Here is a 72089-nt window from a genome sequence, read left to right as displayed (position 1 = left end):
TTACATATGACTTGAGTCCAGTGCTTGAAATATCTCACAAGTAAACTATGATCATTGATGATAACCTCATATGTAATTGAAAACATGCCAGTAGCAGTAGCACATTTTTCCAACTCAAAAACTGCGCTAAAAGACACCTCCACAGCCTTATTTGGCATAGGATTCCACGTCTGGACTGTTAAATAGTTCAATAATAAAATAAATTTTTTTTAAAATTTTTTAATATTTACTAAATAGTTTTTATTTAATTTCTATTACAATTTAATTTTATATATTATTTAATTATTAAATTTATTTTTTATTTTATAAATTATTATTTTATTATTCATCTATCATATTTATTAACAATTAGAAATAAAAATAACAACGAAATATATCTTCCATTAATCATGACCTTCGTAAATGTTTTGATATTGTGAATCAACTAGTTTTTTTTGTCCTTGATTCGTTACATCTATAAATAGGATAATCGTGTTTTTTGGTAATTCAATCGACGTATGGATTGGAACTGTTACGCAATCGATTGAATTGCGCTATAGAATATAAGTTTTTTCTTATTTAGTCGATTGAAATTTGTACATGATTAAAGTTTATATATATATTAGTTTAAAAAACTCATATTTTTATGATGAAATAATGTTATTTTTATTTATTTATTTAACAACCATGTCATACAAATATTATGTCTTATTAATTATATTTTATTTTATATAATTAATTTGTTTATAGAAAATATTTTTTTTTGTATTTGTTTGCATTTAGTTTATATGTTTGCATATATTAATGTTATTTCCATTCTTTAGAAGTTTGTGACATAAATTGATATTTTTTAATCCTTACGTAAAAGTTTTTTTAATTTTCTAGAATTCTCTAGAGAATTAAAATTTTATTTCATGTTTTGATATAAAGAAAAAATAGCACTCATTTCAATTCTAATGAGATTTTAATTCACATGTTAAGAACTATGTACAAATCATACTAAAATAGGTCTAATTTTTAATTCCATTTAATTTGTTCTTCTTCGTATCCCATTTGTGTAACTGCTCAAGCATCCACACTTTATCAAAGTAGAAAAAAAAAAGAAATTCCTTAAAAAAATTTAGAAAAAAAAACTGGAACAGATAACAAAAATGGCGAAATACGAAGTGTGAAGGCAAATAATTAGAGAAGAAACAGCAACGACAAGGAGAATTCATGGCGAACAATGAGCCAACAAGGAAGAAGAGCAAACAAGTGCTGTTTGAATGTCTTTTTACTGTGACTAACATGAAATTTTTTTATTTTTGTTTAAAAAATTAGTAACTTTTACTGTTATTTAATCGTAGCTAATTGAACAATTTTAATATATTAAAAATTATACTTCAGATAATATCTATATACTTTTAATACATGACGAAGATTGTCATAACAAATAAAACAAAATTTTATATATACAAATTCAATATGTTGTTGCATGATTATAACATACTAATCGATGTATTATCATACCAATCAATTGAATACGAAAATATCCTTAATCACGTACAAAATTCAATCGATTATGTTACAAAATCAATCAATTAAATTTTAAAAAAACTCATCCTATAGTACAATTTAATTGTATTGTATTACTATGCCAATCGATTTAATCAGAAAATATCATTGTTGCTTTAAGAAATTCAATCGGTTGGGTAATACTAATCGATTGAATAAGAAAACTTATATTCTATAGCACAATTCAATTGATTGTGTAATAATTCAAATCGATTGTGTTGTACTTCCAATAGATTGAATTATCAAGAAACACGATTTCCCTACCGTTTACAGATGTAACGAATCAAGGACAAAAAAATTTCATTGATTCCCATTTATTTCGTTGTTATTTTTGTCTCTAATTATTAATAAATATGATAGATGAATAATAAAATAATAATTTATAAAATAAAGAGTAGATTTAATAATTAAATAATATATAAAGGATTAAGTTCTAATTAAAATTAAATAAGAACTATTTAGTAATTATAAAAAATTTAAAAAAATATATTTTGTTATTGGACTATTTAACGGTCTAAACATTCTAAGACAGTTGAATTTTATGCCAAAAAACGTTTACTTAAATATTCAATTGCATTTGTTTTTTGGTTGATTATTTATAAGATGTTTATTTTTGAGTAATTACCTAAATTAATTTTTAAAATTTTTAAAATAGTATACTTTATTCTTTCAAATTTTAAAATACACAAAATAAATTTTAACGTTTATTTTTGTTAGATAATACGCCATCTTCTGATAATTCATACACATGGCCATTAAATATCTGTATGTACAATCTAGACAAATTTTAAAAAATCTCAAAACAAACTCTAAAAAATTTTAAAAATTCTAAAACAATCTCTTCGAATATTTTTTAGCTTTTTTCAATAACAACAACCTCTTATAATATTTTTATTAATTAGAATAATAAAATATTATTAAAAAATATCATAAATAAAGAATGCAAAAGATAAAAAATATATATACAAAAAAAATAATAATTTTATTAATTAACGCAAAAATACCATCAGAAATAACATTATTTAATTATTAACCTATAATATCTATATCAAAGTATGGTAGAAATCATAATAATAACTAAATCTATGAGACCATTATATTATTAAGATTATTATTTATATATCTAAATTTGTAAGATATTGACACCAAATAAAGTTAAAAAAATATTTTTAAATACAAAAATTTAATTTTTTTAACATAATTATTAATTATAGTAGTACAAACAACTTTAACTGTAAGCCTATTTTGTACAACATTATAACTAATGAATTTCAAAATTTTTTAAGAAACATGACTAGAACACCTGAATTTGTCATGCCATTTCTTTTTCAAGTGTTATAAAGTGTTAGGAGCTTTACATTTGAATTTTGTAAAGGTGATTGCTATGATGCTTAAAAATATTTTCCTAATTTACTAAAAAAGGTTAAAAATTAATATTTACTTTTAAAAATATAAAAGTAAATAATTATTAAATATTCAAAATTTACCATAAAAAATAAATTAGGCAAAAATTAAGTACTAAGTTAGCACCATAGAATTCACCTTTTTGTAAATCATCCACATTGACTTTATGGTTGATCAAAATTTACAAATTTGACTTCATAAATGACTTGGCTTCCATTGTATGCAAGTTCTAAAGTATTACCTTCATAAATATTTTCACAAATATTTTTAATTCCTTATGTATAAAATTTTATGTTAAATGAGAGTTCTTCTATATTTTCAAACAATGCTATTTTATTTTTTTTATTATTAAAAAATATCATAGAATATGATGTTTATAAATTAAATTAATATATTGTATAAAAAAAATAAATATGAATTTATTTATTCTATCTTTTTTTTAAATAATGTCTTTTCAAAATTAATATATAATTTATCTTAAAAATATATAAAAAATTTGTGTATATAAATAATTAAATTTGAGATAAGTAGATCGAAAAGTTTATAAATAATCCTACCTTATGCATGCTGCAACCTAGTAGCGAAACCGCAAATTTTAAATAAAATTTCGATTTGCGAGGAATTATTTCTTAGACTACTAAATTGAGAGATATAATGAGAAACAAAAAAATTTCTTTCCTAATCTTTGTGCACACTTAATGTAATTATATTTCGATAAAAAAATATGATATATACATAAAAAATTCAGTTATTAAATCGATTATTTTGTATTTATATATAAATATATATTATTTTATATATTTTTAATAATTTTATAATTTAATATATATTTTATATAAATAATTAATTTGATAAGGTTTCAAGAGTGAATTATTTTAATTTTTTTTTGGTAAAATATGATATCTTATCATTTAATTTTTTTTTGTCCCACTTAAAGAGTGTAAGGTGAAAGATCACACTTTACTAAACAATTGAAGAAAAAAATTGAGAAAATATATTTTTGATTTTTAGTGTATATCTATGAAAAATGAACACTTAGCTGAGTTGTCGAGTTTGTGTGTCAGACACATTTTAGATACGACACTCGTCCGGCATGTATTTTTCATGTTCTAAAATTTTCGTACACACTTAAACACGCTTATATACTATTATATATTAGCGTGTCTAATTTTATTCTTAATATATATTATTAAAAAAAATTTAAAAATAATATATATTATTATTATTTGTGAAAATAAAAAATTAGTTTAAAAATTTATATAATTAAAAAAAATATATATATATATTCTCGTATTTTATAAAATTTTGAAATTTGTGTATTTGTCGATATCGGTGGATCATAGGTGTATATACTATATACATATCCTAATTCCTACCGTTATGAAGAATGGTATGTGAAGTGGTTATGGAGTTTGAATTTAGATACTCTAAATTTTGAATTTTCACTTAAGAGAATAAAGTGTGATTTTTTTATTTTTAAATGATTTTTTTATATATTTTTTTATTCTCACTTATGAAATAAATAGTGAGAGATCACATTTTATTCTTTAAAATAAAATTTAAAATTAAAAGAATCCAAATCCATCAAGTTTTTATAGTCATGTAGATGTAGAAATACTTTGTTTTGATATTTAAGTGGGTGTAAATATTATTATCGAAATCGGAGATCCTCAGCTTTTGGGAATTTTTATAAATAAATAATTTAATTATTTTATTTATCTAAATATGTAATTTATAGTGTATTTTACTAATTTACATTACATTGATTTATTTTGTTTAGTGTAAACAAAATAATTATAAGTATATCTTGTCTATACTATAAACAAGATCGGGCCTGCTACACATACAAGAAAAAAGGCCCTACAAGTCATACAAGCTCCTAGCCCACACTTCATTCACACGCGCACTGAATTACTTTGAATGGAGCGTAACATTCACGCGCTCCACTCAACAGTCGCGTTTCGCGAAAATCGCTCCTTAATGGCGCACTCTTCCACTTCTCCAAGCCATTCGAAGAAAACACAACCGTTCCATTTTCGAGCAACATTGCAAACGGCAAAGATAGCAATCGTCGCGAAGATTTGAACTCTCCATCAACACAACATAGAACTCTCCATCAAGAATCTCGAGAAAAAAACGAAGTTATAATACTCAAGATACGTTACGTTACTATTTTACTCATCCTGTATATTTTCCACATTTCGAAATCGAAGAACTAAGTTTTACTGTTCTTTTACGTTCTTCTAAGTTTTACTGTTCTTCTTGCTCTACGTCTCATTTTACAGTTTATAATGTTCTACTTGTTCTAGGTTTTACTGTTATTCTTGGTTTTAGTTTATACTGTTCTTCTTAGTTCTTCTAGGTGTTACTGTTCTTGTTGTTCTAGTTCTTCTGGTAACTAATTTTTGGGGGTATATTTCATAGTTTGGTGGGTGTATATGGAGTAATTTGTTGGGTGTATATGGCATAATTTGTTGGGTGTATATTTCTGAACTGATATACTGTAATATAGTCAGCAGTTGCAACTGTTCTTATATTTGCTTGTCCATGTGTGTATATTGCTTGACCTTGTAATGTTGCTTGACCTTGTATATTAATGCATGTTTGAGTAATATCTAACTGATATATATGGGTGTATCTGACTCATATATATGGGTGTATCTTACTGATATCTATGGGTGTATCTGACTCATATCTATGGGTGTATCTTACTGATATCTGTGGGTGTATTTTTCATTTCAGAAAAAATGGCAGTGAGAAACCAAGCTGGAAAAAATGTAAGAACAAATATATGTCTTAGATGAAATCAGTTTTATATAATAGAAATATATCTGACTATAATTTTGCTTTGTTTATAGCAAACCAAAGACCTTAAGTGTGTAACACATTTGTTAAGTGAGAAATTCAAAAACATGAGTAAGGAGAAGAAAATGATTGTTAGGAATTTGGGATTCGGTGGCCTGATGCACATCCCACCACTAAGGGTGCATCACCAAATATTAAGGGAGTTGGCTAACTCCTTTAAATTAGGGGAAAACAGGCTGGAAACCGGCTACGATTCTTTTAAAATAAGACAAAAAACAATAGGTTCTGCGCTTGTCATCAACGCATCAGGTAACTCGCTAAAAATTATAGGTGTATATGAGTCATATTCAGCTGTATTTCAATTGATGCTTGGGTGTATTTGAACTGATTTTCATACTATGTTGTTTTCCTTTTTGTAGGAGATCTATTTCCTCAGAAAGTCAATTATAAGGATCTTTCTGAAGATGACAAACAAATTTTTAGAAGATTCCAGGGTAAGACCTTCAAAAATCTTACAGATGAGATGATGGATATTGGCATTGGTAATGAACAGGATCGCCTCATGTTCAAGAGGATTTTCATCCTCTATATACAGATGGCGTTCCTGTTACCAACGACAATAAACAAAATCTCACATGTGCACCTGGCCCCAATTTTTGAGATGGACTCAATAACAGAACGGAATTGGGGAGGACATATTTTGAGTTTTATCATCAAGGGCATAACCGATTACAAGCTGAAAAAAAAAAGGCAATTGACGGCTGCCTATTTGCCCTGATGATAATTTACTTTCATCTTTCAAAAAATAAAGACAAGAAGAGGGCAGAAAGACCTCTAGAACCTTGGATTGCCAACTGGAGTAAGGAGCAGTTGGTCGAAAGAATGAGGGCGGAAATAGAGAAAAATATGGTAAGTGAACATAATATGTTGGGTGTATTTTATTTACCTGAATGCTGCTAACTAAAATTTCTAATGTTTCAAGGGATTGTAAAGATGGCGGAAACAAGAGAAAAAATGAAAAAAATAGAGAAATAAGAAAAAAAACAAGAAATAAAAAAACAAAAAAAGGAAGGCAAGTTCAACATCATCATCGGAGACAGAAACAACTGACAGTGACAATTCTACCTTTGAGTCTGAGACTCAAGAAGACTCAGAGGATTCACTAAGAAAACAACCCAGCAAAAAAGCCAAAAAAGTAGGTAACATACTTGGGTGTATTTTCTTTATCAAGTTGGGTGTATTTTCTTTATCAAGTTGGGTGTATTTTGTTTATTAAGTTGGGTATATTTTATGCATTCATTTGGGTGTATTTTATCCCTTTTAGTATGTTTTTAAATAATGATTGTTTGCCTTCCATAATGGAGTCCAAAAAAAGAAAGAATAATCAGGAGGATTCTGATTCAGAATCTGAATCAACTGATGAGTAAAGTTCTGAAATTATTACTCCTTTCCTTTGGGTTTATTATCAAGATTTCATGTATTAACAGAGTGTCTCTTATTAACTTATAGAAGCGAAGAATCATCACCAGTGAAGAAGCAAAAAACAAAGAAAAAGAAAAAGGTCATTGTTGAGGATTCATCTCCTGAGCAAGCTCAATCCTATCATGGGTACAGTACTTTGTAAGCTATATTACCGTCTATCATCAAGATTATATTTGTTAACATGTTCTTTTATGAATGTACTGTCAGATCTGAAATAGGAAGTGAAGATCTAGATGAATTGTTAAGGGAAAACAATGAAAATTCTGCTGCACAGGGGTATGTCTTGTTGGGGTGTATATTTCAGATTTTAGGGTGTTTTCTTTGCTAATAATTGTTTCTTGTTTCGCAGGGAGAAGGAAGCTGACATGCGATCGACGGAAGGTCACTATGTCTCATCTGAAATGTAAGAAGCTTTATTTGATAAAATCTTGTTATCATGATTTAAAAGTATGGTATTTTGTGTGAATAACATGAACTCTATTATGTTTAGAATACCGGATGTAAACTTGGGAAGTGATGATCCTTCCTCTCAAGGACACACAGAACAAAGTAGCGTAAACAAACCGGCGGAGAGCATGTAATTTCTCTTTCAAATAACTGTTACTTTTGTCCTTTTATTACCTTCTACTTCTAATTCTGTATATATTTTTTAGAAAAAAAACCCTTTATTGTTTTATTCGAGAAAAAGAGGGCAGGAAAAAAAAGCAAAAACTGCAAGTATGTAAGTTCTCAAAAAACAAAGCCTGTCTTTCTTTTGAATTGTTCGGGTGTATTTTTGACTTTCTTAGGGTGTATTTTAGGTTGAGTCTGGTTGAAGAGTCAGCCAGTGAGCCGGTTGATTCGAATATGATGGTTGTGAGGGAAGAGACTCCGTCCGAAGGGCTTGCAATGTGAGTTTTTCAAAAATATTTCAACCTTATAACCTTTTTATTTTCAAAGGCATTGTTAACCTTTTATTTTTCTTCTTGTTTAGAGTTTCGATTCAAGTTTGTCTACCACTGTTCCAAACAACCACTATGCCGAAAATTGAAGAAACACCTGAGACAGAAAATGAACCAACCCCTCTGCTACAAATTGAAGGAACTACAAAAACGTAAGAAATAGTCTTGGGTGTATGTTTGGTTACAGTTTGGGTGTATATTTAGTTACAGTTTGGGTGTATATTTTCCCTGACTAGTTTTTTACATCATGATTAATTTTATGTGCCATGCAGCACTCCTGAACCCCCAACAACTTGAAGAAAGCACACCCACGCTTCCCCCAGCTCCATCTAAAATGTAAGTTCATCAGAGTAAAATCAATGTTTTGGTTATCATCTGTATATTCTTATTCTTATAATATGTTATACATGATCACGCAGTAATCCAGCCCCAGAAGACGTTGCTGCGCTGATGATGATGGCACGGACAGCATCGTATGTTCCTAAAACAGATCTGATGCCATCATTCAGCCTTGGCTTCACTGATTCAAGCCAAGAAGAAACAACAACGCAAGAGGGAGCGTCAACGCAAGATGAACACAGGGTAAAAACTCCAGAAACCCCAAAACTGCTAGAACAATTAGAGAATCTGGTACATAAAATTGCAATTGGTGAGGTGACAAAAAAAGAAAAAAGTTCGCAGATTCCAAAGGAGAGTGGGGCAGAGAGTTTCGAGAAGTTTGAAACTCCTGTCAGGACAAATGAAAATAGTTCTGACATGAAAGAGAAATGCTACCTCTGGGCTATACGAGTGATTACCTACGCAGATGGGCTAACTGATGAGTTTGACAACGTTTGCAGACTCCAAGCCCAAGATATATACACTCTGTCAAAACTCCACCTTGCATCACTCGCGCCTAAAACGCATATAGAAGCTGAGGTAATATTACAACAACATTAATGTTTTTATCACCAAAATTAACTACAATCCTGATTGATGTAAAATTGATTTCGGCATCTTTTTCTAGATTGTCTCTGCCATGTGCTTCATCCTAAACCAACAAAATATTCAAAGGTTTTAAGAAGAAGTATACTATCTCCCCCCTAATATTGTGGTAAGGGTTGCTTCAACGAATTTTAGGTGTATTTTCTGCATTTCTTAGGGTGTATTTTTTGTCTTATATTGGGTGTATTCTGTTTATTCATTTGGGTGTATTTTCTGTGTTCAATTGGGTGTTAGTTGTTTATGCATTTGGGTATATTTTCTGGATTCATTTGGGTGTATTTTCTGTATTCATTTGGTTGTTCACAATTTTTGCAGAACATGCCCCTTGCAAATCATCCACAGGGAGTATTCTTACAGCCTAAAAACAATAAGCCTTTCAGGATGGAAGACTACCCAATGTTTATACCCTTCTTGGACCTTCAAAAATTAAAATCACATCGTTATGTAAGTTTTCATTTCTAAAACTACTTATTACCATTTTTTACTTATGTGCCAAATAAACTAAAACAGTGTTCAATATGAACATATTTCAGATATTTGCACCTGTTTGCCATTCACAACATTGGTGGTTATGGTTCGCTGATACAAGAAAGAGGAAATTTTATATAGTCGACCCATATCACACAAAATCTCCTTCCGATGAGAGAACTGCGCTGAATACATTTGTTGTAAGTTGGTTCTGTGTTCTGTATATATATATATATATATATATATATATATATATATAGTTGGGTGTATTTCTGTTCAATATAAGGTGTAACTATGTACTCCTTTGGGTGTATCCCTTTATTGAAATTATTCATGTATTACTGATTTGTTTTGTGTTTTAAGGGATACGTAATTTCACGAATTAAAGTATATGCTGGGGGGCACCTCTGAAATCAAGGGACAAGGACAGGGAAATTGTAGCACCATACCTTCACATCTTGGGCCAAAAGGCAAGGTATAAATCTTTCACTCTGAAAATTAAACTTTCCTATATGTAATTTGTAATTTATTTTTCTGTTTTCAGCTATGACTGTGCTATCTACGTAATGAAGTGGCTTGAGATATTTGAGCCCACAAACATTAAAAGGTGGAAGTATGAGTGGGACAATTGGACCCAGGTAAATATGTTTAAAACTAAATAACTCTGTATTACATTACTCAATTAACATGGTTGATTAAACAGAATATTCTTTTTTACTGTAGGACGAGGTGGACCACTTTAGAGTAGAATATGCTTCCCGGATTCTATTCTATGACATGAATCTAGACAAAGCTGAAGCCATTAGGGGAAGTAATGCAATAAGACTGTCCAAGCCATCCTCGTTGTTATCGAGTCCATATTGTCAGATAGATTCTGAGGATGTTGACACTGCTTAATGTAATTGTTATATAGTTCTGTAACAAATTGAACACATGCTGTAAAAATTTTCTAATTATAATCCAGTTTATGGTGAAATTTCTTTCAATAATTAAACTCTGTCTGCTGTATTCAAAATGTATGAATTACAGGTACTATAATATGAAGGAAAACATCAAACCAAATATACACCCATAACCTGCCATTTTTTACACCCAAAGAAAGTTGAATATACACCAAAAAATCTATCCCCCCTGATGCTTTATCCCTAAAACCCTGAACCCTAAACACTTAAAACCATCTATATGCAAACTGTATTTTATAACATAAAACCCTTAAAACATTGTAAAAAAAAAACAAACAGTATTTTATAACATAAAAATAAGGTTCTGAAGTATATATATGTATATATATGTAAAATGTGAAATATAAGAAAATTCAGAAATACACCCAAACGAACAATGCTTTTACACCCATATTCTGTAACTATACACCCAAAGAGTTATCCGCTGCTGCTGGTACCCTGAACTGATAATTCATAACACGTGCTTGATATTGGCTAGAATTTGAATGCACCACTGATGCAGCATCAAAGAGGTTTAACTGAATATAACAAACTCACATATTAGCTAAACTATTAACGAGAAAATTAAACTCAATCACCACGTATTTAAAGAACATCACTTTTACCTCGTTTAAAGCTTTCATTTTCTTCTTCTTTGTGGTATTTGCAATCTGTTTGTCCAACTTTGAACCTAGCCTATTTTTTGGACGTCCTCTTGTTCGAATCCTTGGGAGGCTTTGAAGCTCGTTAACGGATTCCAAGTTGGCGTCTTCGTGAGATAAAGATGTGTCCTTCCTTTTGGCTTTCAATGATTCCATCTCAGCCATGATGTTATCGTACGCACGGTGCAGAATTGCAGTCAGCTCCTCCGATTCGGATGCAAATTTGCAAATATTTTGCGAACGAAAAACCAATTGGTCAAACCTCTTGCTTCTTGGCTCCAACAGTGGCTGCTCTTGATGTGTGTGTGTCGCCTCTTTACCTTCTTGCTCCATCGTTCCAGTATATATCTAGGTGACACTTGGCTTACTCGTTCAAAGCTTAACACGCTTAGTGTGTGACGGCACAATATCCCTCTCGACTCGAATAATAAGCATTGGCATTTTACCTCGGCTGCTACTGAGTCGTAAGTAACCACAAACTTGTTGAATATTGAGCTGAAAACTTGTTCTCCGACTTCGTATACTGAATAGCCTAGAGCGGAATTCTTTAATCTAGTAATGCAATTCGCCTTTCCTCTAAATTGTGCTTGGACTTCCCTAAACTTTTGATGAGTGTACACATCTTGAAACTGAGCTTCAATGGAGGATTTAGTTGCACACGGTATGACCGTATAAAAATCTGTAGCATCTGATTCTCTCTCTGCTTGCTCCCTGCTTCCGAGGCAATTATCGTATTGTTTGACGAATTGAATAAGCGAGCTGTTCTGGGTAATAAACTTGTTAAAAAATGAATGCATGCTCTCGCTCCTTTGTGTGCTTCTCATCCCTGCCCAGAAGTGGTGATCCAGATAGATTGGAACCCATATATGACGGTCTTCATAGAGATCTGCAGAATACACCCAAACACAGACTATAAATGCACCCAAAAAAAATTCAATTTACACCTCTGCTGCAGATTTTAAACAAACATTACCTGAAAGCCACTTGTTGTCCACAAGACCAAAATTCAACAGAAAATCATTCCAATTACTATCAAATGAGTCTTTACTATGAGAGTCCCAAACAACTTGGCTCATTTCTTGTTCAATTTCTGCATGTCCCTTGTACCCGTTTAATTTGCTTGGAATCTTCTTCATGATGTGCCAAATACGCCAACGGTGAATTGTTGTTGGCATACAAGCCTCTAAAGCCCTTTTCATTGATGCGCATTGATCGGTGAGAAACCCTTTCGGAGCATTTCCTCCCATGCAACGAAGCCAACATTGAAATAACCATTTGAATGATTCAATTTCTTCGTTTTTCATCAAAGAGCATTCGAGAAGTGTTGACTGACCGTGGTGATTCACCCCGACAAAAGAACCACAAACCAAATTATACCTGAAACAAATTACCATAGTGCAGAATGGAAAATCATTAGGTACACCCAACAAATGCTTTGTATACACCCAAAAACACCCAATATACACCTCTGCCGCGGATTCATAAAAATACATTAATTCAGCATCATAAACAGGGACAGTTTGTTACTTGTTTGTATTGTAGGTAGTGTCAAATGAAATAACATCTCCGAAATACTCAAAGGCAGCTCTGCTTCTTGCATCGGCCCAAAAACTCAGCTTAATTGATTGATCCTCCTCGAGTTCAAGCTCAAAAAAGAAATTCTGATTCTTCTCTTTCATTCTTAACAAATATTTCCCGAATTCCTTTGTATCTTCTTGTTCAGAAACATTCTGCACTTCTCTCGTAATGTAATTCCTCACATCCTTTTCAATAAAATTTAACTCGCGGTGACCCCCGGCAGCCGCAACAAATGATTGGTAAGTTTTGCTTGGTCTGATACCAGCCTCCTTGTTATTCTCTATTGTACAACGAATGGACATGCTTAGTTCCCTATGCTGTTTGAGCATCTCTGCTTTACTTGGACAGCAAGGGTGTGAATGATCCAGCACAACTTTTGAAATGATCCAAGCACCAACATCATTTAATGTGTGTATATAAATTCTTGTAAGACAGTTTAAACCGGCTGTCGGATTCGTCTTCTCAGTCGGAGATATTTTAGATTTCCATTTTTCCTCTCTGCTACATGTAATCAATTGATTCTTAATCTCGTTTCCCTTCCGATTTGTGCTCCGAACTCTTGTAGAAAAACCTGCAGCCTTGGCGTAGTTCCTGTAAAAATTTCCAGCATCTTCAAGGGTGGTAAAGGTCATTCCAACCTTCGGAACAAACTGGTCATCAACAACAGAGATAGGATGCAGAATACACCATGTCAAAAACTAAAAATACACCCAATAATTACTGATATAATACACCCGAAAGGCAACAACTCAACTAAAATGATAATAAAAGCCATAAACTGTAAATACACAGGCTGCAGAATACACCATGTCAAAAAATAAAAATACACCCAATCATGTCTGATATAATACACCCAAATGACACAACTCAGCTAAAATAACAAAAAAAAAAAACCATAAACTGTAAATACACAGGCTGCAGAATACACCATGTCAAAAACTAAAAACACACCTAATCATGTCTGATATAATACACCCGAACGACAACAACTCAGCTAAAATAACAGAAAAAGCCATAAATTGTAAATACACCCACACTTCCCGCAAAAATTCACCCAAAAAGTTCTGATCTACACCCGAGCGTCTGCTATAAATTCCAGATAATTAATCAAAACTAATACATTAGATTCAATCCACAGATTTATGTTCACGCGTTAGTTTCACAGTCAATGTTCACGAATTATTCAGCTACACAATGCTATACAAATTACTGCAACAAAATTCAGAGTAATCGTATGTAAATCAAACCTCAGGAAGTTCGTTAGATTCAAATTCATAATCCACTTCGCCCTGATTCAGCTGACAATCTGAGGTTGAATCATCCATTATCTTCAAAACGAGTTCAAACTTTGATTTCAGAAAACAAAAAATCGAATAGAAAACAAAGCTGGAGTTACAGAGAGAGGAACTAACGTAAATGACGAAGAACAAACCAGTGAGAAAGGAGGGGAAAAGAACGATCGAAAAAAGCAGGGGAAGACGCGCAAGAAGAAGAACGAGCAAATCTAGAAATAAGGAGAACGAAGAAGGAAACAAATCTTTTAAATTTGGTAGTTATATATACGCGGGATCTTTATATAGCGCGTGTATGGGACGTAACCCTTGCAGCGCGTTTTGGGGTTTTATTGGTTAATTAACTTGTAAAGCTTACAAGCCCTAATGGCTTGTATGCAGAGCTTTTCTAAAACAAGATATATAGAATTTAAAAAAATACACGTATCTCATTTACAAATGAGATACATTCATAATTATTTGATTTACCCAATAAACAAGATAAATCAATGTATTGTAAATTAATAAATACGTTACGAATTATATATTTCGGTAAATAAAATAATTAAATTATTTATTTAAAAAATGCCAACTTTTGCCTGTTATTGCACTCGGGTACTGCCGTACTGGTAGGGCTGCACATGGATTGGATAATATCCGCATATCCGCGGTAATTATCCGCATCCGATCCGAATTTTGCGGATATTATCCGATCCGCAGAGTCATCGGATTATATCAGATCCGATCTGCACTATGATAGAATCAGATTGCGGATTTGGCAGTGATATCCACGGATCCGATCCGCAAATCCGCATATCCGCACATCTCATATAAATAGCATAGTTTAAGAAAGTAAACCCTAATGTGATATGAATTTTAGTGTGTTATTTTATGAATTTTATATCTTGTTTTTAATTTTTTGTTGTACTTCAACTTAGAACAATTAAACTTAAATCTTGTGTATTTATTTTGTTTTTGTTTTTTTTTTTTTTGAACTTGATCCTTTTATTGATAATATTTTAAAAGTAAATAGGCTTAAACAGGTGAAAAATAAATTTTCTGAATTTTTTTCAAACAAAATTTTACAAAATCTTAAAATTATTTTTTTGAATTATGCGGATCAGATCGGATCGGATCCAGCCTGAAAAAATGCGGATATCGTATCCGATCCGATGAGTGCAGTGCGGATCGGATAGAATTTTAGGCTATATCCAATCCGTGTAGTTACTGGTCTAGTTACATTTGAATAAAATCAGAAAAATAAAATAAAAACAAATATCGATGACACGTAAGAAAAATCATTTCTAGACATGCCAATATGCCTTGCAATTATTACGAGAGCAACATCTATATTATAGATGACACATTATTTTCTAAATATTTTTCTTCGTTATATCCATTCCATTGTCACCAAAAAATAAAAACAAAAATCCATCCATTCCATAAAGTAAAGATAATGGTTTTGTTATAAAATGGCCATCACAATTATTTATTTGATCATTTAAAATGTTTTTAATATCATTATATTTGACTATTTATATTGTTTAATTTGCTATACTAGTAATATTAAAATTTGACCATGCCTCTCATACAATTTCAAGAATTTTATCAGAGTCCAATTCCAAATGGAAAAATCCACTTTGGCTTAATGATGTGGTCAGATTGGAAATGAATTTTTCTAACGTGACACGGACACCAACTCAAACTAAATCTACTGGAATACAGGTGCTAGCAGGTTCTGGGATCAGAAAGGAAACAAAAAGGTACTAAACTCAACTCAGCAGTGAAATGAAACTCTATATATAGAAATAAAGCCCCTCCTTTCTTTCTCTCTTTTTTCTCTACTCTCCCCATCCTTTGTCAACGAGCAACCGCCAATCAAAAGCGAGGATCAACAAACAAACAACCACCACATCAAGCAATTGGAAGCTCACCAGAGTCACTGATGGTAACCTTCTTTCTTGGACGGTCTCCCCGATCTGTCTCCTGCGACTCAATCAGCCTAACAATGTCCATGCCTTCCAAAACTTGGCCAAATACAACATGTCTCTGATCCAGCCATGGTGTCTGCCAATTCATCAGACAAGTTGATTAGGTCAAACCAAGGATCATAAACATTATCCCCTTTGTTTTTAATACGTATTTTAGAGTTTTTTTACTTTTCATCATAAAGAGTAATGAGTAATCAATGTCAGTAGTACTCAGAAAAATTGCAAAGCATATATGTGCAAAGGTTTAAAAATGTTGGTGATACTGATACTAAATATCAGGATAAACTATGACATGGATATAGGAAAAATTGGCAGAAAAGTCAACAATTGATACCAGCTGCAAGGCCACGGCCACAACATTCCCTTCACTCCCTTCCATCAACACTCTCACATACCCCCCACTAACCACTTACCCGACACCCTAGCAGCCCCCCTCCTCCCAATATAGGTTTACACTACCCATTATCAATAGAGAAATAAATCATAATCACAATGCCTCTCAGTGAAATAAGTCAATTCTTCCTAGTTCCAATGTGTGGAGAAAATGACAGTAACAACAGTGTCGAGTCCCAAGAAATGGTCACCATATGCAGTGAACTCAAACTCAGGTAAAGTCTAATGATGGTACCAGATATTTGATTTAATATTTCTATTTTACTCGTATTTGCAATTGATGTCCATAGCCCACAGGTTGAGATTGCAAGGAGACACTTTCAAGGTGAATGCAACTTGCAAGAGCAGGGGAAAACAGGGCAGTTGGACAAAAATAAAATAAATAAAATAAACAGAAAAGAGTAAGTTTAGTATATTTATTCCATTATAGTATTAACATGGATCAATTTGGTCACTGACATGCATCGGCCATTTGAGAACATGCCACTCCATGATTAGTGCATTTTGCCTAGAATAAGGGTAGACAAAAGAGTTGGAAAAGGATGATATACCTTCACCGTGCAAATGAAAAACTGACTTCCATTTGTGTTGGGGCCTGCATTTGCCATGCTCACAACTCCAGGTCCAGTATGAGAGACTACAGATGTTGTACATATCAGCATTGTATTTTAAATAATACTTCAACTAAATATTCAATACTCAAGATGAGAATAGAAGAAAACACCTTATTGAAAAAGTTTCTCCCCTTTTTATTTACATAAACAAAATGAAAATAAGTGAGACAATATTGATGCAAATGCTTCCATTAATTTCATTAATTTAATTTCTGAATAGTGAATACTACAATGGATTCTAGCACATGGTCAGGACTTTAGGGTCTCCTTAGGAAAGCAGACCCTCCCATTTCTCCTCCGTGCCATCAACGACACTCCCCTTCCACCCTTGATTAAAAAAATGTCCCAAACATAGCCGAATTGGCAATCTCTAGGGTTCTCAAAACACTACTGAAGTTGAGTATTACACTCAAAAATACACTCTTTCAGGTTTCAAGTTGCTTGACCATCGAAATTACTTGTAATTAACTAGTGTCAAACTTATTTAACCAACAGCCTCCCTATAGTTTGACCAAGTGGTCTGTACTTTGTAGATAAGTATGACATTTGTGTAATGAAGTGAAGACACAAGAGTGGGTAAACTCACGTTTAAAATTCTCATCTTTGAAGGTGCGCCCGTATATACTTTTGCCTCCAGTTCCCTGCAAGAAGAGAAGAGATACTTATGTAAATGCTGTATTAAATGAAACGAAGGAACATTGTTAATAGTAGTTAATACAGAGACATACATTTCCTTTGTCAAAGTCTCCTCCTTGAATCATGAAATCCTTGATTACACGGTGGAAGGTGGAGCCCTTATATCCAAAACCCTTCTCTCCAGTGCAGAGGGCGCGGAAATTCTCTGCAGTTTGAGGAACATCGTCACCGAACAGTCCAATCACAATCCTCCCAGCAAGCTTCCCAACGGGGTTTCCAATGCTGATGTCGAAGAACACCTTGTGAGTTACTTTGGACTGTAGTGGTGCATCCTCCGAACTCGCCCGCACAAAACCCCTTTGCCTCGTGGTTCTTACGAGCGGAATCGCATTCAGTCGCGGATGAAGAATCCCCCCGAGGAGCCTGTGCTTCGATGAAGTAGCAATCGCACTGCAACTGGAACTGGTGCTGATTGCGTTAAGGTTAGGGTTAGGGTTCAAACCTCTGATTCTGCTCCTGTTTCCTGAAACATTTGACTGAGCACCCAAAACACATATATTCTCAACGAAACAAATTGCGGAAAAAAAAAAAACAAATAAAGAAAAAGAAGTAGAAACGGAGAAATGAAAAGTTATCATCTTTACTTACGAGAGTTGCTGCCGCTGTTGTTGTGATGGTGAATGTAGCTGCCATTGATTTCCACCGTCTGAGTATCACCACACTGCGAAACCAATATGTAGAGTTTGATTGTTATTATCGCATTTTAGGATATAGGATATTCCCGTGCCGGCATGCACATGAATTCACCTTGAAATTACTATATTATCCCCCAATATTATTGACAAATACATAAATGACCATTTGTATCCATGAAAGATGAAAACGCTGATATATGTACTCACAGATCGAAATTAAACTTGTACCCACACAAGATGCCTTCTGTATGACAAAAGTAGCATGTCTTGGATCTACACTTAGTTCGTGGTTATCGGACTCTACGTGACTCTCCAACCCTCCAAAAGTCCTATCTACGTGAAAGTGAACGTTTGTATATGAAGGTGGAAAGGGCTTTACGCATTAAATTGAAACCCTAGCAACTTATCTTCTCCAATTTGAACCATACCCCCAAAATCAAATATTGTTGAAATTCAAGTGTACCTACAATCAGAAAGAATTATCTCGTAACCCCTGGAATATCTTTGCGCAGATTTAACTCTGCTGCAAATGATGGAAGTCACAGCAGTTCTGCAAATTCGAAAAAGATGAAGGAGAAGAAGCTCGACGGCAGATGTTTCTGTGGGAGGGAGGTTACTTTGATGGAGTCTGGCATGATTATGAACCCTAATAGATGGTTCATCAGATGTCTTTTATGAGCAGTAATGGCCAAACAATGTTGATGTTGAGGTGAAAAATTTTATTTTTGAATTTTAGTTGCATTTTGGTGCGTTTTTTTTTTTTTTTAAGACAAGAGAATACAAATACTTTGTTTGGGTGGATGAACTCGAAGAAGGATGGGAGGGTCTAACAAGATGTTTAGTCAAGAGAAAGTCGGAGCATTCTTATGCAATGCATGATGATAGATTGACTGTCACTGCAGTGGAGGAAAATCAGCAAGCATCCTCAATGATGGCTAGGAAAATAGAAAAATTTAAGGTTGAAATTAGGGGTGAAATTAGGGGAATTAGAATGTTGCTTTCAACCGTTGCGTTGGAAGTAGCGTTTTGTTTATTCTGTGACTTGTATTTGGTGATGAAATTATAAGATCTGTAAAATTGGGGATCTTTGTTCATGATAGTGAAATTTGTTCCTGATATTGGCATGATATGTTGTGTTCCTTATATTGTTCTGGTTTTTTAATTTATGATACATTGACGTAGACACGCATGCTTTGAACTTGTTGCTGCCATCTGAAATAATTTTGATAACGTTTATTTGTAGACAATGCCATTGAAAATGCACATGAATCTTCTTAAGGATCCAATAATAAGTTGAATCTGTAACATAGTAGCCTGATGGTTTTGGTTTTCAATATATGAGTTTGTTTCAAATTCAGAACAAGATGTTGTTACAAGAGTGATAAAATTAACAATAAGTTGGAGAACACTTATATATATAGATACTGCAGGTTCCAATGATTGTCACATAAGCAAAAAAAAGCAAGTATTGACAACTCAAATCACACCTTCAAAACCAGCATAACTAAGTCTACACTTCGACATACCATGAAAATGCATAACAAAATACAAGAGTTATGTATCTCTCTAAAGTATATCAAAAACAACAAAAAGCAACCATAACTAGTCTACGAAAATGGGGTCAAGTTATTGCTCCCGCTTAAGATACCATTTTTTCCTCCTCATCAACCGGTACATAAAAGGTTGGAGGCTTGTCCAGTCAGGGTTCGGAATGAAGGATTGTCTTGTAGGGAGAGACCTCTTTGTTGACCTTCTCTTGTTCACCTTTGGCCGTCCCTTAACCTCATATGAAGGATTGATTTGATTATTTTGGAGAGTCCTATTGGAGTTAGAGGATGGGACTGACTCAGGGATTGATTGTGAAAGTGGATTTCTATACGGATGTGGGATGTATTGGGTTTGTTGTTCAGGTGCAAGAGGTTCAGAGACATTGTCTTCAGAAGGGGAAACTGGGTCTGAACCATCAGTATGTATTGGTTGCTGGTCATGCTCAATAGGTTGCTAGGAAGGTTGGGACTGAGTTGATGGTGGCTCATCCGGTAGAACAGGTATTGGGAGAGGCTGAGAAATCTGTCTTGCATCAGGGGATGATGAATGTGGTGGATCTCCTAAGTGTTGGGGCAGTCTGACACTGTCCTCATTCTGGACCTCAACATCAACCTGGTTATTGTTTTCATGGGCCTTTTCCCTAGGCTGGGCCTCACCCCTTTCTTGGGCCTCCTTCACAACTTGGACATGCCCTACTATTTTAGCATCGTCATCATCTTTCACTATTATCAATCTTCTTCTTGGACTATTCTTTGGAGTTGGAATCCTTTTAGCACAGTTCTTTATTCTCATCTTTGATGGAGTCACATTCTTCTCCTCAACTAGCACATGCTGATCCATCGGATTCTCAGTATAGACATTAATTTTGTTACCGTTTCTTGCGGCTGCCTCGTACATTTTAACTATATCCATATCAGCCCTTAGTAACCTCAACCCATTATCGAGCTCCTTCCCAGGTTCTAGCCAGTAAAAGTCAGTAATAGACGTATATCCAATGTCCTTCAGCAAATCAGATATGAAAAAACTATTCAGGGTATCAACGTTAACCCTCTCAATCTCTATTATTTCTCCACCAATGTAACTAACCTTCCCACATGGCCCTCTCTCAAACTGTCCTCTATGATTAATTGACAGAGTTATATGGATGGTGGTCATTCCTGGAAGTAAAATTAAACAATACAATCAAAGAAAATATTTTTTGTAACTGCAACTAACACAAACCCTCAACCAACTATTCTAACAACTCTCAAACACATAAAATTAATAACATGGTTTGATAAGGTTTCAGAATCTGTCTAATTAGTGGCAATGACATATGAAATTTTTCAACAATTGCAAAGATGTACCTCTGTTCTTCACGAATGAAAGGGAGTGACGTCTTTGCTGTCCCCGAAGAAACGCCTGGTATGAGGCTTTCCTTGTTAATCTATGCACGATGAGAGTATTACGTGTTGGTGGTGATCGATTGGGAGTGCTCTGATCGTTTTCTCCGATTTGGGCATGGAGCCACGATGAACCTCTGCTAGGGCACAGAAGAATCTCCCGCAAAATGTGCTTCTTTTTCCAAACCTTTAGTGAAAACAAACGTTCACTTCCACGTAGATAGGGCTTTTGGAGGGTTGGAGAGTCACGTAGGGACGGATAACCACGAACCAAGTGCAGATCCAAGACAGGCTACTTTTGTCATACAGAGGGTATCTTGTGTGGGTACAAGTTTAGTTTCAATCTAGTGTGGGAACATATGTCAGCATTTTTATCTTCCATGAGTACAAATGGTCATTTATTCTTTGACAAATAAATCCTTGACCTTTTAAAATGGTGATAAATAAGTTTTTCATAAAATTTGATTATAAATACATCCCTCGTCTTTATAAATGATAGACAAATACATTCTTCCGTCTATTTATTTCTCTAAAAGCCGATAAAAATGGCTGATGTAGCATCGATATATTAGTAACAGAGCAACATGTTCGTTATGGTACTAAAGTGGCATGACCCAAAAAAAATTGAGGACAACTAAATCCCTGAACTAGTAAAACGACGCTATTTTTGGGAGCTACCTTAATTCTTCAAATTAAAGGTAGATTTTATTGCAACACCATTGTTGAAGGTTATTTGTTGTTAGGGTTGTGTTTCATGATCAGCAAAAATCATTTTCGAGCACGCAACGAGTCACATTACATTTTTGGTACCAATTAAAAACTTAAGACAGAAAGCAAAGCGTGGCACCACCGATGGTTATACACAAGCTGAGCTGACACTATCTCAGTTTGGACCTCAATCAGAAGTAAATTCCAGAAACAAATTTGTCCTCTTGATAAAAAAAATTAAAGAATTAAATTATCTTTTTTTCCTTAGGAACTGTTGTGCACATTTTTATTTTTTAAGGATTTTAGTTGTCTAATTAGTTTTTATCAACTATGTGACACATGATTGTGTTATGTCATTGTTCAAAATTGACAACAAAGTATCCCTGAGACAATCAATCAGAACCATGATGCAGTAAGCAAATATCAAATATCGAATGCAAACATTTGAGCTTTATTAATCTGATCCAAGTGTATAATATTTTTGCAGGGTAGCTCGAATCCTGCTAATGGGCAACAACAACTTGCTCTATCAAGCAGTCAAATATCATCAGTAGCACCAAATCATCTATGTCTGTATCTACAGTCCCTACAAGGCCAAAATAACATAATTCATTAAGCAATAAACATAACACAATTTGTAAACTCATACCACAATTTATTACAACAACAATGTACATAATCTGACTGTCTATTTTTCAAGACTCAACGATAACAACAACAACGCAACTTACAAGCAAACATACAAGAACAATTCACATATTAGCTTTTTTTGTCCTCTCTAAATAGGCCAGCTTCTTTTTTAAATTCACCAGCTTCTTTTTTACTTTATTCTTGCACAAATATTCTTTCACATCATCAATTTCATTGTCACAATTTAACCTATTTGTACTCTCAATTTTTGCAGCATGATCATTAAGCTAAATAAAGAACTTGCAGTAGGCTGAATTTATCAGTTACAAATTCATAAACAAAATAAATAATTCATGAACAACATCAATCTCATTCAACATTTATAACCATCTTACCTTAAAGAAGGGGCACATGAGAAACTATTTGTTGGGGTTGGTTGGCATCTTGAACTTGTAAAATATAGCATAGACTATTTACATTTGAACATCAGAGCAACGCCATCCTTCTCCTCTCTACCTTGCATACAACAAAAGGTAGAGGGCAATGAGACTCCTTGCGTGCTCAAGGAAGCTCCTTCGTTGGCCATGGAACACAACCTTAACCACAAAAACCCTCTAGCAATGGTGCTGTAATAGAGTCTGACATCAATTTGAAGAGTTAGGGCAGCTCAACAAAACGACATCATTTTTCTAATACAGGGACCTATTTGTCCTTTATCTTTTTGGGACCATGCCATCTTACCAATGTAACAGACATGTTGCTCCATTACTGACATATGGGCGCCACATTAGCCATCTTAATTGGCTTTTGGAGAGGCAAATAAACAGAGGGATGTATTTATCTGCCGTTTGTAAAGGTGAGGAATACATTTGTAATTAAGTTTTGTGAGAAACTTATTTGTCATGGTTTAAAAAAAAGTTAGGGACTTATTTGACCTTTTTTCTATTTTTTAAGTGAATAATCACCTTAAAAACAGGTTTGGTATGAAAAAAATATGGACAATCAGTATTTTGAAGACTTAAAAATCAACTAAAATAACGTCAAAAGGAAATGATAAATAGGTCTTTAATTTGTTATTTCAAAGACAAATAAGTCTTTGATTAATTAAAAATACAAAAATATCATTTATTTTTTAAAACACGAGATATCTAAGTTCCTCTAAAGGATCTATTTATTTTTATATATTTTACACGGATGGACTTAAATGTCTCATATTTTAAAAAGTGAAGGATGTTTTTATATTTTTAATTAGTTAGAGACTTATGTCTCTTTGAATTATAAAATCAATGACCTATTTGTTTTTTTCTCTAACATCAAACTTCCTTGAGAATTATATTAATTTTTAGAGTATATATTCAAATAGGTCTATAAAAAATTTCGCATCGAACATTTTCATCCCAAAAAAATTTATTATGTTGAGGTTACTGATACAAAAATAAGACATATAGATCATTGCGTCACACTTTTCAGGACCTATTTATCCAAATGAAAACAATAGATCTAACTAAGGTAGGAACTTATATATCTTATTTTTGTAAAGTTCAGAGACTTCGATATAATAAAATTTTCTTCAGAACAAAAATGTCCAATACGAAAATTTTCAGGACCTATTTGGATATATATTTTAATTTTTATTACAACAATAGAAGCTAAACTATTAAAAAAAATTGAAAAATATATTTGTATTGTTTATTATTATTATTATGACATAATTTGTCTCATTAATACTAGAAAGTCAATATTTTTAATAATAAAAAATAGATAGTTAATTAATGTTGGTTTATATATATATGATAAAAACAAAGAAAAAATATTGATCACTTATTATTTCTTATAAAGAAAGAAATATATGTTGAAGAAATTGTCAACATGTCTTCGAATAGTGCTAACGAATGGAGCGGTGGGGATCTCTTTAGTTGTTGATGGTTATGTCGGAGATGACATGTGATCGTTTTCGTGTTGTTGTGGTTCTTATTAAGTTTGTAAGTTTTTTTAGTTTGTTGATGGATATAATTGCTCTACTACTATTGTGTTGAGCTGTTTGCTTTCAAAAAAAAGAAGAAAGAAATACATTGAAGACGAGCTGACGAGTGAAATTAGATCGCATTGAGCAATAACTAAACACTAAAACATGACTTGCAAGTTGCATCATAAGGGAAAATCAGGGTTTCATAAGTGAATAATGTATTTGCGCATGTCAAAGTCAATCTTCCTTCTTTACAAAGAAGTTCACCACTGAGGTTGTAATTCTTTGGCTTCTGCAAATAGCTTATACAAATTTCCTTTTTCAAAGTATATTCTTACTTGTTAGTAAGAAACAATAGTTGAGAAACATTTTTGTTTAGATTGTTGGTTACAACCCATGAAATGAAAGGCACCCTCAACGACTATTAATCCATCTCCTTTTACTATGTCATGAAAAATGGATCAATAATCATGAGATATAACAACAAAACCAACTACAAACACAATAAAACAACAGTTTAACATGGTCACATCCACATCTACTAAACACAATTATCACCTATTAGTACAAACCGCAAAACATATTCTATAGTAACTGTTTTCCTAAAGATAACAACCAAATCCAAAACCTACTTTCAATGGCATATTATACTGGTCACCGAACATTTATATGTTTTACTATAAATTTTAATTTGGAATAACACATTGAAATTGTTCTAGGGAATGCACAGAGGAACAAAAATGCGGTACCACAGTAGATCTAAGTATTAAAAATACAGAAGATAGATTAAGACAAATTGCACTAATTTATACTAAATTACAATTGGTCCAGGATGCACCACAGTGATGCCAATAATAAAAAAAAAAGCGTCCCGAACCCCCTTAATTGAAGGAGACAGCAAAACAAATCACCTAACTAATTTGCTAATAAGATCATCAATAAATGCATTTTCATGACTTTGTTGATTAGTAAACACTATTTACATTAAAAATGATAAATATTATTAAGAAATGGAGATAGAGCACAACATCATGTGTGAAAATGAAGCATGGTTGATTATTGATGAGTCTTGTATAAAAATAAACAGTATCACGATTTCCTTTTAGTAGTACCCCCATCAAATAGTTCTTCAATTATAGCCTCAATATCTTCAGGATGATACTTAATATACTTGTCAACATGTCTACTAGAATTTAAATGGTGCTTGAATCTGCCATAAAAGGAGCGGTAAGCTGGGATCACCAAAGCAGCTATTGAAGCTCTGAGCTCAGACTTAAGCTGTTCATCACTAACCACCCAAGAACTCTGCGTTTTATATATATCTTCAAACGTGCTATTGAAACGTTTAAACTTATCTTTTAGCTCTTGTTTTGGCTTTTTATCTTTATTGGCTCTCGGGCTTAACACACTACTCGTGTTTCCTTGAAGTCCATCTGTACTAAGGCAGTTCAAAACCTTAGACCATGTTTCTGTCCGGTAATTTTTATGGTGCAGTTTTAACCCGGATTGCCTCTTTCTACACCAATTGTCACCCATGCATAGGTGAAGATCTTTGCACCCTTTCACCTTCTGCACTATGTACCTCCCATTATTCATCAAGAAAACACTTCTCAATGCAAAATCCTTATACAACATGGCCTTGTACTCAAGATTCAAGCTCAACAGGTCCATGATTGTCATTAACTGAATCGCCAAGGCTGAATTCTTAGGCGTTCCATCGTCCTCCTCTAACTCGATTTTGCGGATAGGACTGTAATAACGGCAAGTATGATAATCATCCTGAAGGCATTGTCGCAGAACTTGTTCCAATGTGTCCTTGTACTCGCAAGCATACTCCAGATAATTCATCACATAGCGCGTCAATGGATGAATTGCGCCGTTAGGAACCGGAACCCTGTCGTTGTCACCCTTAACGGAATTTTCCAAGTCGCGAAACATGGCCATGGTGGCCTCTGCTATTCGAAGCTTGGTGGTGGCTATCTCGTGCGCCAGCTCCTTCCTGCACCTCTCTAAGTAAGAACCGTCGGCGATGGCGATCTCCACCACGTCCCTCAGCGTCTCATACATGTCTAGAAACTTGAACAGCTTCTCTACGGTGAGCAATGTTAACACGACACCTTGTGCGAAGTTCAGGAAATGAATGATTACGGCGCGTGCAAGATCGCTCAAGAGGTTTTGAGATATGGATTGTTGATTGGGGAAAACTGAGGCGTAGAGCTTTTTTTCGCCGTTGAACAAAACGGTTATGCAATGTCGAACCGCGTTGTTCCACGTGGCAATCTCTCCTTCCAGCATTTCCCATTGCATTTTATGGATCTCTTCCATGCCTACGCTCACGTACCCGAACTCTTGCAGCGCGGTTTTGAAGGCGATCCTCCTGAAGCTGGCGAAAGCCACGCAACACTCCGTTTGATATCCCGCGGCGATCATGGCGCTGGCGATCTTGTTCATGAGTGAAACTTTCTCCGGAGAGAATGCAGGGAACGTTGTATCTTGATCTTGATCCTGATGAGACGATAGAGTAGGTATTATAGGAGGATCACTGAGATTTACAAGGTCAAAGGGAGAACAAAGCGCCGCATCATGAACTTGAGTAAGAGAACCGAAGGATGATGATTTTTTAGGAGGTTTAGGTTTGGATTCGGATCCGGATCCGGATCGAAAGCTGCCGTGGTAGCTGGAGGTAGGGGTGGTGGTGGTGGTGGATGATTTTGGATCCTGTAAAATGGTGCAGAGATGTTTCTCCAAGAACGACATAGCTTTTTCCAAGGAGAAGGTAGTTTTGTCCAAGACAGAGGGATCACAGGGGAAGGTAGAGAGAATAGCAGAGATCTTTGAGATGCGATCCACAACGGCGAGAAACAAGTCATCATCTTCTGCATCTTTGCCCAACTTGCTTTTACCGGTGTTGTATCTATACACCATGGAATCCAATATCTTGGTTAGACGGTGGACGCAATCAGGGACTTGTAGAAGAGGAGGAGTGGTGGCACTGGTTTCAAGGAAACCATCCACTTCCTCGGAAACTTGTAGGATGGTGTCGTGGTCCTGGAAGAATGCCGCCAGTTCCTCCTCTCCTCCGGCTGATTTCCATTGAGGACCGCCGCGAGTGGATGATGATGATTCCAAATCCTTGTCTCTCTGTTTCTGAGAAGCAGCGCTAAAATGATATGATGAAAAACTGAAGGATTTCTCCATACTAATAATGCTAACGCTATTGCATATTGCTACATGCCATTAGCTACAAATTTTTCTCTTGTTTGCATTGTTCTTGAGATTCATCAATCAAATTCAGAGCTCTAATGTCTTTCATGGACATGCATGGGGATCCGTATTGCTGCTCCTGTTTTTTTTTTTTTTCAAAAGAAAAAATTATGCCCTTTGATGTTTTTAGTTACTTGTGTAATTCTATTTCATGTTTTTTTTTTTTTTTTTACTTTCTTTTTTCTCTCTCTTTTCTTTTTTTTTTTGTTTGTTTTCCCTAGCTATTTGCCTATTTTGGTGATGACGTGGTAAAGTCTTTACCATTGACGTATATAGTAAAGTAAGAAACTATTCTAATATTTGCAAGAAATCTGTCCATCCATTTCTCTCCCAAAGCTCTTTCTTGCTGGCTTCAACTGCGCATAATTTGGATCTTCTGCGCCTCTTACGGGCTGCTTCCTCTTCATAGTTTCAAATGTTCCATTTTAGCTCATAAAAAGTAAATGACAATTATTTCGGTATTTTTTGAAAATTATAATTAAATTATTGTTTTTAATATAATTTGCATAATAAATTTAAGGTGTTTGCTACGGTTGATAATAAATTCATACGTACCGATACGTTTAAAATATGGATAAATAATACCAAGCCACGTGGAATTTATTTTTCACATCAACATTTAATTTTTATTTTTTTAAATATATATTATAGGGCAAAAAACCATAATAAGCCAATGCCAGGCCGAAATTACGTAAATAAGCCAAAACCAAAATCGTTTCAGTAATGAGTCAAACCATATATTAATATAATTCGAACCACAATGGTTCGAACTCCATTCATTAATAATTCGAACCAAGGCAGTTCGAATTACAGAGAGAAGCTGGTTCAAGTAAATCGAACAAGGTTGGTTCGATTTAGCAATGCTAGTAATTCGAATCTGGCTAGTTCGAATTATAGAGAGAGAAGCTGCATCATATAATTCGAACCAGGCTAGTTCGAATTATAGAGAGAGAAGCTGCATCAAGTAATTCGAACCAGGCTGGTTCGATTTAGTGGTAGACAGAGCAGTATATATATGGTTGTAAACGTGAGTTGCTCTCATTAGAGGGTGTAAGATGGCTAGTGAGGAGAGTTTTGTTGTTTTGGTTCACCACAGAGGATCCATTAAGAGGAAAACTCGTTCCAGTGTGAAGTTCACAGATAAGGATCATCTCTGTATTGTCTTGAATCCAACGACGAGCTATGATGACCTTGTTAGATCTATGCTGATGAAACTTGGTCTAGAAGGTGCGAAGCGGGTTAAGAAGTTTTTCTATCACATTCCAATCACGGTTCTGCAGGATACCGTGAAGTATGATTGTTTCATGATTGGTAGTGATGAGGACCTGCAAGTCATGTTTCTTTGTCGGAGGCAGTTTCTGGAGGTGAGGACACCAGAATTGTTCGCAAAGCTGGTTGATGTGGTATCCAGCTCAGGGGGTTCGAACCGGAATACCACCACGGTAGCCACGGCAGCCGGTTCCAGTTCCAGGCCTGCCGTTGCTTCTTCCTCCGTCCCTGTGTACGAGCCAGCGGTCCAACCTGTCGCCTCCCCGTCTTTTGCTGTTGATCTCAATGACGGCGTAGGCGACGAGGTAGGATCATTTGATATTCTGCCGAACGCTTTACAGGGTGTTCCACCGGTTGGCGTCGGAGACGGATTGTTGGGTGATGCAAAGGAGGACGACGTCGAGCCGGATATGATTGAGGATGACAGCGGCGACGAGGTTGGAGCGACTGAGCCTGCATTGGCGGTCGGTGGTTCTAGTTTTGGCACACAGTAGTATCCACCACATTTTTCCTCTTTGGACCTGGATGCCATGAGGCAGGAGGGGGTTTCAGGGCACTCTGTTGGATTCGGAGCTAGAGATGCGGAAGGGACTGCTGGTCTGACAGAGTTCCAGGTTGGTCAGCAATTTCAGGATAAAGATGAGGCCCTGTTAAGTGTGAAGACTTACAGCATCCGGCGAGGGGTACAGTACAAGGTAGTGGAGTCTAATTATCACCGGTATGTGGGCAAGTGTTCTGAGTTTGGGAATGGGTGCACATGGTTGATTCGACTGAGTCTCCGGCAGCGCAAGGGCATTTGGGAGGTCAAACGGTACAACGGACCTCACACTTGTCTGGCCACATCAATCTCGAGTGACCACAAGAGTTTGGATTATCATGTGATTTCGGCGTTCATTATGCCAATGGTTAGGGATGATGCATCCGTCAGCATCAAGGTGCTCCTGAATGCCACGACTGCACACTTTGGGTTTAGGCCTACTTACAGGAGGGTCTGGATGGCGAAGCAGAAGGCTATTGCCCTCATCTACGGTGACTGGGATGAGTCATACAACGAGCTGCCTAGGTGGGTGTTGGGAGTCCAGCTGACGATGCCTGGTACTGTTGCAGTCCTAAGGACGAGCCCCGTTCGAGTTGGAGGACAGGTAGACGAATCTCAAGCATATTTTCACAGACTTTTCTGGACTTTTCCACCGTGCATCGAGGCATTCCGTCATTGCAAGCCCCTAGTCAGCATTGACGACACACATCTGTATGGCAAGTACGGGGGAACGTTGCTCATCGCGATTGCACAGGACGGGAACTCCAACATTCTACCTGTTGCATTCGCACTAGTAGAGGGTGAGAATGCAGAGTCCTGGACATTCTTTCTCTCCCACCTTCGACAGCACATGACACCACAGCCGGGTCTGCTGGTTATATCGGACAGGCATAATGGCATCAAGGCTACGCTTGAGGCTCTTGACGGAGGTTGGTTACCTCCATCTGCCTACCGTGCATTCTGCATTCGACACGTAGCGGCTAATTTTGCCCTTACCTTCAAGGGCAAGGACGCACGGAGGCTTCTAGTGAATGCGGCGTATGCAAAGACCGAGGTTGAGTTTGATTACTGGTTTGATATTCTGCGGTCTGAGGACCCGGCGATGTGTGAGTGGGCGAACCGGATTGATTATTCCTTGTGGACTCAGCATCGTGATGAGGGGCGGAGATTCGGTCACATGACGATGAATATCTCCGAGTGTGTGAACTCAATCCTCAAGGGTGTCAGAAATCTCCCTGTATCCTCCTTGGTGAAGGCAACGTATGGAAGGCTTGCGGAACTCTTTGTTCGCAAGGGGAGAGAAGCTGAGGCCCAGATGGGAACCGGACAACAATTCAGTCAGCACTTGGTGAAGTGTATTGAGGCCAACTTGAAGACGGCCAGGTGCTTCATGGTGACTTTGTATGACCGGGATAACTCCGAGTTCACCGTAGCAGAGACCACTCCGACTGGTTCTTTCTCGTTGGGTAGCTACAGAGTATCGCTTGCCTCTCGGACATGTGACTGCGGGTACTTCCAGGCGCTTCATTTCCCGTGTCAACACGCACTTGCATGCTGTGCCTACTCACGGGTTACATGGACCTCTTATGTTCACAGCGTGTATCAGATTAGTTATGTATTCAGTGTGTATCGGATGGGATTCACACCTCTGATCCCGGAGGGCTTCTGGCCACCTTACGACGGGCCCACGGTGATTCCGGACCCTGACAAGAGGCGTGCGAGAGAGGGTCGTCCGAGATCCACTAGGATACGGACGAATATGGACGAGGCAAATCCGAACCGGCCAAAGAGGTGTGGCCTCTGTCGCCAACCCGGACACACACATCGGAGTTGCCCACAGCTTGGAGGATCGTCTCACACAGGAGGCCATTAGTAGCCATGTTGTTAGTATTAGTACTTATTATATTTAACTTTTCCTGTTAAATGTTATTTTTGAGCAGTTATGTAAATTAAAGATCTTTCTACATTGTACTGTGCATGCTGCGTTAAGTAATGAATATGTTATGTTTCACTTTGAGTATTGCTACAAGTCCCATAAATGCAAAATTTAATAACTAAATGTAAACATTAAACTGTTATATGATTCAATGATTATAAATAGTCACTGACCAATCCCGTAAACACCAGTTTTCAAAGTACAATACGATGAACAAACAACAAAGGAAAACAGCTATAAAATAACAACAAAAGTACATATGGCTATCATACATAAATGAACCCTAAGGAACAAAATACATCAAACGTGAATCATCTAAACAGATGCGAACCCGTACCACAACGACGGGGTACCCGTGCCCTCTGACCTCTGCGGATAAACGGCTCCTCATCCTCGATCTCATCCGCGTCCTCATGCGTGGCAGGCTATGCAGGTGGGGTAACATGGATGGGTGCCGCGGACGGCCCGGCAACAGACTCTGATGCAGTAGTGTAGGCGGATGGTGGTGTACCTCCCAAACCAAAATGGTCACCAACAGATGCCGTAGGAGGCTCATTCAGATCAACATCTAAAGGTGCCTGCGTGCCGGAGGTCTGACCACGTCTCCGGGACTGCACGTCCTCCTGCATGATGGCGGTAATCTCCTCTAGAAACTGCTGACCCCGAAGTCCGCATCTAGCGTATCTGAGGCAAGGAAGTCTGACCACTGTGATCCCGGAATAACCCATGGGGTACCCTCCTGCTGAGGCTGGTCATGGGCGGGTACACCAACGAAGTAATCTCCAAGAGGCCCCGACCTGAGTCCAGCGTCCCCAGGGTCAGCCCCGTCACCCATACCTGACCCATACCACTCACCTCCATGTCCGCAATCGTGGGTACTAACACCAGCAACTGCTACAGCCCCTGCACCATCCCCGCCCACGGGCCCATGCTGATCGTCGTCAGGGTCACGACCAGGGTGGTCCGCCGCAACACGCCCTCTCCGTCTCCCTCCCTGGCCTCGTCGTCTACCTCCAGCGGGACCCGCATCGTCATCATGGTCCATAGCATGCTCAAGCCACCTCCAGTCACGCTGGCTCTGTCGTGTCCCGACACGAGCTCTCCTCTCAACCCGCCGCCTGTCCGGCACGTCCTCAGGTCGATCCATGTCAGGAACTCGCCCAGCACCCCGCTGTGAGGCCTCAATTGGAATAGGAACCGCCCTCGGATCCCCCAAGTGCATCTCCGGAGACAGGAACCTCTTTCCATGCTGACTCCACCACTCGAGGAACTCATGCGATGGTCCAGGGTCGGCAACAACATCGAACCTCAGCACGGTCTCCGCACGGTCGTCCCAATAGAGATGCCACTTCTGCAAATGGTACGGGAACCATCGATCACCACCTCTGCCATCCTTCGACATCAGAAAGTCGATGTTCAGGGCGGGATTCGGACGAGGCTGCACCCCTCCGAACTGCGGAAGCACCCTATCTATCTGATGCCACTCTATGACGGCAAAGTAGATCAGCGACATCACAGACCGCCACAACGCCATATGCCGAGGCTCCAAAGCCTCTGGATGCACAACCTGAAGTACGTCGGGGCTGCTGTACGGCATCCAGATAAACTGCACGGAGAACTCTCCATTGTCAGGACAACTCATGGACCCAACTCATAAAGTGTGGTTAAATAAAGAAACTGTTTAAGTAGCATACTCACCTCTCTGTCCTGTAACCGGTCTATCCTCAGCCTTTACATCTGCACTCTAGGACCCTTCTCGCTACCGGAAGGGTTGTAACCTGACCACCTGCATCATACATGTGTCTTATGGCTACTTAAATGTGTGTTTAGGGTTTGTAATACATTATTAATGAACATGGAGTTATGCAAATTAAATTGAAATAGAGAAGGCTGAGTAGAGTACCTCGAGGCCAATGGCCAGCTGAATGTCTCATACCCTGCAGGCCTAAACAGAGGAAAGCACCAGAAGATCCAAGATTGAAGTAGCTGAAGTGGGCCCGCTAACTTGACCACATGTATGTTCGCTACTCGGCACATGCACCAGTACAACCATGCCAGTGCTGCAGAACCCCACTTGTAGGTACCCATCTCCTCCAGCCTAGCTACGTAGGGAAGCCATCTGATGTGAACGCGGTTGCCCGACTTGTCCGCAAACAGCTGCGTACCCAACAACATCATGATGTACGCACGGGCATATCTCCGCACAGTCTCGTCATCGGCTCCCTCGGGGCACTCACCAAAAGTCTCCTGAAACCAGCTACAGTTCACTGCGTACTTCTGAACCTGGCTGGGAGGAGGAGTCACTCCAAGCAACTCCTGGAACCATACCCAGGCTGGACGGCCACCCTGGATGTATATCTGAAACTCTGATAGGCAGCCACTCACGTAACGCCCGTCCACTGGCAAACCCAACTGGTATGCCACGTCCTGAAGTGTGACCGTGCACTCTCCGAACGGCACATGAAACGTGTGCGTCTCCGGACGCCATCGCTCCACGAATGCACTGACAAGGGCCTCGTCTAACTGGAACCATCTGTCGTTCAGCCTTGCAAGATGGTATAGTCCTGCCATCTGCAAGTACGGAACGTATCTGTCATCGAGTCGCATGCCCTGCTGCCGCCGCATGCTCCTGATGCATCGCTGAGACTGCGCATGACAAGCACCGCATTGTTAGAACCAGCTTCATAACCAATGCCAAACATAACCAACACGATAAATCATCAACAAAACATCATACTAAATCAAACCGCATAAATATCCATGAATGAGAACCACATGCAAAACAACTACCATAGACCACACAACTAAACCACTAACATAAAACAGCTTAACTAGAACCACTAACATAAAATAGCTTAACTAAAACCATTAACAAAAAACAGCTAACATATAACAACTAACACAAACCACTAAAATAAAACAATTAACACAAACCAGTAACATAAAACAACTAACATAAACCACCAACATAAAAAAAACCAACATAAACCACTAACATAAAACAGCTAACATAAAACAACTAAACCATACCACTAACATAAAACAACTAACATAAACCACCAACTAAACCACCACCATAAAACAACCAACACAAAACAACCAACACCTACCACTAACGTAAAACAGTTAGCATTAAGCAACTAACGTAAACCACTAACATAAACCACCAACAGAAACCAACTAGATAAACCACCAACTAAACCACCATCTAACCCGCATCCTAAACCTCTCAACTAAACCACCAGCAATACCACTACACTTTACCGCTAACATAAACTGCCACTAAAATAAAATGCAAAACCACTAAGTCACATATACCGCTAGCACGAAGTTATTTCTGTACTAACCTCGTCGTTGATGACCCCGGCTATATGAGCAACTCCGTCCAAGTGATATAACCGTACCGGATCGTCCCCCATCAGCAGAGTATTCCGTTCAGGTCTTCGTCGGAGAGAATCTGGGTCGTTTTCTCTTGGATTTGGTGGGGTAGGGAAAAGGAAGAATGGTTCGAATGAGGCTGATTCGAACTCCTTATATAGCCGAATCACGAGTAATTCGAACCAGGTGGGTTCGAATTACTAAGGAGCCACTTCAAGGGTAATTCGAACTACCCCAGTTCGAATTACGTTGAATTTGAGTTCGAACCACCTTGGTTTGAATTACGTTCAAGGTTTTTCTCACCCTAATTCGAACCACTCTGGTTCGATTTATTAAGGAATGTAGTTCGAACCACACTGGTTCGAATTACATTAAGATAGTGTTTGGCTGATTGCTGAAACGATTTTCGCTTTGGCTTATTTACGTAACATGATTCTTGCCTTGGCTTATTAGGGTTTTTTTACCCTATATTATATCACCACTTTTACTAATATACCCATTTAATTAAATAAAAATAAAAAAATATTTTTTATTTAATTTTATAAAAAGACTTAAACATTCTTCTTTTATTTGATTAGACAAAAATATCCTTTTAAATTAACAAAATTTTAAAATTCAATTAATCCTAATTTTATAGTTTCAAATAATTTAAACAACAAAACAAAAACATATTAAAAAAACAAAAAAATCAAAATTTCTTCATCTTCTCCAATTTCTCTAATCATTCGTGCCCCCTCTAAGAAAAATATATCAAAGAAACAAAAAATCGATCGTTCTTCATCTTCTCCAATTACCCTCTGAAACAAAGCAGTAAAAGTCCCAAACCAAGACCCTAGATTCTTTGTTGCTGCCGTAAGACTGCATCAGCAGAAGGGATCGATTTGAACATGTCACCGGCAACAAAGTTCAAATTCCCATCTCCTTTGAGGTTACCAACAACCTCCGGCTGGTCGAAAACGGTGCACTTCCACTGCGGAAACTCTTGATGAATAAGCTTGGAGACACCACCAACATCAACAATGGAGCCGAGATTCTCAAACACGTGCCTGCACTCCTTGAGCGCAATCTTGAACATGTATGAATCAGCGGCGAATAACCTAGGATTTTGGTTTGGGATTTTCACTTCTTTGCTTCAGAGGAGTAATTGGAGAAGATGAAGAATGATTGATTTTTTTTTTAATATGTTTTTGTTTTGTTGTTTAAATTATTTGAAACTATAAAATTAGGATTAATTGAATTCTAAAATTTTGTTAATTTAAAAAGATATTTTTGTCTAATCAAATAAAAGAAGGATGTTTAAGACTTTTTATAAAATTAAATAAAAAATATTTTTTTTATTTTTATTTAATTAAAGGGATGTATTAGTAAAAGTGGTGATATAATATATATTTAAAAAACAAAAATTAAATGTTGATGTGGAAAATAAATTCCACGTGAATTGTTATTATTTATCCATATTTTAAACATATCGGTACGTATGAATTTATCATCGTACCATAACAAACACCTAAATTAAATTATATACGTATTTAACACATAAAATAAATATTATATTAGCACATAATAAGGGTAATGATATGTGCCTTAGCTTCCTCTCAACTCATTGAAAGTCTCTAACTCACAAAGAAAAGGTGGTGAATACATATCCTTTTAATCTATTGAAAGATAAAAAAATTAGTAATAATTAAAAGTTTTAATTAATCCTTCTAATTTTTAAATGGATAAAAATTTATATGTATATTTAATTTTTGAAAACATAACAAAATAAAAAAATTCCCAAGTCTTTTTAATTTAGAATTAATAGGATAATTTATAATCATTTTACTATACAAATTACTCGTTTTTGTTTTTTATTTGCTAGTATATAAGGCATACAAAAGAGTATCACTAAATCTTTTCTGGATAAATAAATATAATTGGTTCTATGGTGTAGTGGTTAGCACTCTGGACTTTGAATCCAGCGACCTGGGTTCGACTCCCGGTAGGACCTATTATTTTTTTGTTTATGTTAGCTAAATTCTTTTTTAAAATCTTAAATTTGGACAAGAAAAATTTTATCTTTATGAAAGTGAAGTAAATAGAAACTAAGAAATGTGCCTGCCTTATCGGGAAGTGGAAGAAGAAAATTAGGGAAATCAATGGCGGAGGAGAAATACAAAACCCTAGAGGTAGTAGAGAAGAACCCCAAATCAGGGGTGTTCCACCTTTACTTGAATCGTCCGAGACAACGCAACGCTCTGACGTATGATTTCTTCACTGAGTTCCCCAAAGCCCTGTATGCCCTGGACCACAACCGTGACGTCAACGTCATCGTGTTATCCGGCGCAGGTGATCACTTCTGCTCCGGCATCGACATTTCCCAGTTGAAATCTATCACGCAGTCCTACCACGATGCCGGGGAGAGTCTCCGTCGGCAGATCCTGGCGATGCAAGATTCCGTCACGGCGTTGGAGCGGTGCCGAAAGCCAGTGATTGCTAGTATCCATGGCGCTTGCATCGGGGGTGCAATTGACATCGTGACAGCCTGTGACTTAAGGTATTGCACGGAGGACGCGTTCTTTTCGGTGAAGGAGGTTGATTTGGCCCTGGCTGCTGATCTCGGCACTCTTCAGAGACTGCCATTAATTGTTGGCTACGGTAACGCCATGGAGTTGGCCTTGACAGCTCGCCGGTTTTCCGGTTCCGAGGCTAAGCAGTTGGGCCTCGTTTCTCGCGCTTTCCCTTCCAAAGATGACCTCGATCAAGCTGTCTCGGTTCTTGCTCAGGGTCAGTGTTCATCTTATCGATTTTAGTCTAATTGGATGACCTTATTATGGAATTGATTTATACACTATAGAATTAATACTTAAGAGTCTATAGTCTGCTACACTACACTACTCGAGTGAAGTGGTTCATCTAAATTGTTATTGGCATCACTTCATATTTCATTCATGACATGGTAAGTTTCCTGATATAGTTGGTGATTTTGATACTTGACAGAAATTGCTGCCAAGTCTCCCCTTGCAATCATGGGGACAAAAACAGTGCTGCTTAAAAGTAGGGACTTAACTGTGGATCAGGGATTGGACTTTGTTGCAACCATGAATTCTGCCAGATTGTTGTCAAGTGATTTAACTGAAGCAGTAGCAGCACAACTGCAGAAACGAAAGCCAGTTTTCTCGAAGCTGTGACTTAAAATTGTTGGAGGGAGTGACATGCATTTCGTTTGTCACTAGATATTTAGGATAAAGATCTATAATCTATTTTCATATATGGAAGTGCCAAAGAAATATATTTTTTAAACATGCAAATTATTGTTGCACGTTTAAGATATAGTAGAAGCTGAGTTAACACTTCCTTTATGATCATTATCCTTCAAATCACGAACATACAGTTCAAAAAATAAATAGATGACATACATTCTCTTATTGAAGTATTTGTAGACCTTCTTCATTAGAGATTTCATCGTGGTCTTCTCCCGCAATAGTTAGTATCAATAACAAATGAGAAGCAGGAACCCCTTGAATATGAGAAATGGTTGCTGTTCCATGAAATTGTAGCAATGCTCCATTAAGGTGCATGCAAGAGGACCATATTTCCATCATTGAAGTTCGTCCATACCCAGGACTTGTTGCTGTCTCAAACTTAACCAACACAAATTTCATGCTGAGCTTCTACAATCGCTCAAAGTCATGTAAAACCAAAACTTTCCTAAACATCATATTGGGGACAGTTTTGGTTGAAAATATTATTGCATGTTATCTCATTGTGCTGACGGGCTATCAATATTATTTGCCTCATCCAAACAGGGGTAAATGAAATGCACTAGAGTGTCATAAGATCCTAAATTTTGTTGAAAAGTGTTATAAAAGTAGTTAAAAAGCTTAATGCTAGACGTGGGATAAACTCGCTTGAACACCATTGTGTGAGGCAAATTTGTAAGTGGAAGATTAAATCCAACATTCGTGTATATAATACGTCAAAAACCTATGAAAGGAAATTAACTAAACATTAATTTCAGGTCAAGTCGTTAATGTTGGTGCAATAGTATATTCGTGATCAACTTCTTTCCTGGATGCTTCCCAGAGTCGATGTTCAATCCCCAGTTTCCTGAGCTCCAAAAGTCCTTGGTCAACTGAAATTTGAAAATAAACGAATGACAAATTGGAAATACTCTCAAGTATAATAACAAGAATTCATTCCTATGAAGTATGGAGTGCAAAATGGGGACGAAAAATAAAGCATAACCTATTAAGTGCATATGCCAGCATAGTTGAATTCAGATGTGAACTAATTTAGCACCACCGGGGTGAATGGGTACAGAAAACAGAAAACAGAAATCAGGGAGAAGGAGCAACTATTTATATGGTAGATGCCTGGATGGTAGATGGAAAAAAGTGCAATCCTTTGTCTTATACAAGTGGCTACTACACCTGACCCGGGGAGAAAAATAGTGGCTACTACAAGCCCAGTAATACAAGTGTCCATGATTCACTACGACTCTCCCCTTCATTGTCGTTTCCCTAGTCTAGACTCAGGCTACTCCATGCACATAATGAGGTGTTATGCAGCTTTGTCTTGTATGATTAAAGTGGAACATTAGCAAAAATTCACTCGGATAATTGATAGTGAATTTTCCCCCTTTTTTTCCTATAAAAAAAGAATTCATTAAAATGGGGGAAGATTAATGGTGAAACAACTGATCATTCTACTTACAAACCACCTAAGATGGCACGAATTGATACATCTATATAATTGTGTACAAAGTAACTAATTAAAATAAATGTGTCATCACTACCGTCAACAGCATCATGCGAGGTAGGAGAATGCACACTTCGACCAATCCAAAACTGAAGACGTTCTTTGGCAATGTCCTCCTCTATACCATGAGCCTTTGCTCTTCTCCAAAAATATGTAAGCCAAGCCTGTCCATATAGAACAGTTTAATTTAGACGGCATGTTTCAGTACTGCAAATTATATTTCTTGTTTGGCATAGAGAATAGTGAGAATAAACATAAACTATTGGTCATCAATCCCTACTGGTTATAATCCACCAATCGATAAAATGAAAAGGGTTGAGAGATTAATAGGTGTTGTTAATGATTTAAAAATTGTACATGTAAATCAAACTAAAAGAACCGTTTATCTATAATGCAGAAGAGAATAACTTATAGAAAACACAAACAATCAAAGATAAAAAATCACGAATTAAGGGAGAGCTAAACCCCATTTGTTTACTCGGAAAAGGGGAGATCTGTACCTCCTTGAAAAGAACATCCTCAGACTCCTCTGGACTTAATTCTACATAAAGACAATGACATTTAGAATAGCCTTATTATTTGCAAGAGACATATTTATTCAGCAAATAGTAGGTGGGAGAAACTTACCAAAGGCTTCCATGAACTTCGGGTCCCCTGGTGATTTAATATCTATAATGTCAAAAGGGTGTGAATGTTATAATTTATTTATTAGTTAAAATGGCAAGCACATTTTATTGCGTATAGAAAAAGGCCAATAGATAGAAGTCAAATGTGCTTTCAAGGTCATATACTTCCCCTGTTGTCCTATAACTATAAAGTCGAAATATGCGTGTACTGGTTTAACAGATAAGGACAGAAGCACTTCGCTTGTAAGGCTGCTCACTTTTGCCATACCCTGGCCATGGAATGGGGTACTCACCCTTGTCTATAGGTAGACCGTAGACAGTCACTCAAACTAAGAATAGAAACTAACTAGAATAGTGATGAATGCGGGAATGCATACCTGAGACAGATTGTCGAGCAGAACTTGGACGACGTTGTTGGGCTAATACTTGCACAATAGCATCCTCAACCTTAAGTAAGCAACCAAAATGAGAAAGGAAAAATGATTTGACAGGTTATGCACGACAACTATTGATTGGGAATTCAAAGCAACAAATACAATGCCTTCTAAACAAAAACATGAAAATTTTAAATGGTTTAATTATAAAAATGTGCGGTAGAGGAATGTTAGGAAAACAAGAAAACCAATGCATTCAAAGAAACCTTTAAAGATGCAAGCTCCTTCAGTCCCATTTCAACTGAAAGCATATTCTCGATATTTCCTTCTCCAGTAAGATCATTCAAGTCTGGAACAAGTTTGCTCCTCTTATCTGGGGCTTCATCACCTGCTTAAAACTGATTATAATTATATCTGGAAAAACTAAGGGTTCATGAAACAGAACAGTAAAAATTATTACTAAAGAAGAAATAACATGAGCACATATTTGTCCTATAATGCTGACAAATTAGTATGAAATGAAGAGTAAGAAGTCTTTATTTCATGCCTTTTTCCCAGCATTCCTCCTTAGCTTTTTGTCCTGCAGAAAGGACAACCTCAAAAGGAAGAGGGGCTAATGATGACCAAAGTTCATACTTTGAAACTGCAACATCTGCACAAATGCCTATAATCCATAGCAAATGTTACACAAAATAAAATTTAGCAGTAATGACTTATTAAAATCAGCTAATTCATATTCATGCTAGAATAATAGATAAACACCCAAAACATTGTGTATGCTAACACGTATACTATGACCAAAGATTAAAATACTGACAATTAAAATACTAACACTACCGTATTCTTTATCAATGTCCTGATGATTCATTAAGTTTTATGTTTGTTGTTAAGTTCCTTGCCCAACCCTACCATTTTACTGGACATGAAATTTGAGTATGAAACTATTTACAATAAAGCACAACATAAACAACGAAGTTATTAAGATGCATGCATAAACAACAATAACAACAGCTAAGCCTTGTATTCAGTCGGTGAAGTCAACATAGATTAGATTTTGCCACAGTATCATAGCTTGAAACTTGTTAACAGTCACAACATTAAGATCTAAAAAATTCACAAACAGTGAATACAATTGAAAACGATGATAAAAATCTTCAAGAGTTCATTCAAGTTCGTTCCAAATTGATTAACATATTGAACAATTGATATTAAAATGGCTTCTAGGTCATGTCAGGAATGGATGCCATAATCCCACATCCCCAGAAGAAAATAAATTAAAAATAAAGCTAAACCAAACAGCAGCTTACCATATTTTGCAGCTAAACCCCAATACCGAGCAAGCCAACACCTCTTAAGAACAACTTCCTCCTGAAAAGACAACAATTTATCAGTAAGTTCCCCAAATAACTAGCATATCCCAACGGACTCCTGCAACTGGGGAATTACATACCATTTCTTTCTGAGTTAATATCATTCTGTGTGTCATTGACCGAAGAGCTTTCACTTCAGATTCAGCTCCATTTAACTGGCTCACAGCAGCTGCCACTTCAACTTTTGCATTCTATTGGAGAAGAAATCATTTCAACATATAACAACAAGAGAGGAATAATTCTTAGAAAAAATTATTTATGCTGGCAATAATCAAGGGGGGAAGAAAGCATATGCACCTCAACTGCAGCCTTCAGAGATGTGATTTCCTTACCAATTCCATCCTTAGAGTCTTTGGCATTTTTAAGTGCAGCCTGTATCCAACAAGAGATGGTACATGCTACTATTTGGTGAACAATAGCTCCATTCTCTGTGAAGTATACATACTTCTTTTATGATACACACATCTACACTTCAAGTTATTCCCACATTACCTCTCTTTGGCGCAATGCTGCTTCCTTTCTGCAATGTCATAATGCAGGTGTGTCATATATACTATTAAGTGAAAGAAAATCCACTTGAAAGAGTTAAGATATAATTCACTAACCTGCTCAAAAGTTTAGCTTCCAAAGATACACCTTCTCCAAGAGAAGCTACCTGCAGACTCCAACATAAAGAAAGATTAATTAATTAAACACCGCAAATGCAGAAATCTGAATTGTCTCATAACACACATACAAGAACAATCAAGTCTTTTGCAACTAAGTGGAGTTGGATACATGATGATCAAACAATGTTATGGTGTCCTCTACCTCAAACTACGAGGCTACCCTCCCATCAAACTACTCTTTACAAGTCTCTTCACACGTGACCAACCAATCTAGAGTGAGTTTCTACCATCTTTTTCACAATAGGCATGTAAACATAAATATAATAAATTTCAGAAGTAAAATAGAAGAAGCAAAAAAGTTTTATCATTTATACTTATAGGTGAAACTATTTAAGCATGTCAACAGAGAACAAGCAGACAATCATTTAGTAAACCTCAATCATATACCAAGAAAGAAATAAAGCAAGTACCTGTTTCTCAAGCTCCCTAACTCTGGCCTCTGCTTCCTTGCATCTCTCTTCCTCAACTCTGAGCTGTGTGTATCAGTTTCAACCAAGGTTAGTACTATCAGCATCACGAGGGAGAAAGAGATAATATTAAAATACCTTGTCAAGAATGCTTTCATTCTCTTCCTGGAGCATATCAACCTGCAGACAGAGAAGACACCTCAATTCGAAACATACAAATCCTCTTTATGGGAAATGCATACCAAAGGTGTGGTACAAGAAGCAACTAACCTCATCAAGAAGTGCAGAAGCATCACGGTTTCCTCCTGAATCTTTTGGTTGAACAAGGCCGGAGTCAAACGGAAACCTGTAAATATTCCGCTAAACTGAGTTACATGATAATGCAGATAGAGGAGCTCAAAATTGCTATTGCAGTTTTCATATTAAAATATCCAAATCCAACTAAGGAAGCATTCGCGTCTTATCAGAACTAGAAATAAACAATTTGTAATGCAGAGGAATGAGCCAGAGTGAGCGTGAGAGTGGTAGTTAGTTAAATTTACCTTTTATCCTTTGACTTATTGGAGCGAATGAGAGGGTCGAGTGGAGCTGGAGCTGGAGCTGGAGCTGCTGCGGCCAGAGTAGGAGTCCTGAGGCTGAGCGGTGGTCTATTCACGGTAGGTGATTGTGCCGGTGCCGGTGCCGGTGATAGTGCCGGAGCCGGACGAAGATACGACGCTGATGCTGGTGCTTCTTCCACAACCACAGGATTCTGAGGTAACTAATTAATATAGCAATTCACAGCATTAAAGAATCCAAAGTATTTAGTTAGTCGGTTAGAGTAACAAGTAGCAACTAAACGAGGAAGAAAAGGAAAAGGAAAGAAGAACCCACCGCAGGAGAGGGAGATCTACGAGTGCGGGAGGTGATGTTGCTGGTAGATTTGATGGCATTCCTGGATAGAGAGAGAGGTGGAGGAGCAGCGTAGCGAAATCCGAGATCGTCGTCGTCGTCGTCATCATCGTCGTCGGCGGTCTGGGAAGCCATGACCTGTGCGAGGCGCTGAGCGGCGGCTTTGGCGGCAACATTTTGATTCCTCTTGACGGTTGAGATTCCATTGTTTCCGGTGAGAGTTAGGGAGGAGGAGCGAGCATGGCCAGCAGCACCATTACGTGAAGAAAGAGAGCTAGATTCACTGCTCCACTGCCTGACAGAAACCGGGCTCTCACTTCCTTTACGCTCCATCACCATAAAAAATGCTTAATGCTAAATGCTAATGAAACCTCTTCGTCTTCCTCTTCCTGAAAAGAAATATTCCCAGTCAAGTGACTGTGAGCCTCTTTAGTCTTTACTTTGGTTTACACTTTACACTGCTTTGCTTTTTTACTCGATTCTCATTTCACACTCTGTTCCTTACTTATCAAATATGACAAACTTTTTTTCTTTTTTTGAATGGTACAGCTGAATGTTAAGAGGTCATAACTCATGACTCTACTACGACCGGGACACTGCAACGAGAAAGAGGAACCCATTATAAAGAAGGGTCCCGCACACACTATAGTCTTCAATGTTTTTTGCAGCAACTCTCTCTCAGACTCTCACCGCCATTTTTTGGCTTTTTGGGAAGTTAAATTAGTAAAGTGTGCAAATTAATTAGAAGGGACACGTTATACTTATACTAAATTACTAACCAAAATCAACACTATACTAATTAAAATCAAGCAATTTTTTTTTTTTGGTCATATAAACACACTCACACACTAACCTAGCCACCAACCACTGCTAGGATACTTGTGTGGCTTTGGTTTGAGGCAAATAATTTTGCCACTGAATCACATGCCTCAGCCAAAATCAAGCAATTTGTGTCACTCGTTGTAAGAAAGTGTGTTCTTTTTTCATGGCAATGGTTTTGGGCTTGTCAACCATGGCTATAGTAGATACTCTAGTTTGGGCAAGATCCTTCTTTTGTTTGGGCCAGACTCCCAGCTACTATAACATTTTTGAAAGTTGAAAGAAGTTTACAAAAACTTTTTATCAAACCAAAAGCCCAAAACCTATTGAAAAATAATAATTTAACAGTTAATTCAGGTCCAAAAAAAAAGGTTAATTAATTCTTTCTAGTTGTTAAATTTGTATTTCTTTAAGCTTATTTTATGATTTCAAAAGTTTTCTGAAACCTTTTTTTATCACATGATTAACAAAATTGTTGAGATATGTGGAAACACGTAAATTAGAAGTGAATCAGAAGTTTGTTCTCTATCAATGCGAGTATACCCCACCGACCATACAATCACTATCAAATAATTCATATCTAAACTTCTAGATTATGTTGTTTAATCAAATTAAATATGATAAATTTTGACTAGAGATAGAGATAACGCAATTAACTAAAATTAGAGTAGGTCTACGTATGAAACCTTTATATTATTATTATTATTCAATTCAAAGCAAAAACCAGTACATGCATAACAGCATCAACATACTTTGATCACAAGAATCAAAGCCTGAAGAAGCTAAGGTGATGATGATATTGATTGCACATAACTCATAAGTAATCATCATTCATCACCACCACTTATTATTCCATCATTACATAGCAGATATTCATTCTAAAAGGGTCTTAGTTTCGGTACGATGCGGTTGAAAGCTGCAGGTACACATTGAGATACAGTGTTTGATAACGTTGCCATCAATGTTTGGGACACCCTAACACTATCATCAACTTCAACACAATCCTTGATTTGATTGCCGTAGTGGTTAGTAATATCGCGGTACCTATCCCAAAGCATGACGCCACCATAGTTAGGAGTGTGCTTGATGTTTGGAAGAACCTTAGTACACAGATCTTGCGGTGAAATATAGCCACCGCTGGGAGCTGCATCAGGTGCAGCGGGTAGCCCCATAAACACCGTGTTATTGAGCTTCACATAGGAGGTCCATGTATTCCATGAAGATAAGAGCAAAGATGCGTCGCCGTTACTATATTGGCATGGAGGGTTGTTGTAGAACTGAACGAATATGTAATCGAAAAGCCAAGTTCTAATGGCGGTATCAAGGTAGTGATCTGTGAAGGAACATTCTGGTGCTGCCGACAAGTAAAAGTACCTACAGAAGTAACACATCCAAAATATTTTGGTATCAGAAAATCTCGAGAGTCAATAGATTTTAACAAATTTTAGTAGGTAATTGACTAGTATAAATACTAAATTATTTAGAATAAATAAATTTTGTTAATTTATATGAGAAAGTATAGAGATAATGATTTTAGTATACAATATGTATAATAGAAGTAAAATAAAAAAATTAAATAATAATTAATAATTAACTTTTTTATTAATTTTAAATTTTAAATTTTAAAAAATTAGGATTAACAATTAAATGTTTTAATATGTACTCTAAAAACTTAGTTTGTATGGTATAGGTTGGATATTTTTTGTCATCTTCTAAATTTGAAGAACTTGTTCTTTTATCATAGCACAGAGCATTCGTTCAAGTTCTTTTCGGGACTTTGATGAATATGGCGAATAAGGAATAATGACATCTTCAATCTTTATGAGACTTGGCCTCCAAAAAAAGTGATTTGTCTGGCATTAGCTTCAGAAATGGAGCTTAAGAATATTTCTGAATTATAACGTACGTCCCTTCCCTTTATTCTAAATGGTTTTTAGCATTTTCAATCCATTGGTACTTTCAAAATTAATTGTGATGTTAGTTATCCTAGTTCAAGTGATAGTGTTGGTTTTGCTTGCGTTATTAGAGATTGTAATGGGAGTTGGCAAAGGGGATGTTTGGAAATGATTGAAAGTAATAGTATTCTTCAGGGGAAATATTTGCTATTTCGATAGGATATCTCTTAGTTTGGGATGTGGGTCAGCGAGATGTTATTTGTGAGATGGATTGTGTGGAAGCGTTTAATCTTGTTACTAATCACCAATATGGTTTTGGGTTTATTGATCCGTTGGTGCTCAAAATAAGGAATATCAGGCATTAAAATTGGTGTGTGGACTTTCGTTTAATTATGAGAGATGCAAATACAGTGGCAGACACTAGGGCAAAGATGGCGATGAGGTCACAACTTCATCATGTGAAGCTTCCTTCTCCTTGGGAGGAGTTTAAAAGTAATCTTAAGCGAGGTTGTCTTTCTATTTAAGCATTTCCTTTATTTTTCTTGTATTTTTTCTTTGTTTAGTTTATTTAAGTCACAAAAAAAAAACGTTTTAATGTTTACAGTTATTCAACGTCTCATCAAAACCTCCCATCCATCTATGCTTGACATTGACGTCGTAGCAACCCCCGGCCGACCGTTCTGGGGTTATGGCCAACCAAAACCTCACCTGGTCTTTCCGTTGGCGTATCGGATTTCTCGGCAGGCCCTTCCTTTCTCCCCTGTCGCCACGGCCACGTCAGGTTGCGGCGCAACCGGCAACCATTCAACGCTGCACCCCTGGATCTCGTCGCAGCCGCAACCAGTCACCACTGAACCTCCGTTGGCACACCGTGGTAGCAAATCCGAGAATAGGAAATCCCTCTCTTCTCCTCACACAAGCACGACGGGTGAAGAAAATTTTGCTACACCATCATCAATAACCATTGATGATTATATTCCTTCAAATGGCAATTGTGCTTTATAACTCCCACAAGATACCAATCAGGTACAAAAGTGAAAGTCTTTTTTTTATACGGATGTCAGTGGATGGTTATTTTTATGCCTAATGCGGATAATTATTTACGTAAGTACAATTAAAATAATTTGAATATTCAATATAGTAGATATGCAAATGGTTGTTTTAATGAGCATTTAGATGATTATTTTATTGAATTTGGTTGAAGCATAAAGACTAAACATTTTGAGGGATGATTAGTTTTACATGTAATCGGATGGTTATTTTAATTGGGGGAGGGGGTTCATGGCGCTGTTGGAGCTGCTGGGGGAGGTCACGGTGTTGTTGGAGCTGCGGAGGTTCACATTGTTAAAATTTGAAATTTGAAATTTGATGGTTATTTTTGTCATATATTACAAAGTGCTTTTTATTTTTTAATCCACCATGGGTTAATAAATCAGTACATTGTACACATTGTCAAAATTTTTCATTGTCTCTCTAGCAGAGTTCAAGTTATATTTATTTATGTGTGTAAATTTTAGTATATATAAATATAAATTATATATGTGATTTTTGTATGCGAATCTTTTTAAATATGAATGTAAATTATCTATTATATTATATATATATATATAATTTTACAACCAAAATGTGCCACATGTCACTTTTTCATTGCAATTAAAATCAAATATTTTCCTCCAAAATTAAGAAATTCTCCTCTCCTTCTTACTAATTTTACAACCAAAATGTGCCACATGTCATTCTTTCATTGTAATTGAAATTAAATTTTTTCCTCCAAAATTAAAGAATTCTCCCCTCCTCCTTACTAATGTTACAATCAAAATGTGTCACATGTCACTCCCTCATTGCAATTAAAATCAAATTTTTCCCTCTAAAATTAAAGAGTTCTCCTCTCCCCCATCTTTCTTTCTCTATTTTTCTTATTCCTTCATCCATTCTATCTATTTTATATATCATTATCAATATCAATGACTAATTACTAATTTAACAATTAAAATGTGCAACATAATATTTTTTAATTGCATTAAAATTAAAATTAAAATATTAAAATTAAAATTGAAATATACCTATATTATGTATCATATATTACTATCTAAATTGAGAGAAAATATTTTTTTCATTAATAAATTCCCTTCCTAAATTCTCGCATCTACTTCTCTTTATTTTTCAATTTCTCTCTACCAGTTTTACTCTATATATAATTTATATTTTATATTAGTAATTTGACAAATCAAAATATGTCATCCGATAGTTTTTCACAATTAAAATAAATTTTTTCTTCAAAAATTAACAAACTCTCACTCTCATTCTTCATCTTTATCTTTCTCTTTCTTTTCTCTTATTCTCTATTTTTCTATCTTTGTGTTCTACAGAAAACAAAATTAACAAAATAATATAATTCAAATAAAAAATATTATTATTATTATATACATATATTTTTTTTAGTTTTTTATTTAGTTTTAAATTTTCACCGTTTATCTTTCTAATCTATATTTCATTTATTTTCTTTCAAATATTTATTACATATAATTTGGAGAGAATACTAATGTTATAATTAAAAGTTAGAATCAAAATTCAATTGTTTTAAAAAAATTAATTTTGAGTTAATTTTGTAATTATTAGTATAATTTTTTATACTAATATCTAATTATATTTTTATATGCATTGAGAGAAAAAATATTATTTTTAAATAGCAAGTATAAAAATTAATTATTTTTATTTGTGCAACAGACTTAATACCTAATTAAATGTAAAAGTATACACGTTAAATTATTTTAAATTTTAGATAACGAATATTAAAATTAATTATTAATAAAAAAAATAGACTTTTTCATATAAAAATAATAACTAAAAATCTTATTATTTGATTTTTTATCTATATATACCTTAGTTTTCTTAGCCAAAAACTTTTGTCAACTTACGACTTTTTTTTATAAAAGTAGTTTGATTTTATAAATCTTTTGTATCATGTATACTGTCAGAATAAAGTAGACTATAATTTTAAAAAATTTATATTCCCGTAATATTATTACGGTTAAAAATGCTAGTTATTGACTAAATATAAATTCTATTTTTTTATTATCAATAATTAATATTTAAAAGTATTAATTAAAAATATAATACTAGTTAAATTAAAAATATTAAATTATTGATTAAAATCGTTGACTTTTAAACTTTTCTCTTGCATTGATATTTTGATGATTAATTTAGTTGCGATAACTAATATTATAAAAGAGAAACATATGACTCTTAACACCATGAATGTTATGATGACTATTATTACGGTGATTATAGTAATTATACTAAAATTAAAATAATATTTTTTTATTTTTTATAATATTTTTAATTAATTAAATAAGTTTTATTCTTTTATTTATTATATTTTATGTTAATAGTTTATATATAAAATTTAAGATTAGTTATTTTTATTTTTATTTTTAATAACAAATTAATTTTTAACAAAAATTGCACTCTTATTTTTTCTAAAAGTTATTAGCATGTACTATATGCTTTTTAATATAAAAAAATAAAAACAAATGATGTTGCAAAAATGTAAAAAGATATGAAATTAATTTTAGTAATATTTTTTAAGTGTTGGTAAAACTTGTATAATAATGATAAATATTTGTGAGTATGCACCTGTCTTGCTTTCTGCGTGTATCGAGTTCTCTAGCTAAGTCATCCCAATAAAGGTTTGAACCACCTTCAATGTCCAAATCAATGCCATCAAGGTACACACTCCCAAATGGACCCTTTCGGCCACTCAGGAAGTTGTTGTAAAGATAGTCGGAGACGCTCTTGGCATCTTTCGGCGAGCATAAGGAGTAGAACCCATCGGCTCCTCCAAGGGAAAGGAACACCTTCACACCGTTTCTTTGGCAATGTTTGATTTCTGGTGCGAGTTTTTTACAACGGGACCATGATCTACAGTGGCCAGCAAAGTTCCATTCTGGAGTTCTGCCACAACCGAAAGTGCTGAGAGAGGCGAGGTTCACAATCTCGAAGTTTCCGGTGTCGCATGTGGAGGTTAAGGTGCCGTCGCCATTTTTCTGCCCCCAGTATGTGGCTATGCCATCTTTGGCGTGTGCAGAGGAGAGGGTGAGGAGGAAGAACAGGAGCAATGCTAGTGCTTGATGAGTTCTACTACTCTTGTTGGAAGCCATAGCGGTTTTGTTGTTAGCGGAGAACATGGTGCATAGAGATTGGGAAGTAACCTATTTATAATTGTTACACCTTCTCCTTCAATAATAAAGATGTTAAAAATATTTTTTTATAAAATTTTTGACAAAATATTTGATGGAGGTATAATGGATTACTATTTTACGATTTATTTTGGATTGAATTGAGTGGATTTTATCCATTATTTTTACACTTATTCATATAATTAGCATATTTTATATTTTTTTTAAATTTTGTGCTATGATTGAAAACTTTTTTTTTTTTACCTTAAATTTGCCAATTTTAATCCTCTCTTATTAGTTATTATCATTCGATGTCGTGATATGTTTGTTAAGTGTTTTCAGGGTTTATAGGGTAGAAATGACTTAGAGGATGGAAAATAAGCATGCAAAAGTGGAAAGAACATAAGAAATTAAGGATTTCAGAATTTGATAGTGACGCGCACGCGTGGATGACGCGTACGCGTGAGGAGCGTCACGTGCTGCAATCAACAAAAAATATTGGGACGATTTTTTGGCTGCTTTTGACCCAGTTTTAGGCCCGAAAATATAGATTAGAGGCTGCAGAGTGAAGCTGGAAGGGGAAAATCATTCACTTCATTCACACAATTTTAGGTTTTTAGATGTAGAATTCTAGAGAGATAGGCTCTCTCCTTTCTCTAGGTTTTAGGGTTTTAGTCTTGTTCCTTCTCAAATTCAGATTTCTATCTTGCTTTAATTTAGTTTTCTTCTATTTTTATTTGTTCTAGTACCTTAGTTATCTTCTCTTGTTGATTTCTTTCACTTTGTTGCCTTCATGTTATGCACTCTTGCTACTCTTGATCTTTATTAATGCAATTCATGTTTTTATGTTATTAATGCTTTCTTTAATTTGTGTTATTGATTCCTTGCAATTGTTGGTTTTAGATTTTACATTCTCTTATTACTTTTCTATCTTTTTATCTTATGCCTTCCAAGTGTTTGATAAAATGCTTGGTTGGATTTTAAAATAGATTTTTATGTTCTTAACTTGGATGATCAATTAGAGACTTTTGAGTTATCAAAACTCTTTTGTTGAATGGTAATTGAAGATTGCCCGTTAACTTGAACTTCACTAAATCTAGTCTCTCACTATGAGTTGACTAGGACTTGTGAACTCAAGTTGATTGTATGCACTTGACCTTCTTCTATTGGTTAGAGGTTAACTAAGTGAAGGCAATTCACATTTACCATCACAATTGACAATGATAATAAGAATATGACTTCTAATTCTCTTTTCTTGCTAAGAGCTTTCGTAGTTATTATTTAATTTTCTTGCCATTTTTACTTTCTTGTATCTTATTTCAAAAATTCCAAAAATATATTTTTCCATAACCAATAGTAAGTACACTTTCCTGCAATTTCTTGAGAGACGACCCGAGGTTTAAATACTTCGGTTAATTTTATTGGGTTTGTATTTGTGACAAACAATCTAAACGTTGATTGAGGTTTAATTGTCGGTTTAGAACTATACTTGCAACGCGATATTTTTGTGAAAAATTTTTATCGATATTTTTTCTCCGTCAAGCTCCCAAAAAAAATTTTATATGATGGAGTTGCTTAAAGTATTTATAATGTAATCCAATTTATTATGATGTATTTACTCATGACTAACAAGAATTTTTATATTTGTAAAATAACCCCAAACATTTTTTTTTTGTGACTAACTATAGAAAGAAAAAGAACAAAAGATAGAAATTTGAAAACGAAACAGAGACTCACGCCGGAAAGAACCAGCATTCATCAACCCAGAAGGAACAACGCCCTCGCAGCAAGCAACAGTCGCAATATGAACCAGTAGTGGAGGCGGCGCCAGCAACAGCCAAGCAGCAACGAGTGTACCACCAGATTGATGGTAGCAGTCGTGGCACATTGAGATGAAGGAAGAAGACAATCTATAGCGCAGCGGTATCGTGAGGCCAAGCTGGCAGAGCATATGGTAGCGGTGGCATCGGAGCGGCATTTGCGATCAGATTCTCTTTACCAATGGAGGCATGGGGCGGCACATGAAAACTCTGAAAGAGTATAAATTGGGTTGCACATTTTTTTCGGGTTGGGTACTCTGTCTTTCTTTGACTTGTCCCAAGACCCCCCAAAAATGAATAATCTTCTTTGGGATTGTTTTATAAAGTGTTAAGTACGATTTTGGTTCCTAACGTAGAGGTCAAAACTTTATTTCGTCCCCGACCTTTTTTTCGCTACAAAATGGCTCAAAGGTTTAACATAGTTTTAAAATCGTCCTTCGAACGAAAATACCCGACCCCTATTCTTCCCCAAAATTAGAAGCAGAAGCGCAGAGGCATAAGCAAATGCAGAAACAAAAGCAAGTAGAAGCAGAATGTAGAAGTAGAATAACAACAATCAAACAACAACAACAACAATAACAATGGATAATGGAATCAGAGCAACAACAAAAGCAGAACTGAAAGCAGAAGTAAAAATAAAAGCAGGCAAAAGTAGAAGCAACCAAAGCATCAACAACAACAATGGAATAAAAGGAATAAACAGAAGCAACCAGAAGCATCAACAACAACAACAATGGAAAACAGAAGCAAAATACCTTCCTTTAAATTTGAAAAATTAAAAAAAAAAATAAAAAATTGAAACAGCACTGCAGGGGAAGGGCTGCGGCGGTGGTGGGGGAGGAGGGACTGCGGCGGTAAACTGCGAATCGCGAGAGGAGGAAAGCTGCGGTGGTACTGGCGGATCGTGTGGAAAGGGCTGCGGCAGTGGTGGCAACGCCGTGAATTGCGACGAGAACAGCGATGCGGTGGTGGCGAGCTGCAAATCGCGACGAGGAGGGCGCTATGGTAGTCGAAGGCGCTGAAAATCGTGACGAGGGCAAGGGTGTGGCAACGAGAACGGCTCCGTTCCTCTCTTCTCTTTCTCTCTCCCTTTGCTCTCTCCTCTCTTGCCGTTAGTGGGTTGATGCGTGAGCATCTTTCCTATCTTTTCCTAGTAAATTTGTATTTGAATTGTTGAGTTTAATCAAGATTTGAATACCTTTTAGCCACTATGAATGTTACTTTGAGTTGTGTGCAATTTTGGTTATTTCAGGTAGCATTCGGATGGATTTGATAGAATTTTATAGAAGAAGAGGAAGAAAGTGGATGATGCTGTCAACCCTAACCTCCTTGCACTCAAATAAGAATAACTTGAGCTACAGAGGTCCAATTGATATGATTTCAGTGGCATTGGAAAGCTAACTTCCAAAGCTTTTCAACGATATATAATATTATACACTTTTCTTCTAGCTATATGGTCTTGGTGGCGCCTAACTTGGGATTCTCCAAATTAGGCGCCGGAAGAAGCACTTGCCTTTCAATTGCTTGCTGCACCCTCAACGCCTAACTTCACTGCCAAAGCTTGAAAGCGCACTCCAATCTCTTCGGCCATGGCAAAGTCTAAGCACCAATCCAAGGATAAGCTGTGGTCTCCACGTGTGTTGAAGCTCAGCAACGAAGGATTTTAATTTTATTTTGATTAAAACTTTATTTTAATTACAAATAGGAAAATATATTATTGACTTTTAGAAAATATATTTTACATTAATCAGAATTAGATATAAAATGGAAAAGAATCAGTCCTTCGGGCTCCTCTCTCTTTTCTTCTCTCTCATCTCATTCCGCACTTTACAATTTTACAGAATCCTTAGCTTGTTTTCTCTCTGAACCATGAGCAACTAAACTTTCACTGTTGAGGTTAGGAGCTCTGTCTATTGTATGGATTGATACTATTACTTTTCTATTTTAATTCATGTACTGATTTCAATTTCAAGAATTATTTTCGTTCTTTATCTTATGAATCTGGGAGGAACGGAAGCATGACCCTTACTCTAATTGAGTTCTTGTAAACCTTGGAAAAGCAATTTACCTGAACAACAGCTTGAAAACAAATTCTCCTAAATTTCTAATTATCTGGACTTAACGGGATACGTGACATATAATCCTCTTATATTTGGGTAATTAGGGTTTCTGTGGCACATAAACTAGAATTGAACTTAACCCTCTAATTGGAATCAAGTGACCAAGGAATTGGCGGTTGATGAAGGTTAGAGGAGACTAAAAAGGTCTAAGGAATTAGGGTTTAGTCACATATATTTTGCCATGAATTGAATCTTGCATGATTAAAATAGTTGGTAAGAAAAGTTAATCCGGAAAATAGATATCTCTTAAGTCTTAACTGTTTTCTCCATATATTTCACAACTCGTTTACTGCTTGCTTTATTAATTCTCTGAATTTACTGTTTGATGCAATTGAACTCTCAAAACACTATTTTCTGTTTGTCTAACTAAGTGAATCACTCAATCATTGTTGCTTAGTCCATCAATCCTCGTGGGATCGACCCTCATTTACTTGAGGTACTACTTGGTACGACTCGGTGCACTTGCTGGTTAGTTTATAGGTTATAAATTTCACATCATGTGTGTGCTGAGGAAGAAAGGAGCAGCGACGAAAAAACAGCAGCGGCAGCGAGGAACATCGGCGGCGGCGTGGAGCAGCGACCTTCCCCCTTCCCCCTCTTCCCTGAAAATTAACAACACCCCCCGGATTCTCTTTCTCCCTCTCGTCGTTTCCTTTCTTTCTTTTTTTTCTTTTTATTTTATTTTATTTTATAATTTTTTAGTTAGGGGTAATTTAGTAATAAAAATAAAAAATTTGGTAAAAAGGACAATTTTAAAACAAACTAAATCCTTTGGGACTATTTTGTAACGAAAAAAAGATCAGAGACGAAATAAAAATTTTTTACCTCTACATTAAGAACTAAAATCATACTTAACCCTTTTACAAATATGAATAATCTTGTTACTTATAAGCAAATATGCCACAATAAATTAGAACTGTATTGTAAATAATTTAAGCAGTTTTATGAGATAGAAGTCTCTAAATGTTCCATCAAATATTGTTAAGATTCTTATATTAAAAATATATTTTATTTGTTTAGCTATATTTTAAAAAGAATAACATTTTTATATATAATATAACAAAATCAAATTTTATAATTTATGATCTAATAATAAAAAAAATATCTTCATTTACATGAAAACAATTATAAAATTTTTATACGTAGAATTCATCTACAAAAAATCTCTAGTATTTAAAATATCATCCATGTTTGATGAAAAACTTTGGATAATGTAGTATAGGATTCTTATACTTGACTATTCAGAAATTAAATTAAGCATGCAAATTAAAAGATGTGCTTGGTATTAATGTACCAATCTTATCATGTTGAATGAATGGTTGTGTATTCAATACCCGTGTAACATGCTGCATCTACTATTGATTTACTCTACTTTAAGATTACTTCAACACATATAGGCATTTCAACGTTTATCCGACGTGTAAATAGATAGTAACCTGTAAGAATAAAGAGGAATATGCTTTTGTTATTTGTCTTTTAACTTTCATCCCTTGGTGCCTTAGGATATATATGATGCTAATTGCTACATCTCTAGTTAAAATACACCGTCCGTTAAATAATTGAAACTTGCGTGAATTTGCTGAAGTATTTCACAAATGCTGTAAAAAATTACATACGGCAGCTAGTAATAAGATAAGAATAGTGAATAGAAATAGAAACAAGTCAAACAACCTTCCAAAAAGAAAAAGAAAAAGAAAAAGAAAACAGAAAATTATTACAAGGAAATAGTCAAATAGGCAATTAGCTATTCAAAAAAGAATATAATAATCAACCTAACACTTCTAAAGATTGAACTCGTGCAACCCGTGTAACTCAACTTCAACTTATAATAATATTTATTAGAGAAATGACAAATAAATTTTTGACATTTTCGTTCACAAATATTTAGGTTTTTAAAAATTTAAAAATATATTTAAATTTTTGATCTTTTTAAAATATGAATATATCGATCTTGTATGTTTAGTTAGGTCTGTCAGACTCAATAAAAAAATTAAATATGATTCTCTTTGTACGGAGTTGATTGATATAAATGTACACGTGAGAAAATTTTTAAAATAGACCAGAACAAATTAAACTTAAAATCGATATAGTCAAATTTTAAAAAAATAAAAAATTTAAATATATTTTTAAATTTTAAAAAATTTAAATATTCGCAAACAAAAAAATTAGCGGTTGATTTGTCCTTTTCTTTATTTCTTATTTGAGCTATTAGACTTTAGACGCGAGTTAACAGCAGATTACGATAATGCATAAAGCAATGTCAGAAAATAGAGTCGCATATAGATTGCAGAGATACTTAGATAAATGATAAATCTACCATGGGTAACCACAAGTTATCATGCATGGTTTGCCAACAAATTAAATTGTTTAGCATAGACTAAAGTTACGAATTATATATATATATATATATGATCAATTGAAAGTTATCTAATGCAAAAGAAACTTTCAATAGTTACACAAATATTTTCGAAACGTAAAATAGCGTCCCTTTTTTACCTATTTATTTTCCAACAAGTTAATACTAGAAACAACTTGCATGCATGTACAGAACGGACCCAGGAATCTGCCGAAAATTAAAATCTTGTATAATTAAATATAATGCTATATATTTAATAATAGATATAATTATAATTAATTTTTTAATTAAAAAATTAATAAATATTTGTCAAATAAAAGAATTATCTCAGTTTTTATAATTTTTTTATAGTTTTACATCTAATAAAATATAAAATTATATATTTTTAAATATTTTGTTAATTAATTTACTTTATTAAGTATTTATGTGACAGTAAATTATATTTTTATGTTTTATATTATTAAAAAATATAACATAAAATAATATAAGTTAATTACACTAACAATTTTGTTATGTGAATTTAAAATATATTAAAGTATTTTTATATAATAATAGGAATAAAAATTAATTAAAAAATAAAAAAAACAATTAAATAAAATTATAAAAAAATAATATTATGATAAATAATATTAAAGTATTTTTTATATGATTATAAATATTAAAATTAATCTTAAAAAAATGTAAGAAAAAATTTTAAATTAAATAAAAAGTACAAATAATATAAATATATATAGAGAAATTTAAACTCTAATACATAAAGAATAGTAACTCTTTTTATTATTATTACATTATTAAATTTTACTTTATACAATACATCTATTATAATAATATATGAGTTTTTAAAATTTGTTGGGCCAAGACCACTACTTCCCCAAATCCGTCGCTGTGCATGTAGCAGAAAGCCAGAAGCAATGCACTAAAAAGCAATCACATTGCTTTTTGCAATGATTATTCATTATTATACATATGTCAAATACATCAAATTTGAACAAATTAATTTTTTCCAGTTACAAATCCTAATGACTTATGAAAGTGAATCAACTAATCATACTAGTACACTAGTTGAAGAAAATTTCATGTCCTAAGCTGTTCAAGCTGTGATGTTGATGGTTTGATGAACCAGAAAGGATTAAGAGAGGGAGAGAAATAAGTTCTTCTCATTGTTGGAGAGAATGAAAAATCCCTTTAGAAAATATTTGTTGAGTTATTACACCTTATATACTATGTACTTTTTATGTACTTTTACTAAAAAATAATTACAATGGTAAACCTATTATTGATAAAGAAATAATCTAGATAACACCCTCCCGCAAGCTAGAATTGTGTAAATCTAACAATCCTAGCTTGGAAACATTAGCAAGAAAAGGACCCGGCAGCAAGTTGATCCTTGGAACGAACTGGCATAAGATGAATGAGACCAGACAAATGCTTTTCACGAACAATGTGGCAGTCCACTTCAATGTGTTTAGTTCTTTCATGAAAGATGGGATTATTGGCAATGTGAATGGCTGACTGGTTGTCACGTGATAGACTTTTGAAGCGGCAAGCCAATGAAATCCATTAAGAAAGATAACCAACTAGCTTCGCAAGTGGCAACAGCAAGAGACCTATATTCAGCTTCTGCAGAGGACTTGACAACTGTAGTTTGCTTCTTACTCTTCCAGCTAATGAGTGAGTTCCCAAGCATGAAGCAATAATCGGAAACGGAGCGACGAGTATTAGCACAGGTAGCCCAGTCAGCGTCGGCAAATCCAGTGAGATGCAGATTAGAAGTAGAGGAGAAGAAGAGACCAGTTGCAGGTCGGCCTTTTAAATATCGGAGTACACGAAAAGCAGCCTGTAGGTGAGAAGTGGTTGCACAATCCAAAAATTGGCTCAAACGTCCCACAGCATAAGAGATATCGGGTCTAGTGTTTGTGAGGTAAAGGAGTCGGCCGATGAGCTGTCTGTAAACAGTGTTGTCTGTTAAAATGGTACCTGATTCCTTTGAGAGTTTCTGACTATAATCAAATGGAGTAGAGAGAGGCTTGCAATCTAGATAACCAAAATCTCTGAGAAGGTCCATGGTGTACTTCCGCTGGTAAATGTGAATTCTAGAGTTAGAGCGTGCTACTTCCATTCCCAAGAAGTATTTGAGATCACCAAGATCCTTTATTTTGAATTTGTCATCCAAATCTTGCTTGATGGAATTGATTTCACCAATTTCATTCCCGGTTAAAACCAAGTCATCAACATATACTAGAATGGCAGTGAAGCTTTCAGATTGTTTCTTGATGAAGAGTGAATGATCATCAAAAAACTGCTTATAACCATCATCCACAAGAGTCTGAGTGAGCTTAATGTTCCATTGCCTGCTTGCTTGCTTAAGGCCATATAGAGATTTTTGTAATTTACAAACCAAACCTGGTTGTGATACAGCCAAACCGGGTGGTAACTTCATATAAACTTCCTTGTCCAAATCTCCATGAAGGAAGGCAGTGTTGACGTCCAGCTGTTTCAAATGCCATTTCTTTGCCGCTGCTAATGCTAACATTACTCGTAGGGTAGTCATTTTGACAACTGGACTAAAAGTATCACCATAATCTACTACTTGCACTTGAGTGAATCCTTTTGCAACTAACCTCGCTTTGTGCCTCTCTATGGTGCCATCGGGATTGAATTTTACCCGAAAAACCCATTTGCAACCCACAACCTTCTTGTCTTTTGGGAGTTCAGTGAGACACCAAGTTCTGTTCTGATCTAGAGCTGTCAATTCATCTTGTATTGCCTTTCTCCAACATTCATGTGCAGCCGCTTCCTCATAAGTGCTAGGTTCTTGATTTGAGGTGATGGCTAGAGAAAGTGACTTATATTTTGGGGTTAGTTTATCATATGACAAGTGTTGTGAGATAGGATATAAAGAGTTAGAGTTAGCAACGTTGCTAGAGTGAGCTGTGTGGGTTGTCATACAATGATAGTCTTTCAAATATGCAGGCGGTTTCTTGACTCTTTCAGACTTTCTAGTAATGCAGTCATGTGTGATGTCAGAGTGTTGTGATGCAGGTGCATTGTTAGTGTGTGGTGTGGTAATGGGTGCAATGGTGTGTGAGGAAATTGGTGAGTGCATTGAGCTTGAGAAATGTTCATTTGAATCTATGAGTGTGGTATGTGTGGGTGATTGCAAATGATGTGTGGATGGTGTATCATATTGAAAAAGATCAATGCATTGTGGAGTACGAATGGGTACCACAGAAATGTCAGTGCTAGTGGAATGTAAAAATGGAAAATGAGTTTCATAAAAAATTACATTTCTGGATATGAAAATTTCCTTTGATTTTAAATCAATAAGTCGAAAACCCTTTGTTCCTAATTTAAAACCAAGAAAAGCTGTTTTTCTGGCTCTTGGGTCTAATTTTGTTCTTGAATTTGTTAATGTGGAGGCATATGCAAGAGAACCAAATACTCTTAAATATGAAAGGTCAGGTAAGTTACCATACAAAAGCTTATAAGGACTAGCATTATCCAGGTTAGTGCTGGGCAGCCTATTAATTAGGTGAATGGCGTGAGCAACTGCGTATTGCCAAAAACAATGTGGAATTCCTGATTGAAATAGCAGTGCTCTAGCAACACCTAAAATATGCTGGTGTTTTCTCTCTACAATCCCGTTTTGCTCTGGTGTTTCTACACAAGAAGTTTGGTGTAAAATTCCAGTTGATGCAAAAAAGGATTTTAGAGTGAACTCTGGCCCATTGTCAGTCCTTATACACTTAACTTGTTTTTCAAATTGTACTCTGACAAAATTCACAAAATTAATAACCAATTGTGATGCTTCAGATTTGGTTTTCATAAAAAAAATCCAAGTGAATTTGTTCTTGCCATCCACCACAGTCAAAAAATACCTATGTCCTTCATTGGAAGGGACAGAAATAGGACCCCAGATATCCATATGAACTAAGTCAAAACAATCTTTTATTTTAGTTGTACTAAGATTAAAAGATAATTTCTTTTGTTTTGCAAAATGACATGAATCACAAGGAAATTTTGAAGCAATACAATCTATAAAAGGATAATACTTCTTCAGAAAAATCAATTTATGCATGGGTATGTGTCCTAATCTAAGATGCCAAATGTTGTTGTGCTCACTGTGTGAAGGTGTGGTGGGATGAGTAGTAGTCGTAGTTGCCGCCAATGAAGCTTGCTTTGTTGGAAGAGGGGGAAAGTGAGAGAATTCTGGTTCTCTACTCATTGTATATAACCCTTCTATACACTCAGCAATGCCAATCATTTTTTATGTGGATCTATCTTGTATCTCACAACACTTATCATTGATTAACAGTTGACAATGTAAGTTTGAGGTTAACTTTGACACAGATATCAGTTTAAAATCAAAAGAAGGAATGTATAAAACATTTTTGAGAAAAAAATTTTTAGAGAATGTGATTGTGCCAATGATGGTGCTAACAGTTTTGCTCCCATTTGGCAATATCACATTGATTGGATCAATATTTTGAAAACTTGCAAAATCTTTTAAGTCAAAAGTCACATGATCTATTGCACCGGAATCAATGACCCATAGTGCAGATTTTGGAGTGATAATGCTCATAATTCTTGCATTAAAATATAATGCAATGGTTTTACCTGGAGTGAAAGTTTGAATGGAATTAGTCAAAATTTGATTTGCATTATGAGGTTGTTGCTGCACACTTTTGTCTTTGATCAACTCTAACAAGGCAAATATTTGCTCTGGAGTGAATCCAGATCTTGATATTCCAGTGTTCTCTTGGAGACAATTGAGCTGGAATTGTTTGTCACTGAGTATATCATCATGTCCCTCAGTGATCACGTGATTGATGGTGGTGTTATGTTGCTGCCATTGATAGAAATGGGAGGAGTACCCATGCTTCTTATAGCATACATCTTCTGTATGGCCTTGCTTGTTGCAATGAGAGCAAGCCAATGTAGCTCCACGACCTCTGCAATGGGAGGATCTATTTGCCATGTTTGCCATTTTGAGAAATCAATGAATCACAGAGTAATAGGGATTCAGATCTTCTTCCTTCCAACTCGTTGATCGGAACAACTATGTTCACCAAGAAAGAATCTTGCGAAATAGCCTCTCATCAAACTCTATTGGATGAGTTTGAAGGAAGAGGTAAGAATGGGAGAAAGAAAATGTCGAAAGAAAAATTAGGGATAGAAAGAAAATGGCAAAATTGGATTGATCTCAATTCACAACTTTTTTTTTTAATAATTTGATTCACAGCTTGGTTGCTCTCCACGCTCACCGCACCATGAAGAAAATCTCATGTCCTAAGCTGTTCAAGCTGTGATGTTGATGGTTTGATCAACCAGAAGGGATTAAGAGAGGGAGAGAAATAAGTTCTTCTCATTGTTGGAGAGAATGAAAAATCCCCTTAGAAAATATTTGTTGAGTTATTACACCTTATATACTATGTACTTTTTATGTACTTTCACTAAAAAATAATTACAATGGTAAACCTATTATTGATAAAGAAATAATCTAGATAACAATTGTGACACCGGAAAAGCAAATATACAGCTCCAGAGTCCAAGACACTAGCATCCACCATTTGTGGCTAAAAAACTAAAGTACACATCTTGGGTTATTCTATTTTGCAAGTTTAATTTGCATATACAAATTATCAAGTTAATACTTAAAATGGCTTTTAAATTTGATATTCGAATCAATTTGACCTTCAAAATTTTAATTGACCCAATATATATTCTGAAATTTTGAAGCGAGACTCAAATTAATCTTTTCGTTCATTTCCGTCATCGAAAAGATGACATAACAAATTTAATTGACACCTGACATTACATAAATGACTTCGTGTAGTTGTTGGCGCCCAAAATATTGCAAAACGACATTGTGCAACATGACAAGGAAGTTAAACAAAACCCTAAAGCACTGTAATTATGATTATTAAAATGTCAATTGACCCTTCTTCTTTCTCCTCTTGTATACACTACTGTGGTGAGAAAGAACTAAAGTTGTCGTTATAGGTGAAGTTGGAAGCTTTTCGCACTTATTTTGGCGGCCTATAATGAATATGAGAAACTCGAAACCACAATTTGTTTAAGAACTGGTCACTAACAAAATCATTACTCTGAACATGCAATACTAGCTATTTTGTTGCAATATGTTAATTGAGGTTTGTTGTTCAGTGTTTTTTGCTATATTTGATCAATGATTCTTTCGAGGACTTGGGTGGATTATGGTTGTTGAAACTGGTAATGCTCTTGTATGTTAGGGTTTAAAATTTCTTTTATTTTATTTTTTATGTATTTTGCTATGATCAACTGACTCTGATGCGTTGGGTACATGGATATTAGTAACTATTTTTTTAAAGTAAAAATAAATTTGAGGCTTGTTGTTGGTATTTTTCTGTTTTTTAGTTTATGAGATGTTGGAATCAATGGAAGACTTAACAATTTCTATTTTTGAATGGAAGTTGTTACGGTAGGTAACCGGAGATTAATGGGCTGGATGGCGCTGGTTGGCCCAATCGTCTGAGGGAGGAAGCCTTTGTCAGGGTTTGCGCCTTGGGGGCCTCCGTCCGACTGGTGAGTATGAGTGAATGGGGGGTGGTACCTGCAAAGACACTCTGATGCCTAAGTCAGCAAAGGGGTTAGCAGGTCTAGAGAGTATTGGGACTTAGAGATACCTGAGGGGTGTCAGTGTATTTATAGTGGTAAGCCAATAACCACCGTTGAAGTAGTGCCACTTTTCTAGGGTGTTAACCGTCCCTTTATCTTAGGGAAGTTAGGATATGGCTCGTGAAGTGGTTAGAGAGATTCTAGGGGCAGTTACTCATTCAAATGAGTGCTTATCTGCCAGTTAATCCTCGTTCCCGACTTCTTTAGAGCAAGTCGTGACTAGTTCCGACTTCGTAGCGGCTAATCTGGTGAAAGGTGAGGCCAACCCTTTGGGTTGGGCCTTTTTATTTGGATCCTGGGCCTTATTCGTTGGGCCAGGGTATGAACAGTGCCCCTACTCGAGTCTAATTTCTCTTTAAGATTTGGGTTCGAGTATACTACTCGGGGTTGTAGCCGACTTGTTGGGGGACCGACGTGATGTTCCGAAACCGACGTGACTTTTTGTGACCTTTTGGTTCTGACAGTTACGTCTAATCAAGCGTCGTGTCCGTTAGGGATGTGCGTAGGGATTGATGGTCTTGGTAACGGTGCATTTTCATTAATGACTGCCCCGTTTTTACCATTATGCCTCTAACGTACTTATAAATACTTTCCCTCTCTTTCATTGCTTCGATTCTGCGATTTTTCAAATTTCCCCTTCATTCGTTCGTGCTGCTTTGTTGCATCTTCGAAGGCTTTTCGTTTCCTTCAACCCTCATTTTCGGATAAAGGTTGGTTCTTTTTATAACGTGATTTTCCATTTGCATGCCTTCATTTTGTAGATAGGTTGGTTTGTAGACTTCAGTTCCGTACTTCCTCCTTTAGAGACCGTGTTTTTGATTTTTCCTTTTCTTTTTTCCTTGTAGGTTTTTGCTACCTTTTTAAGAAAAAGAAATGGCTTCCGTAGATATCCTTTCTCAATGGGTTGATGTCACGGTCCTAGGGGAGGAACCCTCGGTCGATACTGAATTTATCACCAACCTTCGCACTCATCACAAAATTTGTACTTCTGAGGATGACGAGCCGAAGTATGAATTGGTAGTCCCGGGTCCTGAAGACTGGGTTTGCTTTGGGAGAGTCAATGAGGCGGCCCCTCATTTTTTCTTTATGTATGAGTGCATGATCACCCGTTTGGGTGTTTTTCTTCCTTTTTCAAACTTTGAGATATCTGTTTTGCATTACTGCCGAGTTGCCCCTACCCAGCTTCACCCCAATTCTTGGGGTTTTTTGAAAATTTGCCAATTTATTAGCCAGGTTTTGGAGTTTCCGACTTCTTTGAAGATTTTTTTCTATCTCTTCCATATGACCAAACCCTTCAGTGGGCTAAACAATAAGCAACAATGGGTGTCTTTCCGAGCCATACAGGGTCGGAGAGTTTTTACCCTTTTTGATGAATCCTTCCATGACTTTAAAAATTATTTTTTCAAAGTTCAAGCCGTAGAGGGTCACCATCCCTTCTTTCTGGATGATAATTCTTGTCCCCGATTTCCTTTACACTGGCTGGAGGCCTCCCCCTGCGAGAAATATGGTCTGGATGACCTGGATGAGGTAGAGGCAGCCATTGTGGGGTTCCTCCGAGAAGTGTGGGGGAGGGCCCCATACTTAGACACAAAAAAGTTTCTCCAGGGGTCTCCGACCTTTGTCCAGGCATAGCTAGGTAGCTTTTATTTGTTTGTTAGATTTCCGATTTGTCTGACTGACTTATCCGACTTGTCTGATCTATCTGTTATTGTTCTTTCAGAGATGGCAAAAGCAAACGCTCAGGAGTCTTACCAAAAGGTCCAGGAGGCTAAAGCAAGGTCTCGTGCCAGGACTGGTGGCGTCAAGGCGATTATCTCTCCTCCTCCTCCTCCTCGGAACGTTGGGACTCCCTCTCAGCCCATTGTAATTTCTTCTTCAACTTTCTCTCAGCCACCCCCCTCTGCTCGACCTTCTCCTGAACCAGAGAATAAGAAGCGCAAGACTTTAGAGTCTGGCTCTTCTGGTGAGGTGAAGGCGGATGCTCTTGCATTCGTCCGAAAGAACATCTATCCCAATGTTCGTATAAGCATGGATGATGTTTCTGTTCGGCGTCACCTTACCACTCTGGTTGAGGAGAGCCTTAAGGCGGCGGGGGTCTGTGGCAAACTCTTAGATATTTTCGAGAAGGCTCCTCTCAGCTCTTTAGGGATGACCTCGAGGGTCGAAGAGCTGGAAGGAAGGCTTCTCATATATCAGGAGCATGAGGGGAAGCTGAAGGAGGAAGTCACCAGGCTGAGGGAGGAGAGAGATAACCTTCAGGAGAGGGAGAGGAAGTTGCAAGCCCAATGCAACATGGAGGTCGGTTTGAGGAAGACAGCACAGGATAGCTATCAAAGTTTGTTTGATGATCTTGTGTCTATGAAGAATGATCTGCTGAATTCTCGGAAGGCATACGCCGAGTTGGATGACTCTATTGCTGATGGCGCAGAGGAGGCTTGGAGGATCTTTAGGGAGCAGGTCGGAGTTATTGCTCCTGACTTGGACCTCTCTCCTTTGGATCCCGATAAGGTTGTCATCGATGGTGCCATTGTGAATCCCCCTGTCCCCGAGATTATTTCCGAGTCAGATTTGAAGACTCGGGGGCAAAGGATTATAGAGTCTCCTCCTCGCCCTAAGGATGCCCCGAGTTCCTCCACAGTTCCTCCGGCTTCCTCTTCATCTCCTATGGATGCCTCTCTTCCCGGTCCTGGTGCCTCTGGTGGTGGTGATCTGTCTACTGCTCTTGCAAAAAAGTAATTTGTTGGCTATTTGGGAGCCCGGCCTGTGGGTCCCCTTCTTTTTTAAACTCTTTATTTATTTTTGGTAGCGTTTGAACAATATTTTGGCCTTTTAAGGCCGTAAACAAAACATTTTATAATACCCTTTTTAATAAGGGTTTAAGTTTTTTTAAAAAATAAATACCCTTTTTGGATAAGGGTCTAAGTTACCTTATGCGTGCATGCTTTTCTGATTGCGATTTTTTCGAATTCCCCTTGATCTTTTCTGGAAAACCTTTTCTTTGGCTTTTCTGTCTTTCCGAGCCTTTTTAAGGATCTTTAGGACAACCTTTTAATCTTTTCTTGGGTTTTTTCCCACCTCTCTTTTGTTATTCCTAGTACTCAATTTCGTTTTATTGAGTTTTTATGACTTAGGCTATTTTCGCGATTCATTTCTGTTTTACTCGGTTTCTCATTCCGACTTATAAGTCGGGATGTTTTCGAGTTTATTATGATCAACTTGTATAACCTCTTTACGCCGACTTGTTCCTCGTCGTTTCATCCTGACGACCATCTAGGTCGGTCATGGGATTTTTACGTTTTGTCGAGCTTAAGTCGGCGCGTTTCGTAGAAAGGAATAGAAAACAATAAAAAAGGAATTTATAAGAGATATTTGTAAGATGAAAAGATCTTTATTAGTTGGGGGGGTACTTCATTGCTACTAAGGGTTTTTGACAGTCTATTTCCCTTAGCCCCTACTATGATGCCTCGTTAAAAACCCTTCTTCAGAAAAAACCCTTTGGCTCTGGGGAAAAAATCATGAAGTTGGGAAAAGAGTACATCAGGGAGTAGAGTTCACTTTTAGCTATAGTACCTTTTCATATTACAAGCATGCCACGACCTTGGTAACTCGGTGCCGTCCAGGTTGGTCACTTTATAATAGCCTTTTCCTAAGATCTCATTGATTTTGTATGGTCCCTTCCAATTTGCAGCGAGTTTTCCTTCTCCTGATTTGTTGACTCCAATGTCATTTCTGATCAGGACCAAGTCGCTTAGGGTGAATGTTCTTCGGATGACTTTTTTGTTGTATCTTGTAGCCATCCTTTGCTTCAATGCTGCCTCTCTTATCTGGGCTTCTTCTCGGACTTCGGGGAGCAAGTCGAGCTCCTCTTTGTGCCCCTGTATATTCCCGATCTCGTCATGGAGAATCACTTTTGGGCTTTGCTTGCTGACTTCTATTGGGATCATGGCTTCTACCCCATAAACTAGTCGGAAGGGAGTTTCTCCAGTGGCGGATTGGGGTGTCGTCCTGTAGGCCCATAGCACTTGGGGGAGCTCTTCGGCCCAAGCTCCTTTTGCATCTTGTAATCTCTTCTTTAGCCCTGCCAGTATGACTTTGTTGGCCGCCTCAGCTTGCCCATTGGCTTGTGGATGCTCCACCGAGGTGAACTGGTGTTTGATTTTCATACTGGCTACTAGGCTTCTAAAGGTAGAGTCGGTGAACTGGGTTCCATTATCTGTAGTAATGGAATGAGGTATCCCATACCTTGTGATGATATTTTTGTAGAGGAACCTCCGACTTCTTTGTGCGGTGATGGTGGCCAATGGCTCTGCTTCTATCCACTTTGTGAAGTAATCTATTCCCACGATCAGGTATCTGACTTGTCCTGGCGCCTGGGGAAAAGGACCTAACAAATCCATTCCCCACTTTGCAAAAGGCCATGGAGAAGTGATACTGATGAGCTCCTATGGTGGGGCCACATGGAAATTTGCATGCATCTGGCATGGTTGGCATTTTTTCACAAATTCCGTGGCATCTTTCTGCAAGGTCGGCCAATAGAATCCTGCTCGGATTACTTTCCTGGCTAATGATCTCGCTCCGAGATGATTTCCGCAGATCCCACTGTGGATTTCTTCTAACACTTCGGTGGTTCTTGAGGTCGGTACACATTTTAATAATGGTGTTGATATCCCCCTTCTGTAGAGGATATTTCTCATCAGAGTGTAATGTTGTGCTTCCCTTCGGATCTTCTTAGCCTCCTTTTCCTCCTTGGGGAGGATGTCGAATTTCATGTATTCGACCAAGGGGTTCATCCATCCGAGGTTTAATCCGACTACCTCAAGGACCTCTTGTTTGTCTTTTTCTTTTACTACGGAGGGTTTCTGGAGAGTTTCCTGGATCAGGCTTCTGTTATTCCCTCCTGGTTTGGTACTTGCTAACTTGGATAGGACGTCTGCTCTGCTATTTAGATCCCGAGTTATATGTTTGACCTCGGTTTCTGCAAAGCGCCCAAGATGTTCCAGAGTTTTTTCCAAGTACTTTTTCATATTTTGGTCCTTCGCCTGATACTCTCCACTTATCTGGGAGGTTACCACTTGTGAGTCGCTATATATCATCACTTTTGTAGCACCGACTTCTTCCGCCAGCTTCAATCCAGCAATCAGAGCTTCATACTCTGCCTGATTATTTGAAGCTGGGAATTCAAATTTGAGGGAAACTTCTATCTGGGTTCCCCTTTCATCCACCAATATTATGCCTGCACCGCTTCCTGTTTTGTTCGAGGATCCATCTACATAGAGTTCCCATGTAGTTGGTTTTTCCTCTTGGTCTCCTGCGTATTCTGCGATGAAGTCGGTGAGGCACTGGGCTTTAATCGCCGTCCGAGCTTCATACTTCAGGTCGAACTCGGAGAGCTCTATTGCCCATTGAACCATTCTCCCTGCAACATCCGTCTTTTGGAGGATTTGCTTCATGGGTTGGTTCGTGCGGACTCTTATTGTGTGAGCTTGAAAGTAAGGCCGTAGTCTTCATGAGGCTACTACTAAGGAGTAGGCAAACTTCTCCAGTTTGTGGTACCTTAGCTCAGGGCCTTGTAGAACTTTACTGATGAAATATACTGGGTGCTGTCCAACCTAGTCTTCTCTGATCAGGGCCGATGAGACGGCCTTGTCTGCTACAGATAAGTATAGGACGAGGTCTTTCCCAGCTATAGGTCGGGTCAAAATAGGAGGTTGGCTTAAGAATCTTTTGAACTCCTGGAATGCCTCCTCGCATTCAGGAGTCCATTCAAACTGACATCCCTTTCTCAATAAGGAGAACAGTGGGAGGGATTTTAGCGCCGATCCTGCCAAAATCTGGAAAGGGCTGCAAGTCGGCCATTCAGCTGTTGGACCTCTCTTAAACAAGTCGGGCTTTTCATCTCTAGGATAGCTCTACACTTGTCGGGATTAGCTTCAATCCCTCTCTGTGTTAGCATAAACCCTAGGAATTTTCCTGCCTCTACCGCAAAGGCGCACTTTGCAGGATTTAGTCTCATCCCGCGCAACCTTATGGTGTCAAAGACTTGTGAGAGGTCAGACAAGAGGTCGACTTCTTTTTTGGTCTTTACCAGCATATCGTCGACGTATACTTCCCTTAGGCTCCCTAGGTGAGAGGCAAACACCTTATTCATCAACCTCTGATATGTGGCCCCTACATTTTTCAATCCGAATGGCATGACCACGTAGCAAAAATTAGCTCTGGGCGTGATGAATGATGTTTTCTCCTGGTCTGGCTCAAACATCGGGATTTGGTTATACCCCGAGTAGGCGTCCATGAACGACAAGTATTGATACCCCGAGCTGGAGTCCACTAGGGTGTCAATGCTTGGCAGTGGATAAGGGTCCTTGGGACATGCCTTATTTAAGCCGGTGTAGTCGACACACATTCTCCATTTGCCATTTTGTTTTTTGACTAGCACTACATTGGCTAGCCATGTTGGGTACTTAACTTCTCTAATGAAGCCGGCTTCTAGGAGTGCTTGTACTTGCTCCTCTACTATTAGGGCTCGCTCTGGGCCGAGCTTGCGTCTTCTCTGTTGTACAGGTCGGGACCCCGGGTAAACCGAGAGCTTATGGGACATGAGCTCGGGGTCTATCCCAGGCATGTCGGAGGCCTTCCAGGCGAAGAGATCGGAGTTATCTCTTAGGAGCTTAGTCAACCCTTGTTTTAGGGTTTCCCCTAGGTTGGCCCCTATGTGAGTATTTTTTCCCTCTTCTTCGCCGACCTGTATCTCCTCGGTTTTTCCTCCCGGTTGTGGATGCAGCTCCTCTCTAGCCCTTGCGCCTCCGAGCTCTACTGTGTGAACTTCTCGGCTTTTTCCTCTCAGGTTTAGGCTTTCATTGTAGCATTTCCTTGCCAATTTCTGATCTTCCCTTACCGTTGCTATCCCCGTTGAAGTCGGGAATTTCATACAAAGGTGAGGGGTGGATACCACCGCTCCGAGTCGATTAAGGGTAGTCCTGCCAATTAAAGCATTATATGCTGACCCTACATCGATGACTATGAAGTCTATGCTCAGAGTTTTTGATTTTTCCCCTTTTCCAAAGGTGGTGTGGAGGGGCAAAAACCCTAGTGGCTTTATTGGCGTGTCGCCTAGTCCATATAAGGTGTCGGGGTAGGCTCTTAATTCTTTCTTATCCAACCCTAGTTTGTTGAAAGCGGGCTTAAAAAGAATGTCCGCTGAGCTTCCTTGGTCTACTAGGGTTCTGTGGAGATGAGCATTTGCTAGGATCATAGTTATTACCACTGGATCATCGTGTCCAGGGATTATTCCTTGCCCATCTTCATTTGTGAATGAAATGGTAGGGAGGTCAGATGACTCTCCTCCGACCTGGTAGACTCTCTTGAGATGTCTTTTGCGAGAGGATTTGGTGAGTCCCCCTCCCGCGAACCCTCCTGAGATCATATGGATATGTCTCTCCGGAGTCTGCGGTGGTGGGTCTCTTCTATCCATATCGTCTCGCTTTCTCTTCCCATGACTGTCCGACCTTTCTATGAGATATCTGTCGAGCCGACCTTCCCTAGCCAGCTTTTCTATCACATTTTTAAGGTCGTAGCAGTCGTTTGTGGAGTGACCATATATTTTATGGTACTCACAGTAGTCGCTGCGGCTCCCCCCTTTTTTATTTTTAATGGGTCTGGGGGGTGGTAGCCTTTCAGTATTACAAATCTCTCTGTATACGTCCACTATAGAGACCTTTAGAGGAGTATAAGAGTGATATTTTCTTGGTCTATCGAGGCCGAGTTCTTCTTTCTTTTTGGTTTCCCTCTCTCTTTCTTTTGTTGAGGGAGGGTGCCCAGGTCGCCAACTCAGGTCTCTTAACTTAGCATTTTCCTCCATATTGATGTACTTTTCAGCTCTTTCCTGTACATCACTTAGAGAGATGGGATGCCTTTTGGATATGGACTGTGAGAAGGGACTTTCTCTGAGCCCATTGACTAGCCCCATTATGACTGCCTCGGTGGGCAGGTCTTGAATCTCTAAACATGCTTTGTTGAACCTTTCCATATAGGCTCGTAAGGATTCTCCGACCTCCTGTTTTATTCCTAGGAGGCTTGGTGCATGTTTAACTTTGTCTTTCTGGATAGAGAACCTCATCAAGAATTTCCTTGAGAGGTCTTCAAAACTGGTGA

The 72089-nt window shown here is 36.7% G+C and overlaps 4 protein-coding genes, 1 non-coding gene and 1 pseudogene across 5 annotated transcripts; 2 read left to right on the top strand and 4 right to left on the bottom strand.

Moving 5' to 3' along the window:
- Positions 1 to 15630: 15630 nt before the first annotated feature.
- Positions 15631 to 18487, bottom strand: LOC107618583 (photosynthetic NDH subunit of lumenal location 5, chloroplastic). The gene is made up of 5 exons (XM_016320692.3): positions 18352 to 18487; positions 17796 to 18239; positions 17654 to 17708; positions 17005 to 17090; positions 15631 to 16136 (listed from the first exon to the last, which is right to left on the bottom strand). The coding sequence occupies exons 1-5, from the start codon at positions 18394 to 18396 to the stop codon at positions 15984 to 15986; spliced, it is 783 nt and encodes a 260-aa protein (XP_016176178.1). The 5' UTR covers positions 18397 to 18487; the 3' UTR covers positions 15631 to 15983.
- A 7204-nt stretch (positions 18488 to 25691) lies between these two features.
- On the bottom strand, positions 25692 to 27944 carry LOC107616275 (exocyst complex component EXO70C1 pseudogene; annotated as a pseudogene).
- An 8991-nt stretch (positions 27945 to 36935) lies between these two features.
- TRNAQ-UUG (transfer RNA glutamine (anticodon UUG)) lies at positions 36936 to 37007 on the top strand. Its single transcript has one exon. It is a non-coding gene; the product is annotated as a tRNA-Gln (tRNA).
- LOC107617815 (delta(3,5)-Delta(2,4)-dienoyl-CoA isomerase, peroxisomal) lies at positions 36964 to 38424 on the top strand. The gene is made up of 2 exons (XM_016319686.3): positions 36964 to 37783; positions 37997 to 38424. Exons 1-2 carry the CDS (start codon positions 37156 to 37158, stop codon positions 38185 to 38187), a joined length of 819 nt encoding a protein of 272 aa, XP_016175172.1. The 5' UTR covers positions 36964 to 37155; the 3' UTR covers positions 38188 to 38424.
- Positions 38425 to 38834: 410 nt separating this feature from the next.
- Positions 38835 to 44781, bottom strand: LOC107617814 (coiled-coil domain-containing protein SCD2). Its single transcript, XM_088498407.1, has 17 exons — positions 44076 to 44781; positions 43745 to 43962; positions 43473 to 43548; positions 43341 to 43382; positions 43206 to 43268; positions 42733 to 42782; positions 42620 to 42647; positions 42425 to 42499; positions 42208 to 42318; positions 42065 to 42125; positions 41305 to 41421; positions 41024 to 41145; positions 40761 to 40830; positions 40385 to 40426; positions 40258 to 40298; positions 39795 to 39921; positions 38835 to 39131 (listed from the first exon to the last, which is right to left on the bottom strand). The coding sequence occupies exons 1-17, from the start codon at positions 44430 to 44432 to the stop codon at positions 39019 to 39021; spliced, it is 1713 nt and encodes a 570-aa protein (XP_088354533.1). The 5' UTR covers positions 44433 to 44781; the 3' UTR covers positions 38835 to 39018.
- Positions 44782 to 45564: 783 nt separating this feature from the next.
- On the bottom strand, positions 45565 to 51004 carry LOC107619034 (hevamine-A). The gene is made up of 2 exons (XM_016321243.3): positions 50444 to 51004; positions 45565 to 46286 (listed from the first exon to the last, which is right to left on the bottom strand). The coding sequence occupies exons 1-2, from the start codon at positions 50992 to 50994 to the stop codon at positions 45791 to 45793; spliced, it is 1047 nt and encodes a 348-aa protein (XP_016176729.1). The 5' UTR covers positions 50995 to 51004; the 3' UTR covers positions 45565 to 45790.
- Positions 51005 to 72089: the final 21085 nt, after the last annotated feature.

Source organism: Arachis ipaensis, chromosome B9 (assembly GCF_059453495.1).
Source record: "Arachis ipaensis isolate K30076 ecotype BB chromosome B9, ASM5945349v1, whole genome shotgun sequence".
Taxonomy (NCBI): domain Eukaryota; kingdom Viridiplantae; phylum Streptophyta; class Magnoliopsida; order Fabales; family Fabaceae; genus Arachis; species Arachis ipaensis.
The sequence above is the reverse complement of the archived record's forward strand: the minus strand, read 5'-3'. Positions and strand labels throughout refer to the sequence as shown.

Bases quoted from the DNA above. Each gene is read 5' to 3' on its own strand.
- LOC107618583 (XM_016320692.3), bottom strand. From the start codon at position 18,396: ATGGCAGCTACATTCACCATCACAACAACAGCGGCAGCAACTCTC. The intron at 17,709-17,795 runs GTATGTCTCTGT...CTCTTCTTGCAG, and splicing joins GAGACTTTGACAAAGGAAAT to GGAACTGGAGGCAAAAGTAT. The intron at 16,137-17,004 runs GTATATCATCCT...ATGAATTGGCAG, and splicing joins TTTTCATTTGCACGGTGAAG to ACACCATGGCTGGATCAGAG.
- LOC107617815 (XM_016319686.3), top strand. From the start codon at position 37,156: ATGGCGGAGGAGAAATACAAAACCCTAGAGGTAGTAGAGAAGAACCCC. The intron at 37,784-37,996 runs GTCAGTGTTCAT...GATACTTGACAG, and splicing joins TGTCTCGGTTCTTGCTCAGG to AAATTGCTGCCAAGTCTCCC.
- LOC107617814 (XM_088498407.1), bottom strand. From the start codon at position 44,432: ATGGTGATGGAGCGTAAAGGAAGTGAGAGCCCGGTTTCTGTCAGGCAG. The intron at 42,500-42,619 runs GTAATGTGGGAA...TGTTGGATACAG, and splicing joins CAGCATTGCGCCAAAGAGAG to GCTGCACTTAAAAATGCCAA. The intron at 42,319-42,424 runs GTGCATATGCTT...CTTCTCCAATAG, and splicing joins CTCTGAAGGCTGCAGTTGAG to AATGCAAAAGTTGAAGTGGC.
- LOC107619034 (XM_016321243.3), bottom strand. From the start codon at position 50,994: ATGTTCTCCGCTAACAACAAAACCGCTATGGCTTCCAACAAGAGTAGT. The intron at 46,287-50,443 runs GTGCATACTCAC...TTACTTCTGTAG, and splicing joins ACACGCAGAAAGCAAGACAG to GTACTTTTACTTGTCGGCAG.